This window comes from Chenopodium quinoa, unplaced genomic scaffold, assembly GCF_001683475.1.
Source record: "Chenopodium quinoa cultivar QQ74 unplaced genomic scaffold, ASM168347v1, whole genome shotgun sequence".
NCBI lineage: Eukaryota > Viridiplantae > Streptophyta > Magnoliopsida > Caryophyllales > Amaranthaceae > Chenopodium > Chenopodium quinoa.
In genome coordinates, this window is record NW_018743906.1 from 563859 (window position 1) to 635947 (window position 72089).

The window sequence follows — 72089 nt, forward strand, 5'->3', positions numbered from 1 at the left end:
TCGAGTGCCCCTGCAAAATTGAATTGCGCCATGATGTTCTAAAACAAAAGTCTAACTTTACGTGAGATATCATGGTGGTATCAAAATTTAGTCATAAAAAAAATTAATGAAAAAAAAAAGTCACGTGGCTTGAAAGTTTGATATATCATGATATCATTTTTTAAAAAAATCACGTGGCTTGAAAGTTTGACATATCATGATATCATTAAAAAAAAAAAGAAAAAAAGAAATCACGTGGCTTGAATGTTTTTAATGTTAGAAAAAAAATAACAAGAAAAAAAAAAGAAAAAGAGGTGGTGTCTAACATTAATAGCTCTATTCACCATTCGTACTTTCCATCTCAAAAACCATTGAAGCACAAAATTAAGAGCTATTAAAGCAATTCGAGATAGTTTCAAAGCATACCCAGTATCAAGTTCCCTGTACTCTTGTCCGATCAAGATGGCGAAAGGCTGAACGTAGTTCCGATGTGTGGTGGTCGAAATTCCGGTTGCGGCGACGCTTATACGCTGCTTCGATGTGCGGTGGTCGGAATTCTATGACGGCTGGGATCGAATGTAGCTTCGGCGTGAGGCGGTAAAGACTCCGATGGTGAACTCTGGCGTGGCGTGTCAAGGACTCAGGCGTCGATACTCTGTAGCGCGGCGTGACGAGATGAGAACAGGTCAGGCAGTGTCTTATCACCGCTGATCTTCGTTGAGGTCGAACTAGTTTGGGGTTGAATGGGTGTCAAAGCTCCAGCAATGTCGTTGTACGAGGTGTGCGTTTGGTTGATATCTCGAAGCTTCTGGAATAACAATGCCAATAATTCGATGTCATTAATGCGGTGGAAGGTGACCTGGTATTTATAGAGCTACAAGTTAACTTGTCCTCTAAGAAGATAATTTAGAAGTTTAACTGACTAATTTATCTCAAGCCAATCAAACTGGAGATGTAGTCAGGATAATACACTTCTATTTCATGAGATAGGATTCTATCTTATCTTTTTATTCAATAAGGCTCAAATCTCACGTTTAGCTCAACGTAGTGGTGCTTATCAGTTATCATAGTATTTATCTTCAATCAAGGTAAATCTAGTGGCCGGATTGATTTGATTGCCCATGAGATGATTGATTTTTGGTTGTTCACAAAATATATCTCCATTGAAAGATATGGTTCGTCTTCTGTATTATCATATTGACAGTAAATCGAGTTGATAATCACATCATATCCAAGATTGTTAAAAGTAAATCTCATGTTAATTATCCACAAAAAGGATAGAATTCAACAAGATGGTTTGTATAGCGTGGATACATGGGAAGAAAAAGAAAAGAGGGGTTACTCGATAATTATTATCGGGTCAAGCAAATTTCGAGCCCGATCACGATCAAACACTCCAAAACCGTGTCCGTGACCGATCTCGAGGAGGCAATTTGTAGGCATAGAAATTTTTAAGTGTCGTTACATATTATTTGGGTCAAAGTCAAACGGTTGACTCGTATATATTGACTACATAATTAATATGGGTTACTTTAGCCCGTATTATTTATTTAAGTTAAACTTATTTAATTAATAATAAAGTCCAACAAAATGGATTTGATTTATCAAATGAGTCATTTATGAAAGGAGGTGGAAATGGATATGAGGCCCATTTAGTGGTCAGCTTGAAACCCTAGCTTAGTATAACTCTATAAATAGAACTATCCTCCCTCATTTCACACACATGAAAGATCTAGAGAAAAACCTCTCTGGACTCAAACCCTCTCTAAAACTTCTCTAAAAAAAACAATCTCAAGAACTAGAAGAAGAACAACAAGCACCAGATTAGGCGTGTCGTTTCATTCTAGAAGACCAACCTTGATCGAGGTCAAGCCTCTTTGACCCTCTATCAAGGAATTCTAGCTTCGACTGCAAAAAATCGAGTTATCTAACGACGTAGCATGGAGATCGAATCAGTGGATTACATTAGAGATTGTACTCAAATTTGTTATATTAATAAAAGTTATATTTGTTGCATTTATTTTGACTATTTCGCAGACTCAAAATTTGTGTTTATAGTATCAACATTATGAAAGACATAATGAGTATCAGGAATGACCATTTGCGGAGCTATCGATTTATTTTTCCCCAAATTTGATTGTGATGCTATATATTTTTCCATTGACATTGTCATACACATTTAGAATCCTTGGGGCTCGATTCAAGACAACCATATTTTCATGAACCTTCATTAGAATCATCCCAACACTAGGGTGAATAAGGGGAGATCTAATAAGACCATTATGAATTTTTGAAGTACTTAATGAATTAAGAGTTGTTGATATACTTGGTGGTGCTTCATTAGTGCTTATTTCCAAGGTTTAATAGTAAATGAAGAGGATCTTACAATCACCTAATAAAGTTATAGGCTTTGATTTCTTCTTCCTAGCCATTCATGATGGATTGCACATGTTAGTTATCACCCTCTATGTACCCTTAGCAATGGTGCTCGGATTGAGGATTTAAAAATAAAAAAAATAAAAAAAATTACAGCTCCCATTTTGATTGTCCATGCTTGCTAATACATTACTTTGATCATAATTATCTATATTTGCATATTGGTAAAAAAATTATAAATTAAATATTACTTTCTCCGTTTTATTTTTGCACCAGTCCCCTTTTACGGAAGTTCATACTAATTGCACCATTTTTATAATAGGTATACTTTCATACACTTTTTGTTATTATTCACACACCAAATACTTATATTACCTTTACTCACATTTGATTTTTACTCTTGTACCAATTGGTTGTTGGTGTAGTGGTGATTGAGACTACACTTGGTAAGAGGAACCCGCGTTCGATCCCCCGCAACAACAATTGGGAGGGGATTGAAATATAACCACCCAGAACTGATCCCCGAATCCGGATTAGCCCAAAGGGTGAACCGGGTGGAACACCAAAAAAAAGTATTTACTCTTGTTACATCACATTTTACTCCCTCCTTTGTCTGTAGCCGCAAGAGCATTTTTTCTATCTTGTTTCAATAGAGAAAATAATTTCTGAATAAAGTTTGATTCATAATTAAAAGATCATACATCAATTTCTATATCTAACAAATACATGACAATTGATCAAATATAATCTTTTTTAGCAAAGCTACAATTGTTGTTGCAAATCGTATATTCTCCATACCCTATTTCACATCGTTATTATTTACAGTCATCTTTGACGAGGGTGATTATCGATCTGTTATAGCGGTGAAGAAAATTTTCATCTGATTCTATGCGAAAGAATAATCTCTTTTTTGATCTGCACAAATCATTATCCATGAAATAACTCTACAACAATCCATTAAAAAAATCTTCCCTCAAAAGAGAAAGGGAAAACCTCGTCATTTTAAAGGAAAAAATCCTTTTAAAGAAGAAGAAAAACCCTTTGCTTTGAAGAGGAATTGTTCCTCGGAGAAAGATTTATTATAAAACTAAAAACACACAAAAATAGCGAGAAAAATCACACAAGAGACACAATTTGATTGGGACTTCCTACCCATAAAATCTGACGGAATCTTCTCCAAAATTCGGTTTTAGAGATAGGAGATTTCATGTAAATTCTTTAGCATGTTTTTTTTTTCAATGGAGAAATAATAAACTAGACATTTAGAGAAATCAAATAAGACCAACAGAGGCTAGGGTTTTAGAGAGAGGAGATTTCATGTAAATTTTTTAACATTGGAAATTTTGATATTTGATACCACTTAAAGGACCATGTTTGACATTTGCTACTTATTTACTTTTATATTTTATTTTTTTATCACCCAAATCTCAAAATTATAGATATCACTACCAGCTGCCTTATGCCGTTAATAATTCCGTTAGTGGGGCCCAACCACTGTCTAGCTGACCACCTCACTGCCACTTTCCAGCCAGTCAGCCACCCCTCCTTCCCCAGCCACCGCTCCATCTTCAGCCACCCTCACTGCCACCGTCTAACCTCCCTTTTTCCCCATCAGCGCTGTCTTGGAATCTTACTACCACCCCTTTCCGTGTTAGCGCCCAAACGGTCCCCCCACTAGGCCTGATCACGGATCCGAAATCCGATCCGAGTATCCGAGAATACTTATATTTGCTATTTGTATCCGATCCGAAAAATTCGGATATCAAAATCCGGATATCCGAATTTTTCGGATCGGATATATCGGATATCCTATATCTGACTACTTTGATTAAGAGTTGTTTTAAATGGCAAAATTGAAATTTTTTTTACCCATTTTCTCCTCATGTTACTCACAACCTGAACAAAGAGAGAGAAAATAGATGTGTAATTATCCTATTAAAAATAATTATCCTATTAAAAAAATGGACTTGTAGTGGTTGAAGGCCTTTTTTTTTGGTGGCTGTGGTGGTTTTTCAATTCCAGCATGCTCCTCATTGGCAGCGGTTGACGCCAAGGGCTCCTCTTCAGTTGGTTGATTTGCTACGTTAGCAGATTCTACAGTAGCATCATCCATCTAAAACACATAAATCAAAATGTAAACTAGTTGACAAAATAAAACTGAATTTACTTATTTTTTTTCAATCACAAGTTCTTTCACAGACTAATTTAAATCACTAAATCAGCAATTCAGCAGAAGTACGAGCATAGGATGACAGGAACAGAAACATAATGAAATTTTCTCCCAACATAACAGCAGAAAATTAACAGTTCAACAACACCATAACAATTAATATGAAACTTTTAAAACAGAAAATTTTAACAACACCATAACAATTAATATGAAACTTTTAAAACAGAAAATTTTAACAACACCATAACAATTAAACATTAAGTAATCTACTAAATACTAATCCTAAATTCCTATAATTTATGTATAATCTTTCTGTTCATTTTTCTAATTCTATCTATATTAGTCATTAATTATCATATTCACTACACAAAAATATAGAAAAGGAATAATAAGAATAAAAACAAACTAAGAAGATACTTTGATTTTATTATACTTGAATCTCATAACTAAGATTCTTAGCTAAAAGCTAATGGTATAATATACTAAATCTGATCTATGATTCAACAACAATAGATTAATAATTAATGTCTAACGTTTTCCCCAAATTTAATCAACAACAATAAATTAATAGAACCTAAAAATCAAGAAGAAGCAAAATAACAGAACAATAGAATTTTGAAAACCAAATTAACTAATTAAAATTATAAATTATATCAAAAATTCAAAAGAGGAAAAGGAAAACGGTTAATTACCTTGGTGGAGGAGTGAGGGGCGCCGCTTCTGGTGAAGGAGTGAGGGGCGTCGCCGCTTCTGGTGAAGGAGTGAGGGGCGCCGCTGCTTCTGGTGGCCTGGATGAGTGAGGCGCCGCTGCTTCTGGTGGATGAGTGAGGCACTGAGAAGGTGGTCGGAGATCGAGAAAAGGAGTAGAGAGGAGAGATCGAGAAAGAACTCAGACAAGACTAAGAGAGGAGTGAGAAACTGAGAAGACTAACTGAGAAAGAGAAAAGAAAGAGGAAAGAGGCGGATTTGAAATTAGGGTAAGTTGAGATTTTGTTGGGCTTGGGCTTGGGCTGTTGGGCATATGGATAATATTTGAACTTTAAATATGGGTAAAAAAAAAGTAATTTTCGGATATCGGATCGGATATCCGATATCCGACTTTATTTTCGGATATTCGGATAACCGAAATTCAAATTTTCGATATCCAATCCGATATCCGAAAATTTCGGATCGGTTACCCTAAATTGTCGGATCGGGTGCGGATCGGATCTTCGGATTATCGGATAATCAGATAGTTATGCTCAGGCCTACCCCCCACGTTGTGACCTCACCCCACCCCACGCCCTTCCCTCATCAACGTTGCCCCTAAACAACCTTAAACGGGTAAAAATGAAACACTAAAACCCGTTTAGGGTGGTTTTAACGAAACCCCACCCCAACACCACCCATTCCCCCACCGAAAAGACCCCCCTACCCTTCCCCTACTCTAAATCAACCTCCCATCCCCTTCCCCCACCCAAAAACCGACACCCCTACCCTAAACACATTCCCCGAAACCTCCCTAAACGGGTTTTGGGATTTCGTTTTCACCCGTTTATGGTGGTTTCGGGCAGCGTGGGTAAGGGGAATAGAGGAGGTGGGTTTCGCTAGCATCGGAGGAACATTTGGTTGCCAGTACGGGGAGGGGGGAGGGTGGCTGACGGGGATGGGGAGGTGGCTAGGAATTTTTATATATACTAGGGTTGCACACGCGCGCGTTGCGCGCGAAGAAATGTAGTGATGCTAGTGAGCGAGGCCGAAAGTGTGACTTTTTTTGGCTAGTATGTTTGCTTTCTTAATAGACATTAAAATAAACGTAAATTAATTAGTAAACATAAATGTCAATAAATAGAATTGTGCCGATAGAACAAAATTGTTTAATTATTTAAGGAATTGGGTTTGAGATTTTATTTAGACTATGTTATGGGGTGTTTTATTGTTTAAATTTCATATTAGATTATTGTAACAATTTTTATACACAATAATAAAAGTTAATAGAACTACAAACAATAGCAAATTAACATGTAAGTGATTACCCAACAAAAAAAAAAATTAATCTCAAAAAAAGGCTAGGAATGTTCCTAGTCAATATCGCACGTATTTTAAAATATTAAAGCTACAATTTTTTTGAAGCAAGATTAGCAGGCTATTTATTAAATATCGCTTTCCGCCAAGTAATTAAGCTTTAAAGAAAGGAGTTTCCGTACTACCACGGGTGTCCCACCTTGCAACGAGATGAGCCACCACATTGCCTACTCACTTGACATGTGAAAAGTAACAAAAATCAAACCAATTAGACATAGCTCTAATATCATCATAAATTAGCCATAGAGGAGAGAAACCCAAGCTGTTGTTCCTGCTACCCCATCTACTAGCTTGCTGTAAACCGAATATAACAGCAGCAGCTTCAGCACTTTCCACATCCATTCTCCTTCCAGCCGTCTGACAGTAGCCCACACTAAACCACCATGTTCATTTTGAGACATAGCGCCAACCGAAGCAAACGACCCAGTAATATAGGCATCAATATTGATCTTGGTAACCCCAGCAGGAGGCTTCGTCCAAGAGCTGACCATAGGGGCAGCAGGGGCACCATTCTTCACAAAGACTCGCTTAGCGTAGGAGCAATAATTAGACATAAGTTTAGCAAAACTCGCTGCTGTGTAGACAACATTTAGGGACTGTTGCTCATGAAAAAAATTTGTTCCTGCAATACCAATTAGACCAGGCCAGAGCAAGCAATATACGCAATTCCTGTTTCTCTAATTTGCTGTTAAACCAAAACAAATTATCCATAAAAGAACCTACAGGAGCTTCATCAATCAGACTTGAAAGATACTACTCGCACATACCTCTTTAGCCTTTGTGCATTCGAAAAGGACACGATTCACGTACTCCCCCACCAGGCTGCAGCAAGGACACAAATGATCAGTAGCAATGTGACGCCGAAAGAGCTCTTCCCTAACAGCCATATGTCCCTTAAATTAAAAGCTACTTGATAAAGAGCATTTATTATCCCTTGCTTTTCTTCTCCTCATATCTACAACCTCTAAAATAAACAATAAATATCACTAAAAAGGAGTTTTTAAAAAAATAATGTAGAAAGGAACAAACATATTTAAACAAATACAATAATTTGATAACCCAACATTCTAATCCTCAAACTGAACATATGAGTTTCTAATTAATAAGAAAATCAAATTAATAGCCTGAAACAATCAAAATGATGTGTTAAGATACTTAAGACCATGAATCATACTTGGGATTGTTCATGTTTGCTTTTATCCGTTATCAGGGGTAATCCTTGGATAATACAAAGAATGTTTTCTCCCAAATAAATAAAAATGCATACAAATTAAACCAGTAGAAGAATGAGGAACTTGAAAAGCAACAACAAGATCTCCAAGTTGAGCAACACCAGAACACCAGGAAAATGCTTACATATTTACATGGAAGTTCTAGCAACTCAAAAGTGACCCATGAGTTTAAACACGGATGAGGATTTTATCAAAGGCAAGCTTAATCTAAATTTGGTGTACATCAATTCCCACATACAATGAAAATAGATAATAATGACTTCAAGAAATGCACAAATATACATCTAAATTAAAAATGGCATGTTAGGATCTAGAACGGGAATATGATGACGGTTAGTCTCTTATATTGTTTCCCAAGAATACACAATAACAATTCCTTAGTAGTGTGTTCTTATTTCTTTGGTTGGCACTTCATTACTTAATAAATGGTTAAATGCAATCAGGCCCAACTCCAAGATTGTAACTCTGTAAGTGATGAGAAAAGAAAAACAAACTCCCTAACCACCAAACCAAAATACCATATCACAATAATACAAAATTCATTTATTTATTAGAAGAAAATATGGTACTCTGTTCACAAAATGCTTAATTTAGTAATGTATAATAGCATTTGGTTATAAATCCTTGTTTAGATGACAAATAATTAAGAGTTATACATAAATAAATGATTTTAGTGCTTTATTATGAAATGAAATAGAATTATGAAGTCGTAGGAAAGAGTAAAGGTTTAAGAGTTAAGACTAATTAAATCTACAAAATTGATATTTGATAATTTAAAGAATAAAAAGAAAAATTTACCACAAATACTACTTCAATGGAGGAGATAACAAGGTACTCAAGAACAACAGCTAAGTAAACAAGGGGCACCAGGCTCAATAAAATGAGCTAACCTTCCTTTCTTTAAATTTAATTCCATTATTATTTCATTATTTGTTCGTTGGATTTCATTATTGGCTTAAATTTCTAGATTTTCTATTCCACCTGCCAAACAAAAACTAATCCAAATTAACTCCAGCAACATGTACATTCTCTCTATAAATCACGAAACCATCCATGAATCTTACAGTCATTTCCTACAAACCCCAAGATTCCTTTCCCAAATCCCAAATGACATTGAACAACACAAGCTCAAATGCTCAACCAACCAAAATAATAGCAAATTTCAACATTGAAATTCAAATTCTACTCAAATCAAAATCAATACAATCGATTCCTAGATTCAAATTTGACCCACATTTTGTAAGATCCCTAAACACAAATCCATACTTTTCAAAAACAAAATTAATGCAAATTGCAACAAATTAAATGACCTACTAAGAACAATAATAAATTGAGAGAGATACAAAAGAGTTACGAATTCTCGGATGATTCCCTAATAGACCAAGACAGGTTATAGCATGAGCTTAAGAAAATTTGGATTTTACACAGGCATTTGTCAATTATACAATAGATGTTCTAACAATATATAGGTATTTGGTATGTTACCATGAGAGCGAGCTTCTTCAGTTTGTTCATAGCTCTGAACTGCTTCATTCTCATAAGAATAGCGCTGTCAATAAGTTTCTCAGAACTATCAGATCATTGTCTTCTTTAAACCATGGATGTTCTGATTCATAGGTAATATGTAAATTGTGGGCATTCAAAAGCAGTTTTCATGACAAAATTCCCTATCATCAAATCTTAGTCGAGCAAAAAATTACATACTAAGTGCCTCTACAGCACTTATACGTGCCTTAGGATTTATCTCTAACATTTTAGCAATTAAGCCTTTGGCACCAGCAGAAATTGAAAGCCATAGATGTGTACTATATAAGCACAAGATTTACAGATGCATACTATATCCTTTTATGATAATAGGGCTCGATGTGATTGGCAAATTGTATAGATTTTCCTTTGGAAAATTGAGTCACCATCCTTATGTCAAATTGCTACCTCAAGCCGAAAGCCTGGCCTAGATTTTGAAATTCAACAATGATTAAAACACAACTGAGTCCCACCTGCCCGACTTCCCAAACATATCATTGCCAAAATGAAAAATCGCAAGTATTGAATCCAAGACAACAAGGCTACATTTCTATCAACTTTTGTGATCCTAATAATAATCTTGGCACTTATAAGTTATATATCCTATTGCAACTAATTTCAGAAGAACAAAATTTCAGACATTCTACTCTCTTCAACAGCTAATAACAAACCATTGAAAATAATTTTCTTTTCTCCTTTTTGAACCATCTTGCAAGAAGCATTCTAAACAATTGCATAATTAAGCTAAAGTTTAGGCATTTTAACAAATCAATAAATGGAAGCCCATCAATAAACACAATGTCACACTAATTAAACCATCAAAATAATTTGCTTCATCTCCAAACCAAGCCAGAACTTATTCCTTCATCAATTACATAATTTAACCACAACATTCATTTTTACAAACCAAACTCCTAAAAAATAGACAAATCTAACACTCAATCATTCGAATCCCCAATAAAAATTAGCAATTGATAGGTAACAAAAAATAAAAATCTTTGACCGATCATTTCAAAATACCCAACTCGTTGAAGCCATAAAATTAGCAACGAAAAAAGACCTAAAAATAAAAAATCATACTCAAAACCAGAAATTTAACTTCAAATTCAATTCAAAGTATTCAAAGCTTTATATACCAAAACATAAATGCAGAAAAATCACCAGAAAGCTACATATATACTTAATAAAAATTCAGAAAATATAACAAAAAATTGAAAGAGTGAGGAAATGGTACCTTAGCAGTGAGATACTCAAGAACAACAGAAAGAGTAGGTAAACAGGAGAACCAGGACCGACCCTCTGAGCATCTCGCCCTTCTTCAAGAATCTCACATTGCGAACCATCGAAAATTGAAGAACGACCCAGCCGCTCATTCGCTGGTCTCTACCGGTGCTGTTGACTGTGGCACCATTAAGTAAACCAGCTCTATCAAAATAAATCAACAAATTAAGCACATATTGGAAGGCCGACGATATTAAGGTGAGTAGAGAAAGCGAGCAAGTTTTTGACACTGGAAACCTGCGAATTACCTTGATCGGTGGTCACAACTAAATTGATTAGCCATAGCTTAAAAAAAAATTCTTAGATTAGAAGCTGAACTTGATGGAGATGAGAAAGCCCAGAAGGTGCTACAACAATGGAATCCATTAAGAAAAAGAAGAGAGAAATTAAAAAATTAGGGTTCTGATAACCCAATTAGGCTCATTGTTGATGGTTGTAGTGAAAGTGAACAGGGAGGAAGAAGAGAGAGAAGAGATAAATATTTTAGGAAAGTAAAATATTGAAGAAAAAAGCCAAGGTCAAGATTCCATTGTTTGCAAAAACGCATGCTAAGTGATACAATCGAGGTGCAGGAAAGGAGTTTTGAGGTAGTTTACCACACCCTTGCCACATCAGCTTACACATGCAATTGGCACATGTTGCTACTATTCATAAGGGAACAAGGTGAAACATTTTAAGGGTTGTAGATAAGTTTTTTTTTTCTTTTTTTTAATAAATTAAATTATTATTTAATGAAATAATGGCCCCACTTAACAGAACCCTAACAGATTCAGTTAAGTGGTCGCAATAACTATAATTTTGGGATTTGGGCGGTAGGTTGATGAAATAAAAAATTAAACAACTATCAAATGTCAAACGTGGTCATTTTAATGGTAGTTAATGTCAAATTTTTATTTTTTAATGGTAGAAATAATAAAGTAGGCATTGAGATGAACCAAATTAGACCCAAGATGACATTTTTTTTGTTGAAACAACAATGTTATGTTTTATTTATTAAATATAATTCAAAAATTTATAAATTATGTCAAGATTTCACCGTTTGGGATCTCATGTGTACTTTCCGGCCAATAATGAATTGGTTTGAGTTAAAAAGATAGTCCCTTGGGTTAAAAAACTTAATCCCCTAAAAAGTGCCAAAAAACTCTACTAGAAAATAGCAAATTTTCGATGGTTAAAATCCATCAGAAATCACCAAAAAACCGTTGGAAATTTGGTTTCCGACGATTTTCCATCTAAAACATGTCATCGAAAATACCATCGTCGGAAATTTCCACTTTTTATATGGAAAAGCCATCGAAAATCAATATTCCGATGGTTTTTCAAGGCCATCGGGGACTTCCGACGGCTGAAGGCATCGTAAATTCCGATGGGAAAACCGTCGAAAGTTTCCAACGGCCGACCAAACCGTTGGAGATTCGGATGGCTTTTCCATCAGAAATCCTTGCAAATAAAAATAAAAACCCCAAATCCCCTACCCAAAACCACCCCTGACGCCACCGACCACACTATCCCCTCCCTTTCCCTCCATTACATCCAAATTCACCACCATTTCCCCCCCACCTTACGACCCTATACCCACCCACCCACCTTAATCCTTAATACACAAGCCCAGATACACCCACCATATTTTAAAACACGAATTCCTGACCCAACCCCACCACCCGAAATCGACACTACTAACACCAACCACCGCAACAAACACTGTTTCACCAACCACAATTGTAGACACCAAATTGTGTCTCCCCGAAACCAAACCCAATGACGAGTACTTTTCACGTCATTAAATATCGAGTAAGGTGAAATGTTGAAGAGTCTCGTGAACTCCCCTGTTTTCATTCTAAAATGTTTTAATAAAAATATTTCTTTCTTTTTTCGAAAATCTTTCTTTTCGTACCTTATTTATGAAAAACAATCCAGTTTAGTCAAGGTTCAAAAATTGTATAGTTGTATGGGTCTTGAAAAGACATTTTCAACGATATATTATAAGCCCAATTTCGAGTTATAACGAGGAAGTTATGGTCAAAATACTAAACTAAGTCTAAACGAGTTTGATGTGCGACCCAATGATCATGTGGAGGGTCCACTAATCTTAATTATATTTTAAAAATAATTAGTATTAATTATAATCTTCTATAAGTTTCTCAAATATTTTAATTATCCTTTTTAAAAAGATAAGATTAAAGAATTCGAAAATGGATAAAACTCCTCTTTTTTAAAGTCCTAATTCTATTCTTAATGAAACACGTTTAAAGACAACTAAATACTATTTTCGTGCATCATAATTTTTATCTAAATCTTAGATGGTTGGATATCCCTTGAAATTATCTTTCCAATGATATATTATAACATTAATTCCGAGCTACAACAAAAAAGATATGAAAGAAGTACGAAACTCTATCCAAAACTGTCACCCTTCTACTATTTCGGTCATATCTTTTATTATACAAAATATTTTATTCTGATTTCAATTGGGTTAGAAAGTAGACTTCAAGATTATATTCCTTATTTCGACTTTTGGATCAAAAGTTATGGTAAAAACAAAATCCGAAAAAAAAAAACTGTTTTTATCGCGCCGCGATACTTTTTATCTTGCCGCGTCAAAAGAAATTTTACTCCGATTCGAATTCTAACTCTTTTCTATCGTTTCCAGATGTTTTTCTCTATAAATAAGGTCGTATTTTCCCGTTTTCAATTCACCAACAACAATCAACAATCATCTTTCTATTATGTCTCTCTCGAAGCTAGAAGCTTATTCTTTCTCCCTCTTTCTAAACCTTGCCTTTTCAAAAACACCATTCGTCCATCACGAGATTTAGACACACCTAGTCGCCTTCGTCCTAGACGTGAAAAGTTGATAATTTTTGAGGGTTTGCTTGGTCCCAATTCCTTATTTTAATTATTTAAATTAATTGTTTGATTTAATATTTTTTAAAAGTTACTTACGTGTGTATTGTTTTGATAGAAAGAGATACGAGACAACAAATTAAAGTAAGTAGTTTTATTGTTATATATCTTTAGAAAGCATGCTTTGATTATTTTAATTCCTAGTATCATGTTAGGATGTCTTTATGATTCCTAATATCATGTTTAAGGTGTTAACTAATATTTGTAATATCATGTATGTTTTCTGGTATCATGCTTAGGTTGCTTCCTATTTCTTCTATCATGATAGTATCATGTTATGGCTAAATCTTTGATCCTCATTGTTTAGTGACATGCTAGGATTTGTTATTAACCATGTTAGTATCATGCCTAAGATCTTCCTAATATTATGTTTTGATGAGGATATTATTATGATGATGATTTGTTGTATCAATATTATATGTTGCTTGATTATATTATTGTTATTGCTTGATCACGCCCTCTCTTGCAGGTTTAAAGGGAATTTGTACTTTAAATCACGTTTAATAAGATAATTAATAATTTAATTTAGGTTAATACGATTTTAATTCAAGTGATCGTCAATAATAGATTTGTTTGTGCATTAATATCAACCAACATAGATTAAACAAGTTTAGTATTAATATATTGATTGTATGTTAGTCAGAAAGCGCACATGAATATGAAAAGAATAACGTAAAGGCTTATTTTTAGGGTAGGTTCAATCTTTTTTAGGTTGGATTTGTACTTTCATCCCCGAATATCTAGCCAAGGTTGCGGACCACTATGGATTTAGCGATCTCATGGATTGTGAAGGGGTGTAACCTAAAACTTGTTGGCGACTCTTTTGCTCTAGCTTCCTTCCCTTTGGACATCAACATGTTTTAGTATATGATCACAGTGGGGCTCAAGTATGGGATGCTTGAAATATTCCCTACAACAACCTAAACTAGGGGTTGAGCAAAACTACCCGAAAAACCGATCCGTAACCGTTCCTAAAATTAGGGTACCCGATCCGAAAACCATAACGGTTCAGGTACCCGTTCCGGTAATTTTTATCGGGTATGGTTGTTGGGTATCATTTCAAAATTAACGGTTACCCAATCCGTTCCGATAAGCATTTTTTTTTTTTTTTTTTTTGCTTTTTTCCCTACTTGAATCTATTTTTTTAAAATCTAAACTCTTACTTTACTTTATAATTACTTTATAATATCAATGATTAGTAATATTATTAATAATTTGGTCAAAATCATATGATATTTGTTGTTAATTAGTGGTAAATTATATCATAATAACAACATAATTAAGTTTAAGTATCATTATTGGATATCTTATTTGGTACCCGATAACTGATCCAAAAATCTAGGTACCCGAAGTCCGGGTACCTGAACTTATTGGTTCGGGTTATGGATATCACTTTTAGGAATTTTGGTTATCGGGTACCCGAACCGTTAGTACTAACGGTACGGGTACCCGTCCCATGCTCACCCCCTAAACATTAAAAACAAAAAGTAAATTGAAAAATAAAATTAATAGTACGAAATTATAAAAACAAATACCTAACTCAAAATATACCACTCAAAACTCCGAATTCACTTCTACTCTAGATCTAGAGTTTTTATGGACGAATTTGGTCTAAAAAACCTAACTTTGTGTTAAAACGTCAAACATCTAGAACATTTGATGAAAAGAAGAAAGAGAAAGAAGGTTGAGAAGAGATGATGAGAAAAAGAGAGAAGATTGATAAGAAAAAGATTGAAGAAAGAGCGGAAAGTGACGAGAGAGAGAAGAATGTAAGAACAGAAGAAAGAGAAGAGAGGAAGAAGGAAAGAATAGAGGAAAGAGAGGAGAGAGAGGGAAATGAAAAAGGGCGGTTGGGAGTATTTTAGGGTAGGGGTTGTTGGGTTTTTATTTTATTTTTTTACAAGCCAATAATAGTTTTATATGGCCATCAGAAACTATCCATCGAAAATGCCATGTTTTCTTGTAGTGAAAAAAATTCCCCTACTAATTCAATCCCAAACCTAGGTTAATTAGTTATAATCTTTTTATGCCATTAGTTGTTCTATTTTATCTTTCTTTCCCATTTTTTTTGTCGTAATTATTGATTTACACACCATGAATGTATAGTTATATACTTGTATTAAATTTCTGATCACCCACTAATATATTAATGTTTGATGATTATAATTAAAGCTAACTAAAAAAATGGGTTAGTGTTAAGGATTTTCAACATGTTTGATTAATGAGTCAACATAGTACGTGTAGGGAATATTTCAAGCGTTACCCCTAGTTTGAACCCCACTGTGATCATACACTAAAGCACGGTGGCGTCCAAAGGGAAAGAAAATAGAGCAAAAGAGTCGCCAACAAGTTTTAGGAACTTGTAAACCGTTCACGAGGTGAATGTTACACCCCTTAACGATCCAGGAGATCGTCAACTCCAATAGGTCTGGAACCATGACTGGTAGTTCGGGGATGAAGATACAAATCCAACCTAAAAGAGATTGAACCTGCCCTAATAATAGGCCTCTATTTTATTCTGATCGTATTCATGTGCGCTTTCTAACTAACATGCAATCAATAGGTTAACCCTAAACCTGTTTATCTATGTTGGTTGAATATTAATGCACAAAGAAAACTATTATTGGCGATCACTTGAATTATAATCAAATTAACCCTAAACAAGATTATTAATTATCTTATTAAGTGTGATTACAAGTACAAATTCCCTTTAAACATGCATAAAAGGCGTGATCAAGCAATAAAAATAAATATAATCAAGCAACATAATAATCATAATAAATTAATAATCATAACAATAATAATCATGATCATAAATTATAACAATTATAATCATAATTAAAATAATAAAATTAATCATAATTAACATAATCATGTTCATGTTAAAAATAAAGTATAATATATATAATAGCAAGATCCTAGGTATGATACTAACAAGATTAATAACAAACCCTAGCATGTCACAAAACAATAAAGATCAAAGCTTTAACCCTAATATGATACTAACATGAATATTAGGAAGAGAATAGGAAGCATCGCAGGAATCATAATAAGCATATTTGATAATAAAATTATAGTTGTTACCCTAAACATGATACTAGGAAGATCAAAACACCCTAACATGACACTAGGAATCATAATAACAACCTAAACATGATTTCTATATCATAATATCAATAAATCAATTAAAGTATTTACTTGGATGCCTCGTACCTCTTTCTAATAACAAAATACACGCGTTAGTAACTTCAAGGAAAATATAATCAAACAATTAAATTAAATAATTGAAATAGAGATTTGGGACCAAACCCTCAGAAATTAAAACCTTTCATGTCTAGGGAGAAGGCAACTTCGAACTTGGCTAGGTGTATCTAGTGCTAATGTATGAGGAATTTTGTTTGTAAAAAGCTAGTTTAGAAAAAGAGAGAGAATCAAGAATTTCTTGATGAGAGTTGGTGAGAAGAAATAATTAGAAAGAATAAGAATTGATGATTGAAAAAGGGGAGATATGACCTCTATTTATAGAGAAAAAAGAGAGTCGAAGAATAAGAAAAGAATCCAAATTTGAATCGAATTAAAACTCGATAGACAACAGTTTTTGCGGATTTTGTTTTCATCATATCTTTTGATCCAAAAGTCCAAATAAGGCATATAATATGTCGTTGGAAAGCTCTTGAAGTCTATTTTCCAAAACAATTAGAATAAGATTAAAATATGTTGTATATAAAAAGATATGTCCGAAATAGTGGGACGGTGTCAGTTTTAAATAGAGCTTCATATCTCATTCATATCTTTTTCGTTATTAGCTCGGATTTAATATTATAATATATCATTGGAAAGATAATTTCAAGATCTATCCAAACATATAAAATTTGGATAAAGATTATGAGGCACGAAAATAATATCTGACTGTTTTTGAACATTTTTAAATTCGAATAGAATTAGGATTTAAGAAAAAAGAAAGTTTAAAAAAAGAAAAGTTTTTACTTAACTCAAATTCTTTAATTTTATCTTTCAAAAAGGATAATTAAGATCTTTTAGGAACTTACAGAAGGTTTTAAATTAATCCTAATTAGTTTAGGAATAAGATTAAACCTTTGGACCCTCCACATGATCATTGGGTCGTAGGTAAAATCCGGTTTGGGCACAGTTTAGTATTTTGGCCATAACTTCCTCATTATTCATCGGAATTGGGCTTATAATATATCGTTGAAAAGGTCTTTTCAAACCCCATCCAACTACACCATTATTGGACCCATATCATGGACAAAACTAAACTGAAATGCACGTTTATCATAAATAGGGTAAGAAAAGAAATATTTTCAAAAACAGAAAGAAGAGAAATTTTAATAAAAACATCCTCATCACTAGACTTTTCACACTTTCGCTATTATTCGATAATCAAATGATGGAAAGGTATTCATCACTGGGTTTGGTTTTGGGGAGACACATTTGGGTGTCTACAGTACGACACATTTAATTAAATTTAACATACTTAATTAAATAGGTCAGGTTAGTGTTGAGATTCCCAACACGAAATTAACTCAACTTTATCCGTCTAAGAAAAATTCCAATGCTGTATGGAATTATTGATTAACTAGTTTTTTTCCCCGTGCGATACCCGAGTTGTTTATTATATTTAAGATAAATATTTAATCTATATGTCAAAATTTAAAATATATTATTGATGCAAAATCAGTTAGAAATTGATGTGCTTTTGAGATGATTTAAACTAAATTAATGTGCTTTTGAGACGATTTAAACTTTGTAGTAAGCATGTTAATGACTAATAATAATATTGGTGAAAATGTTTGATTAACACACTAAAAAAAAAGTAAGCATGAAATATTATAAATTTCTATAAATTAGCAAAATAATAATAATAATAATAATAATTAAGTGAAAAAAATTGTTCTAAGCCCGGTGTGTTGACCTAAACCCAAAACTTTGGGCTAAGATTAAACATTTCTTAACTCGTAACCTAAAGTGACCCAACCCGATTGACTGGTTTACACACAGTAATAAAATCATATGAAGTATTATATTGTGAAGTATATTATTTTTAATAGATTAGATGAACTACTTCTTTCACTCCAAACAATATTGTGATATAATAAATAAATTTATATAGTAATTATTGAGATTTATAATATAATATTTTTTGAATAAAATAATAATTCAATTTACATATGAAAAATTGGTGTTTTATCGAAAATAAAACTCTAAACTAACAATTTTATCCTAAAAATCTATCTAAATTTGACTGAAATAGAACATTAACTAATTTTTCTATCCTACAAAGTCTCTCTCTCTCTCTCTCTCTCTCTCTCTCTCTATATATATATATATATATATATATATATATATATATATATATATATCCAACGTGGTGCGACACTTGACGAAAAGTTGAAATGCCAAGTGTCGTTGTCTCGTGTTTTGATAAATAATTTTTCATATAATATGACATGAGCCGGATATGAAATATGTAGGTTAATGTCAAAAATTTCTAACATGTTTATTTAAAACGGTCAATACGCACATATATTAAATGGGTCCGGTTAGTGTTGTGGTTCCCCACTATGTTTAGTTTTCGACACGAACACAAACAAAAACACAACATGATTACGAGTTCTAATTATAATAGGATAATCAATTTTATCATAAATCAATTATTTTTAGAGTAGAAGTATTACAAACCCTAGCGGCTAAGGTTTTGAGGATGGTGGGATGGACGGACAGACGACAGTTTTACAGGGATAGGGAGGGGATTCTAGGGTTTTACGAGATGGGGGATGTTTTTCAATGGAGGGGAAAGTTTTACGGGGGGAGGGGAGGGGGGACGAGGGCCTGGGAGAGGCGGCGAAGATCGGCGGTGGTAGGTGAGGTGCAACGAATGGTGGGGTGGTCGGATGGTGGTTGCAAAAGGTAGGAAGCGAAGAAGATAGGTTGTTGTGTGGTGGTGGGATTGGTGGTTTGATTCCCTTTGTTTTTTAAAATAAACAAATAAGAAATTTGTGGGATTTTCATTTCATTCTTTTTTTCCCCCTTTCTTTATTCCATTCCGTATTACCCTATGTCAATCAAACGACCCTTAAATTTAGAGATGAGTTAAAAATGGGTTAACCAGCCGGATCAATCAATCAATAATCATCAATCAATAACTATATACTAAAGTCGAATAAAAAATGACACGTGGCAAAATCTGGTTAAATAATTTCCCTCCAATTTTTTATTTATTTATTTTTTTTCCTTTTTTTGTCAAATTATCTTAGGCAATTTATATACACTATAATATTTTCTTTCCTACTTAAACACAATCTTTCCGTCCCAAATTCAAGAAAACATTTTTATAACAACTTAAAGAAAATTTAAGCAAAATTATATTACTTAAAAAGATATGCATAATTTCTAATATAATTAGCAGAATATCGAATTATTTCATACTTATTATAAAAAAAATCATAAAAAAGTTGTTGAAATAAAAATATTTATAAATTTTGGTAAATCAGTGCATTGCACATTTGCACGGGATCATAAGCTAGTTTATTAACTATTACTAAAACAAAATATGCTGACATTATTAGGGACAGATGTCAATTTTTTATTAAAAATTTTCCCGCCTAAACTATTTTTGACATCATCTTTCTTTTTTTTTCCTCCTATATTCCAAAACTAATTAAAACAATAATTTTTTTAAAATTAATTAATGAGATTATGAGCACACTTTTTTCGAATATAAAATTAAAAACTATTTAAATAAATAATAATTACTTAATCCTTGCAACGCACGAGACTAAACTAGTTGTTAACTAAAGGTCAAAAGGTGGAAAAAAAAACACTCAAGGATCGTGTAAATCATATAACTAATATATAAAGCTAAACTTTTAGGCAGATCACATGGCAGCGACACTTGGCGTTCTAACTTTTCGACAAGTGTCGTGCCACGTTGGATAGATTTAAATAAAGTTCTTAAAATACCAATATGATGTACAATTTAAATTATAATTTTATTCAAAAAAAAGTTATTAAATTATTATTCTAAAAAATTATCATATAAATTTATTTTTTATATCATAATATTTTTTATAGCAAAGAAAGTAATTCAAAGCGTAAACACATACATTTATAATATAATAGGTTAGATCCCGTGCCATGCACGGTTTTTCAACCTTTGTCACGGAGTATCAATTTAAAATCTTTTTTTTTTTAATCTCAAATCAAGCTACATAAAATATATTATTTTTTTTAATCTTTTTTTAATACATATTACGGAGTATATTGCTTTCTTCTATTTTAAACCTTACATTTTTTTTTCCTAACATGATAATTTTTCATTCACCAACTACATTAAGTTGAAAAACATATATTTATGATTTTTTTTAACTATATATAAATAATCATTATACATTAAAAAGTAATCACTAATTCTTATATATATATAAAAAAAAACGTAATCACTTATATAGGAATTTATTTATACAAAGATATGGTTAGATTTTTAAGTTTATAAATATATTATTATACAATTTTTTTTACGAAAGTAAATATTTTGCGTATATTTTTTTGTCAATTTTAAAAACTTTTATTTTTTTTAAAAAAAAATATACTAAGGACACACCAGAAGATAACAAGTGTCATTGCCGGCGTGTCTTTTAGTGTATTGTTATTGATTGATGCTAATCGGTTAACATAATATACTTTACAATCTAATTGAATTTTATTACTATGTAGACATGTTAACTAGGGCCGGGTCATGAGTCATCTCGAATTGAGTCACTTCAGGTTACAGGTCAAGAAATGTTTAATCCTTGCCCAAAGTTTTGAGTTGGGAATCAACCCAACGGATTTTGAACATTTATTTAGTTAATTTATTTGTTGCTATTTTTTTTAATGTATTAAATCGAACATTTCCACCAACATTACCATTATATGCCTACTAGATGACAAATCGTCCTAAAAGCACATTAATTTATAACTAATTTTATATCAATGATATATTTTAAAATTTGAAATAAGAATTAAAAATTTATTTTAAAATTCAATAAACAACCCGAGCATCGTATTTGTACAAAACTAGTTATTTTAAAACGGAAATTTTATTAGGGAGACAATTGAAACCTCTGTATTTCACTGATCTTTTCATTCTCCTCTTCTCCCCCAACTCAAATCTATATTAGGGTTTATACTCATTTTCTCTTTCTCTCTCAGTCAAAATCCCTCCAAATTTCTCAAATTCTCTCTCTATCTCCTCAAATGGATCCCACCAAGAAACGAAAACTCGATGAAAATGGTCTTTCAGAATCGGATCTACCCTTAAAACTAACCCCCGACGATGTTCGCAAGATCATCGAATCCTTCTCTCCCGACCAACTCCGTGATATCCTCCAAACCGCCGCCGTTTCCAACCCCGACGTCCTCCAAGCCGTCCGCGTCATCGCTGACCGTGACGTCACCCAACGTAAGCTCTTCATTCGCGGTCTTGGTTGGGAAACGACGTCGGAGAGTCTCCGCTCTGTTTTCGCCGCTTACGGCGAGCTCGAAGAAGCCGTCGTTATTCTCGACAAGAACACTGCTAAGAGTAAAGGGTATGGTTTCGTTACTTACAAGCATATAGACGGCGCCGTTTTGGCCCTTAAAGAACCCAGTAAGAAGATTGATGGGCGGGTTGCTGTGGCCCAATTAGCCTCTGCTGGGCTTTCCGGCGGGCCCAATGGGAACCCAACTGGGCCCACCCCTGATGCGTCGTTGAGGAAGATTTATGTGGGTAATGTGCCTCATGATATGCCTGGGGAGAGGTTGTTGGCTCATTTTTCGAGTTATGGTGAGATTGAGGAAGGCCCGTTGGGTTTCGATAAGCAGACCGGGAAGTCGAAGGGGTTTGCTTTGTTTGTTTATAAGACGCCTGAGGCGGCGCAGGCGTCGTTGATGGAGCCTGTGAAGAATATTGATGGGAGGCAGATGGTTTGTAAGTTGGCTAGTGAAGGGAAGAAAGGGAAGAGTTTTGGTGGGGCTGGACAGGGTGGGCAGGGTCCTGTGGGTGATGGGATGGGAATGCAGCCTGGCGGGCCGGTTCCTGGACCGTATTCCGGTCCTGGAGGGCCGGGTGGGTATCCGTCTTACGGCGGTGGATATAGTGGTGGGCCTGGGGGAGGGATGGGACCTAATCAGATGAATTCTGGATATCCATCTTCTGTGGGAAGTCAGGGGCCTGGTGGGTATGGTGGTAGTGGAGGGTATGGTGGTGGTGGGGTAGGTGGAGGGTATGGTGGTTCACAATATGGTGGACCGAATTCAGGTGGTTACGGGGGATATGGTGGTGCAGGAAGTGGTTTGGGAGGGCCTGTTGGTGGGGCGGGTCGTGGGGGTTCGATGTATGGGATGCCACCGAGTTCTGGTGGGATGCCACCTGCTGGTGGTGGAGGGTATTCGGATGGTGGTCATTATGGTGGGTACCCAAGTCAGCAGCACCAACCTACAGGGACGTCTCCGGCTCCTAGAGGCCTACCTGCTGGTGCTGGAGGGTACCCTAATGCACCGCCTTATTACTAAGGTATATTTTGTTGACTTGTTGTTTCTTGGTTTCTGTTCTGTTTATGATAGTGTTCAGTTGTAGATAATTTTTGTTAGATCAAATTGTATGTTTTGTGTATTGGATGTTTGGCAGTCTTGTTTGATTAGTTATCTATGTGTGCATTTGTTGTTGTGCTAATGCTTATACTCTGCGTTATTGATGATTGTGATTTGTGAAACTGTTTGAGCGTGCTTCATTGTTTGTTCTGTGTTAACGCGCAGTTTTGCTGTGACTTTACTATTTGTATGGGGATGACTGTGTTGTGCTTGAAAGCTCAAAGCCAGTAGTTTCTGGCTGTAGTATGTTTGATTTGCATTTGGGCCTATGTTGATTAATGAATCTTTCACTCTGTGTTTCTTTGCCTGTTTGAATAAATTGGCCTGGTTGATTTTCGATGTGTTGTTTTTCCACTTTGGTTGGGTGTGCACTTTTGCCAATATTCTTGCTAATGCAATTGTTTGGTAGAAATTGTGATTTTTGGAATTGTGAATATTTTTAGTACTCCACATCATTTTTACTTCATTCTTATGTTTACACTGTGGCATATTATTGTTTTCATTGTGCAGTTTTGCTGTTTTGTGTGTGCCTGCCTTGATTTTGGTATGTTGAGGTATGCATTTAATATATCTGGTGTTAATTTGATAGTCTTTGTTTCATTGGTTGTTAGCTTTGTTTGGCTTTTGCAGTGATTGTTTAAAAATTTTCTCTTTGCACATTCATTGGCCTGTCTTTGCATTCAAGATGTGTTGATTAATTGCTTATATTCTGAAGTTTGTAGTTCCCATGGGGCTGTGTGGGTAGATCAATTTGATTGTTTGTTTTTTTGCCCTGCGGTGAATTTCATATATATGCTGGATTCAATCTTGTTTGATGGTTATCAATCTGTGTTTAAGAACTAGTCATGGTTGACAAATCTACTGTTGCCTGTTATGACACTTTTTCTAGACTACCTCGCCACTAATATCAAACCTTGCAACTTGATTTGTTGTGTCTTATTTGGTCCAAGATCAGTCTTTACTGTTTTGTTGTAGCTATTTCTTTAACATAGGTTTTGTTATGTTAACCTTTTTTGGGAAAATGGCTACCATGTTCATTTTACCATTACAATTAAGGATTATTGTTTATATAGAGTTATTAGGTGAAAATAACACAACCTTAGCCTATCATTATCTTCTGGTCCAATGTGCTACTGATTAAATATTGGAACCTTATATTGGAGATGATGCAATAGTAATTTGAAAAATGCTACTTATTCGTCAAGTATGTGCTAAACTGCTATTGCATTCTTATTCTCTTTATTAAAGATGTTAATTATCTGGCTTCCATATTGCGTTCTGTTTCTAACTTTTAGGTTTGCCTAATTTATTGTTTGGTTTGCTTTGGATGTTATTGATTGTTTTATTAAACATTAGTGAATATTTGGTTCAGGTGTTTGAAAAGCTTATTGGGCGCAGATGATTGTTATGCTTCTGGTGATTTCGTGATTGCGTGAATGCCGACAATGTGAAGTCTGGCTTGATGAATTCATTTGCTGTTACTTTTTGGTCGCCTCTTCAATTGACCTGCGGCTTTTTAAGATTTTGATATGTCATCTTGGTGATAGTCAAATGTGACTGAGTTAGGATAGATAGTTTGTTCAGCGTTGTGCCATCTGGACTTAATTTTAGGTTTGTGGAGTTGGTTGGTATTGTTTGTAGTATTTGCTGTTGGAGTGGTATTCTTTTTCTTGCTATTTGATGTTTTTATTGAAGATAAAAGTTAGTTGGCTGTTTGACTTATATTTGATTTGGCAGTCTTATTATATATTTTGTGCTGTTCTTTAAATTATTATTTGATGTTGTGTGTTCTGGTGCTTATCATGAATAAAAAGGAATTTATTACTTTATGATTTTAGCTTTGAGCATATTCTAATAGCCTGGTTGGGTATCTCTGTTCTAATTTTTGGGCGTTACATAGCTGTATGTGGGCTTGTGGAGTGAATGTTTTTTCATGTCTAGTCCTAATATCAGCATCAATATCTAAGGAGAAACTGGATTAAGTGGTTGAAGTTCATTCCTCTGTAAATCACGTTCTCGAATACTCTGTGTTTTGCTGCTTTAGACACTGGCACTTAGTTTCAAGTGCCTTTTGTCTTGAATAGTTGAATTTCCCCATTTAGTATACTGATTGACCTTTTGTTGTTCATACAATGGATTTTTGTAAAGGTCCTTGTGATCATTCAATGTTTTAGTCATAAGTCATTCCTGCTGTTCCTGGTTGGAATTTTTTGAGTAGAATTAAGATAATAATTCTCATTCTTTTCTTGGTTAATTTCTACCTAATGTTTTAAACATATAATATTAAGTTTTGCTATGCTGTGGATGCATTTTTTTTAATTATTTGGATGCATTGTTAGCTCACGTTATCCAGTTCAGTGTGACAAATTATCATTTTTTTTGTTTCTGAATGTTGGCTCTTTTTCTTAATAAGAGCTTTGATCTGATGCTTCCATTGGCATTGGCAATAACTTTTAGTTGATACTTGTATATAGGATACTTGTTATTGTGGGTGACATATTTGCTATGATTATGAAAATTATTTCATTTTTTTCAAAAGAGAGATGCTTTTAAGAGCCTATTCAGTTGCTCTTTTTGTGACATTTTCTGAATGCATGATATAGTTGTAGCCCCTTTAGGCTTGTGTTTGATGCTTTTAATTCTGCATTAATGCCGGAGTGTTACAATTGATAGAATTTTTGGGGCCTATGGACGGAATGGACCTGTTGTGATTTCTGCTACAACCTTGAGCATTATTTGTTTGTGTTTATATTGGGGAAGGTATGTGGGAGGAGTTCGAGATCAGTAAATTGTATATTCAGATGTTGCACGGTTTTGTTTTTTTCTGCAATGTGCTGATGGGTAGAAGGAACATGGAGGTCATTAGAGCTCACAGTCACAGTGAGGCTATAAGGGAATGTAGTATATATATGTTTAATTCTTGTGTTAAAACAATGCAGGGTCTGTGATCTATGTTTATGAAATGTCTGGTTGTATCTGCTAGTGTTAGACTGTTAGACATTACTAATGTGTTCAGCAGAGTTTCTAGAACTTGCACGTATTAGAGCTTGAAGTCCAGGAAAATAACACAGGCGGAAGAAAATTGTTGTATGTGTGTTTTAGTTGATAATCTGGTTGGTATCTGTAGATCTCCAAGAGCAGACTAGATGTGTGAATAGTATCTGCATCAATCTTCCATCTAAGAAATTGCTAAATTTGTTTGGCTGGACATAGGAAGTATTAGTTTCCATTGAAAGTTCAATTTTCCTATGGTGTTTAGATATAAGTGACCTTAAATTTTGTAGGAAATACAACTTTCTAGGGAGTTCTACTACTGCCTTGTTCAGTTCATCTTATTATATGACCATATTACTGTTAAGCTAAGCTTGACCCTGGTAGTAAAGATTATACCTTTTAACCTTAGGTTGAAGGTCCAATCTCTTGTAGGGTTACTTTTACCTAAATCCGAACGGGTTGGGCTAACTAGCGCAGGGATTTAGCTTGATAAGTTGATAGTGTTGCTCTTACCTATCAACTCATAAAATTTATATGGGCTTGAATAGTTTAATGTATAATGGATGTCTGACCTGTGTTTTTTGAGTATGATTAAGGTTTCCCGGCCTTTTATGTATAATGTTGTCTTATATTATTGTTTAACTAAAATATTTCATGATTTTGCATTACATTTTTTTGAGTAAGTTCAGGTGATATTTTTTTTTTTTTTTTTTTTTTTGGATGTTCCACCCTTTGGGTTGATCCGGATTCGAGGATCAGTTCTGAGTGGTTAGGTTTCAGTCCCCTCCCAATTGTTGTGGGGGATCAAATACAGGTCCTCCTTACCAAGTGTAGTCCCAAAGGTGATATAATTTATTAATGTAGGTAATTTACAGTCTATGTAATACAAACAAGTCGAAGAATGTGTACGGGTTTTATTTATTGTGTATTTATACTTAAATTCTCAAGCATATTTTTTTTTTGAAAGCTTCTCAAGCATATATACAAGTATATCTTTTGTTTGGAAAAGTTATTTATTTCCCTTTTATTCAAGTTATTTGTTACTCTGTATTTAATTACAACAACTATTTTGATCAGAATAGTATTGATTACTCCCTCCGTATTATAAATATTTGCTCCATTTCTTCATGCATAGAGTTTTAGTAGGAATTAGAGAAAGTAATAAAATATTGAGGTGGTGGGGTAGTTGAAAAAATTTAAAAAATTATAAAAAGCATAAGTAGTGGAAGAAATGAGGAGAGAGAGTATTATGTTAGATTCACTAAGTGTGAGAAATGTATTAAATATTGTAAAAGTTTTCCAGAATAGGAAATGTGACAAATATTTAAAAACAGCCGAAAAAAGAAAGTGGAGCAAGTATTTAACAATGGAGGGGGTATATAATTCAACATTCAGTCCTAGTACGCTTCTCTATATATACACCCTTTACACAATACAAATTTTATTTTTTTGGCGATTTTTATGTCTTGAAAAATATAGTCATGTCTCATGTAGTCATATAAGGATTTTTAAGTATGATTTGATATTTTGATTTTTTTTTTTGAAATAAAATTGATTCATAAATAAGTCATACGAAATCTACAAAGAGATTTAGATCTAATAAATACATAACAATTGAATCAAATAAAAACATTCTGTAAGCAAAGCTACGATCGTTGTTGCAAATTGTACTTTCTTCATATCCTCTTTCATACCGCTGTGATTTACAACCTTCTTCAGCGAGGTGGTCTATCGATCTGTTGTAGCCGTGCAGAAAATGTTTGTCTGATTCGTTCGATTGTTGTCGAAATATTAATCTCTTTCAATCCCGCATAAAATTTTACCCATGAAACAACTCTATAGCAATCCATGAAATAAAAAAAGCAAATCCTCCCTCAAAAGAGAGATGAAAAACCCGGTCTTTCGAAGGAGCCAAATCCTCCTAAAGAGGAAGAAAAACCCTGTCTTTCGAGGGAGAAATATTCCTCCTAGAACAGGAAGAATTATTATAAACCTAAAGCAAGAGAAAAGGCACAAAAGAAACAACGATTGAGGCTTTCCACCGGTAAATCCCCCTTCAAAATTCAACAATGGAGGCTAGGGTTTTAGAGAGAGAAGAGACGAAAGAGAGGCTAATCTTGATATTTTGATTAATTCGTTGATACAAATTAAACATCTTTGTCTCATTCATCATCGGTGGATGATATCCTTGCCACAATCAACACTATTAGTTTAAAATACTATGGGTCTGTTCACTTCAACTTAATTTCAGTTCAGTCAGTTCTTAATTTCTACCAGTTTAGTTCAGTACACTTCAGTGAGACTATAGAGCAAAGTGTTCTCAAATGGATGCAAAGTGACTAAGGAGACATGATGCTAAAGAAGAAGATTAATGACCTGATTCCTGATTTTCATTGTTTAATTGTTAGTTATAAAAAGTTAAGGGAGTAGCCTCCCTTTTTCCTCTGTTGTCAAAAAAAAAAAAAAAAAAAGTTCAGTTCTTAGTTTCATTCTCTCATAAAATATTCATTTCATCTCTATTCAGTTCAGTTCAGTTTAACTCCTATCCGTTTTGTTCAACACAGATGTTATGTTGCTTCTTTAGAATCAAGTCTTTTTCTTTTACCTTTACCCTAATAGGTTGATATATAACCCAAACAAATGAAAATACTACCTTCGTTACCTATTATTTGCAACGATTTGACATAAAGTAGAGAGAAAAAATGTTTAATCGTTGCAAATAATATGTAACGAAGGTAGTATAAGATTTAAATGGTCCTTCTGCCTCTTTTTTGTTTCTACCAATTGAATTCTAATAAAGGATATTACAGTCATTTTCTCTAGAGTATCAAAACCGTTATTTTACAGCAATGATTAGCTAGATATTTGTTTCCTTTTGTGTTTTCATGTAATTGCTAGGAAGGTTCCTTATAGCTGTTATTTTGTTTTCAGTGTAAGGAAATTCTTCCCTTTTGTTTTGCTGTACATAAGCACACTGTACTGCTCTTCAGCTAATCAATGAGAAATGACTGAACATTCCCTCTGCTAATATTCTGCTCTAGCTTTCTCTCTTTCCTCTTGCACAATCGGTCTTATTTTACTCTTTATGGTATCAGAGCTAGGTTGTGTAAAATCGGGACTAAGAACAGCAGACTTGGAATAGCATTCTCATTTGAATCCTCTGTATCTCTGCTGAAATTTTTCATTTCTTCTCCCTTCTCTTCTCTTCTTTTCCTCCCTTTTTCTATAACCTGTTATGGCAGCTGATACAAATAGCCCTCTCTATCTGCATCCAAACGATGGGTCATACACAATAAGTGTTGATAAACTCACTGGAGCAGCAGACTACAGATCTTGGAGAAGATCTATGGAGATATCACTCACAGCAAAGAAGAAGATTGGTTTTGTTTTGGGAACTGTTCTGAGATCTACTTATGCTCAAGACTCTGTGATAGCAGATCAGTGGGATACCTGTAACTCAATGGTAATCACCTGGATCCATGCTTGCTTATTTGACACTATTTAAAAATCTGTTTTGTATGTTAATAGTGCTAGAGAAACTTGGGTGCAGCTTGAAAAACGTTTTTCTATGTCAAATGGGTCTAGGAAGTATAAGTTGAATAGAGATCTCTATAAGTTAAGGCAAAACAACAATTCTATAAATGTCTATTATACCAGTATGACTAGTTTGTGGGAAGAAATAGACTCAATGAATATTTTTCCTGCTGTAACTGAAACTTCTGCTGAGATTAGAAATTTGTTAAACACAATATCGAAATATCAAGAAGAAAATAGGCTTTTTCAGTTTTTGAATGGCTTGGATGATATTTTTAGTGCTATGAGAACACAACTTCTCATGTTGACACCTCTACCAACTGTTGAATAAGCATGCTCTATGGTGCAACAAGAGGAGAGTCAAAGAGAGGTGCTGAACTGGTTCAGAACTCACTTTGTCAGCCATGTACAGTCGTGGTGGGGCTGTAGTGCACACCAATTCTGAAAATACTAGAGTTAATCATATGAATAGTGGTGAAAGAGTGATTGAGTGCAGTGCTTGTGGTGGAAAAGGTCATTCTCAGTATAAGTGTTGGACTGTTGTTGGGTATCCAAAATGGCATCACAAACACAAGAGTGGAAATGTGAAGCCTGGATCCAGATCTCAAGATCAGAAATGGAATAACAGGGCTGCACCAAAGATTGTTGCTGCAGTTCAAACCTCAAACAGCAATTCAGGAACTGTAACTCTCACCCAGCATCAGTTTGGGCAGCTTCTTAAGGCTCTGCCAGGAGGTAGTGGATCTAAAGACAGTGAAACTGATGAAGAATTGGGTAATAGCTTCTCTGGTATGGTATCTTGTAATGCTGTTGTGTCTTCCACAGATGAGTGGATAATAGACTCAGGAGCTTCAGATCATATGACAGCAAACTTGAACATGGCAATTGATCCAAGAGTATGCAAAGACTGTCTTAAGATCAATTTGCCTACAAGTGATACAGCAAGAGTAACTCACCTGGGAACAGTTGAGCTTCCCAATTCTTTGTTTATGAAAGATGTTCTAATTGTGCCAAATTTTAAACACAATCTTCTGTCAGTTCAGAAGTTGCTGAAGGATTCTCAATGTGAAGTGACATTTCACAAGTCACATTGTGTAATCAGGGATATGATCACAAAGAAAATTAAAGGAATAGGGAAGGCCAGAAATGGTCTCTATTACCTTGTTGAAAGTGATATGAATCTACTGTCAGGTGATTCTGAATTAGAGAAACACTCACATCACACAAGTATGTCTACAACATCTAAGACAAAATTAGTACCATTTTCTATATGGCACAATAGACTAGGGCATGCTTCCCTGGGAAAGCTCAAGCATATTGAGTGTGTGAAAAAGACAATCAAGGATAATACTCAAGTTTGTGTAACTTGTCCCATGGCTAAGTTTACAAAATTGCCATATGAATTAAGTGAATCTCATGCTTCTGTTCCTTTTGAACTGATTCACATGGACATTTGGGGTCCATACAGAGTGTGCACCAGAGGAAAATATAGATATTTTCTCACTATTGTGGATGATTACTCTAGAACCACATGGATTTATTTGCTGCAACAAAAATCTGAGTCTTTGTCTAAGCTTTAGATTTTTCAGAATTATGTCCAAAATCATTTTAACTGCAAAATCAAGTTTCTGAGATCTGATAATGCTCTTGAGTTTCATGATCAACACTGTCAGGCTTTCTTTGACAAGTTGGGAATTATTCACCAAACCTCTTGTGTTGATAGACCACAGCAGAATGCTAGAGTGGAGAGAAAACACAGACACATTCTTGAAATTGCTAGGGCCTTGAGGTTTCAAGCAGGGTTGTCCTTGGAATATTGGGGTGACTGTGCTATGACAGCTGTTCATCTTATAAACAGGCTTCCTTCTTCTGTCTTAAACAACAAAACTCCATATGAGATGTTGTTCAAAAAGTGCCCTAACTATTCACATCTCAGAGTATTTGGTTGCTTGGCATTTGTAGCAAATCCAAGCATTGTAGCAGACAAGTTCAAACCTAGAGGGGTAGCTTGTTTGTTCCTGGGATATCCTGCTGCACAGAAAGGATATAAATTGATGGAACTGGAAACAAAGAAAATATTTGTTTCCAGGGATGTGAAATTTGAAAAAACAATATTTCCTTTCCATAAAGATTCTCTTGACAAATATATGAAGCCTGTCCCTGGTGTTCTAAATCAGACTGAAAAATTCAGAAATTTGTTTGTTGATGAACAAACTGATATGTGTGACAATGATGAAACTGATGCTGAGGAAGAACAAATCACAAGCTGTTAGCAACACTTTGAGAATACAGAAACTACAGAAAATTCTGAAGAAATTAGTCAAGAGCCTCAAATGAGACAGAGTGGAAGACCAAGAAAAGAGCCAGTCTGGATGAAAGACTATGTTCAGTTGGGAAAAAGGTCAAGACAACCAATAGCAAATATGGCTGATACAATTGTAAAGCCTGAGTTTTACTGTTTTATGTCAACTCTTGAGGAAACTAGTGATCCAGTTCTGTATAGAGATGTTGTTACCCAACAACACTGGGTTGATGCAATGAATTATGAAATAGATCAATGTGAAAAAATGGGACCTGGATAGTAACAACTCTGCCAAAGGGAAAGAGAGTGATTGGTTGCAAATGGATTTATAAAACTAAGTATAAATCTAATGGTGAGATAGAGAAACACAAGGCAAGGGTAGTGATACTTGGCTGCAGACAACAATATGGCCTAGATTATGGTGAAACTTTTGCCCCAATGGCAAAAATGACAACTGTTAGAGCCTTGTTGGCAGTTGCAACTATGAATGGATGGTTCACAACTCAGATGGATGTCACAAATGCATTCTTGCATGGTGACCTTGAAGAGGATGTATATATGTCCATGCCTGTAGGATATTCTGGTATAAGCAGCAGAATCTTAGTTGACTCTCAGGGAAATAATCCAAGCAAGAATTCAACTCTTGTGTGCAAGTTAACAAAATCATTGTATGGGCTCAAAAAGGCACCTAGACAATGGTTCAAAAATCTGTCCACCTCTTTGGTATCTTTTGGATACACTCAGTCAAAAGCTGATTACAGCTTGTTCACCAGGATGTAGGGCAATTCTGTCACTATAGTGTTGGTGTATGTTGATGACTTGCTGATTACAGGCAACAACAAGGGAGAAATTGCTAGAATCAAGAAAATGTTGGCTTCTCATTTTCATATGAAAGATCTGGGGTCTCTAAGGTACTTTCTAGGCCTTGAAATTGATCATACTGATCAGGGCATTTTTATCTCCCAAAAGAAGTACACAACTGACTTGCTGAGAGAAGAGGGGTTGCTGAATGTGAAACCTTTGAAGCTTCCTATTGATTCTCATTTAAAGCTCTCTGCTGATAAAGGGACACCTCTCCCAGATCCTGCTAGATATCAACAATTGTTAGGGAAACTGATCTACTTAACAATTACCAGGCCTGATATATCCTTTACAGTTCAGTTGCTTAGTCAATTTATGCATTCACCTACTTCAACTCATATGCAAGCTGTAAAAAGGTTGCTGAGTTATCTAGCTGGTACTGTCTCTCAAGGTGTGTTGCTTGCAAGCTCTTCTGCAGCAGAATTGGCTGCATACTGTGATAGTGATTGGGCCATCTGTCCAACCACTAGAAGATCTACAACAAGTTACTGTGTTTTGTTGGGAAAATCTCCTTTATCTTGAAAAGCAAAGAAATAATCTCTGGTAGCCAAGTCTTCTGCTGAAGCTGAATACAGAGCTATGGCTCTTACAGCATGTGAAGTGACTTGGATAAAGTCTTTGCTTAAGGATATGGGCATCAAGTACCTAGGGCCTGTGATTTTGCACTGTGATAATCAAGCAGCACTGGCTATAGCTGCTAACCCAGTACTGCATGAAAGAACTAAGCATGTTGAAATCGATTGTCATTATGTGAAGGATATAGTGAACTCAGGGGATTTAATCACACAACATGTGTCTTCACAGAATCAGCTAGCTGACATTCTCACCAAAGGTCTGTCCATCAAGCAACATCAAGCAATATTGCGCAAGGTGGGTGCTTTCTCCTCTACCAGCACACAGCTTGAAGGGGGGTAATAAAGGATATTACAGTCATTTTCTCTAAAGTATCAAAACCGTTATTTTACAGCAATGATTAGCTAGATATTTGTGTCCTTTTGTGCTGTCATGTAATTGCTATGAAGGTTCCTTATAGCTGTTATTTTGTTTTCAGTGTAAGGAAATTCTTCCCTTTTGTTTTGCTATACATGAGCACACTGCACTGCTCTTCTGCTAATCAATGAGAAATGACTGAACATTCCCTCTGCTGATATTCTGCTCTAGCTTTCTCTCTGTCCTCTTGCACAATCGGTCTTATTTTACTCTTTAAATTCATTTGACAAACCTAATAGGTTTAAAGTATATGAAGAGGAAATAAAGAGAAAGAAGAGGGGTAACTTACATATATATACGGATGTAACGGATCATATCTAATGGGTTGATGGTTTATAATTTCTCCATTTCTATTTAGTTGACGCGTTTGATTTAGGCACATATATTAAGGAGCGGAGAGAGAGTGAGGGAGAATGAAAAAGCAAGTGGGGTAACTTGTAAATGTAAGGTGAAAAATTTACCCTAAAAGGAAACGTGTCAACTAAAATAAAACTTCCTAAAAAGAAATAAGTGTTAACTAAAAAGAAACGGAGGTAGTATATTAGTTTCAATATGGAAGGTCAAATACATATTTATAATACTCTTATACATTCAATTCAGCTTACTAAAAATAAATTTAAGCAATATAATTAATAATTTCAATTTAGTAAAATAACTTCAGTTAAGCAAAAAAAATTTATTCATTAATTTTTTTTTTATTAGAACATTTTGATTATATTTGATGTTTGCAAGTATACTTTTCTTATTCGATAGTAAGTTGTAAAAGCAATTTGTGCCAATTCACTTACCCCCTCCATCAGAATTTCTTTTCGTTATTTCCTTTTAATATGTAGACACTATTTATAAGATGAGACAAAATTTTAAACTGCTCTCAATAAATATAACATAAGTTACATAACATTGTCAATTTGTCAAGTTTGATTTTAACGTGAGAGTTGTATCCAACCTTAAATTATTAAACAAAGAACCACTAGTCTTAGGTTGCAACTTGCAAGTGTGAAAGTTGTTGTCCCATATGGAAATATCTAACAAAGAACCACTAGTTTATAACCTTAGTAAAGCTATTCTTTCGATAGCCATATTGTTTTTGGATGGAATCTTATTTGGGCTTATGTGTGAGCTTTTATCTCCTCATTGTCTCTCCCCGTTCCCTAACACACGCACTAAATTAACATCATCAAATAAACTAACAATAGAAAGAGCTACTCAGGGCATCGCTCCCTTTCTGACCAATGCACCTGAATTTCGAATTTTAAATTTTAAAATTTTAATTTCATTTTCAAAATGTATTATCCAAAATATTATAATTAGTTCCCTTTCTTTTAAAAAAAATATATATGTATATTTTTCATATTTTTTCACCAATTTTTTTTTTAAAATTTAATTATAATATTTATTTTAATGATTGTTTTGTGTACTTTTTATGAGGCTCTTTATATGACAATATAATGTTCTTTATATAAAAAAAAATAGTTTTTATTCTCTAAAATTATTTCACCCAAAAATAACTTAAGATTTCGTTTTTAAATTTCAAAATTTAAATTTATAAAATTTCATTTTCAAAATTTTAGTGTTCAATTTTTTTTTAATTTTTTTTTTATTTCGTTCATATTTTTTCACCTTTAATATATATAGTTACAATATTCATTTTAGGGTTGGTATACATAAATTTTTTGTGATGTTCTATATGTGATTTAATAATGTTCTCTATTAGAAAACAGGATGTACTTTATAGTTCTTTGTAATGTACAATTATTTTTTAAAACTATATCTTTATCCTTATGTCCATAATTATATCATATAATGATTTTTATGAGATTTTTTGATAGTTTATTTTAATTTTCCATGTTTTTTGATTGTAATTGCAATATACTTTTATCGTCACATAATGTTCATTGCTTATTGTGAAATGTTCTTTGAATTTTGTCTTTGGATCGTGGCATATAAATATATATATATATATATATATATATATATATATATATATATATATATATATACACTTCCTCCGTTCTTTTTTTATTGCACCATGAGGGATTTCACGTTTGCCAATGCATTTTTTTAGCTATGAATATCTTCAATTATACTTTTGTAAAAATTATAAAAAAAATTGATATTTGAAAAGAAGATTTTGAGACGAATCTAACTAGATCCCGCATAACTATATTTTTCCGAATGGATAAATCACAAATGATGGTCAAAGAAGATTAAGTGAATAGTGTAAAAGTCCTAATGGTGCAATAAAATAAAAACGGAGGAAGTATATATATATATATATATATAATTAGTAAATGATATATTTTTTAAAAATACATAATAAATCAAAGAATATCGAAGCAAAGAACATAAAGGGTAAAAATAAAGAACATTCATATAATTGTTCAATAACTATAATGACGAACATAATCACAATTTATAAAGAACACCATTTTCAACATTTGACAAAATATAAAGAACATCATCTTCAACCTTTGACAAAATAAAGAATATTATCTTCAACCTTTGTCATATGGATCTCAAATTCATAAACATCAAAATTGAAAAAAAATACAACGATTTTTTACAATAATCGGGCAAAATAATAACAAAATATAATCAACCTAATAAGCAAAATCCTGAAATTAAAATCCCAACAAATAAAATCAAATTACCTTCTCCGATCCATCGATTACAATGTTATCATAATTTGCTCTGTATTTTTCTCTCTACAAAATTCTTTATAAACTTAATTCTCTCTTAATTCGAAATTGAAATATGATGAAATTTTATTTTGAAAGTTATGTAAAAATGGAGAATATCACGTTGAATCCCATGAATTGTGGAAGAGATTATTATTATTATTATTATTATTATTTTTTTTTTTTAAATAACAAACTGACAGCTTGCAAATGAAATGTTTAAAACGCATCATTTAACACTAGGTGTACCATGAGCATGGTACACCCAGGTGTACTATACAATTGTCACTTTTTGACATGGAAGGACGATATTGCCCTTTGTGTAAGTTGTAGTATATAATGGTATAATAGCATTCCCGAGCCCTCAACTTACTACCCCGTGGTAAAAAAAATTCCCGACAACACCACATCTGATCCCCACCAAAAATCCGAGTTTTTTATAAAAAAAAATTATTAAGCATTAGCGACGGGTTTAAGACAATTGACGACGACAACGTTCGGACACCGAAGTCTTCATCGGAGGATCATATAAGTCGTCGTACTTTTTAAAATAAAATTTTGAAATAAACATCTGCCTATCCACCTAAAATTTCCAGATCTTCCTAGGTGGATCCGGAAATTTTAAGTAGATCTGCCTTAAATTTTTGGATCTTCCTAGGCGGATCCTAATTTTTTTGGCGGAAGTTTTGTTTGTTTGTTTGTTTGTTTGTTTTTTAATTGATTAATTAATCAAACTTATTATTGTAGTCTTTGTGTTTATATAATAATTTTTTATTATGATTTTTATTAATTTTATGATTAATTGAGTAATTAGTATTAATATTTTTATTGTTGTCGTGAGTATTTATTTATGAGGGGTAAATACGGAAGTTTGTAATAAAATGCGAGCGATGTCTTATAAAATGGGAGCGTTGTTTAACAACCCAATATTCTTACTCAGAAACCGACCTAACATTGCTTTTAGAAACCGACCTAATCACATATACTTGATCATCACGAATTCTATTCTAAATGACCGAGTCACCGACTCTTATAACGGCTACCTAAATTCTAGATTTTAGCAAAATTTATATTTTTGGTATATTTTACCTAAGCTCCTAAAAAAAACAGGAAGGTAACTAAAAAAACAAGTGTTATGGAATATTTATGGATATCCATTATCCTTCATTGTATCATTTCGGAACAATCTAGATTTAGGGTTTATATTCTTATCCAACCAAACCCTAATTATATTGTATGTATATACCTTATCATATAGAATAAAAAATACACAGATTAATTCCTTCTCCGTCTCTCATATTCTTCTTATTTTATACTCTGTAACACGTTATCAACACCAAATCTCTAGCCAATTAAACATACAATATGATTAGCACTATAACCAAGAAAGCCAATACGAGAGCCTTGCACGTTTGATTATAGTCATATATAACAAAGGTATAACAAGGGTATGCATATACTCGATCCATAGTTATTTATTAGTTTCTCTAAATCGATGTAGATATTATATAAATATTATGTAGTTGGATTGAATGTGATAATTTCACGACTAACGATATTTCATATGAGAAATTTTGATGTACTATGATTAAGGGCCTATTTACATTTATGAGAGATAAAAGTGAGTACAAGTGAATATGAATGTATACAAGCACTTCTCTTTATCATCATAATTACATTATTTTAAAAGCTATTGAGATATCTAATTGGCACTATATCGACCTTATCCAATAATCATGTCTATTAAAATCTTGTCTAGTAAAAACACCTTAAATTTGACAACTTTTAACTATTAATATCTAGATTATATATACTTGCAACTTCAAAGTTCAAATTTCACATTGTATCCATCCAACCTTATTGGCTTATTGAGCACACCTTCATTTTCCGAATAAGATCAACCTACGATTGGAAGAGAACTAAGCTAAGTTAAGCTAATATATAATGAGTTAAGTATAAAACACGAGACTCAATTCTTGCAAAATGTGGGGAGAGGGGACTCTATTTATTTCATAGAGGGTAAAGGGACTGATGGGCTAGAATGGGTTTGGGTTTTCGGTGGGTTTTAATAAAATAAGGGAAAGAATTGATCCCCTTTGGTTAAAGAATTGAGTCCCCTTGGTTAAACAATAAGGGAGTTTGTTTGGTTTTTTGTTTTTTTTGTTATTTTTTTTTGGTAAATATTTTAATTTAAGACCAATAAAAAAAAAAAAAAAAAAAAGTCCCTTCCTGTTTTTGGAACAAAAATAAGGGCTTGTTCTCTTACGTTGAAATTCAGTTCAGTTTAGTTCAGTCCAGTTCAGTTCTGTTCAGCTCCTAATTTCCTTCTCGTATAAAATATTCATTTCAGTTTAGTTCAGTTCAACTCCTAATTTCCTTTTCTTATAAAATATTCATTTCAGTTCAGTTCAGTTTAGTTCAGTTTAGTTCAGCTCAATTCAGCTCAGTTCAGTTCAGTTCAGCTCAATTCAGTTCAGTTTAGTTCAGCTCAGCTCAGTTCAATTCAGCTGAGTTCAGTCAATGAGAACAGGCCCTAAGGCATAGAATTACAATACTTTGATTGTTTATTTTCTTCATCATCTACATTACATCCTCGACCTTCCAACTCCGATCCACATTTCTCTTTACTAGAGTATCCTACGCGCGCATCAGACCAGCTCTTGCATAGAAGTTGTATTACCGCGTAGTTACACCTTTGGTTTGGGTGGTAGATCTGGTAGTTTTTAATACTTACTATTTGGTTTATGTGCCTATATAGTGGTTTTGTAGAAATATAAAAAAGCCACCAAAATCTTAAATGATAATTATTTTTTAAAACTCTCAAAAATTTGACATTGTTATTTCAAAATTATTATTAAATAATATTTAATTGATTTGCATCCCTTCATATCTTAAGCTAGTTTAGAACTCTTAATTGATTTGCATGATTCAATAATACTTAACGTATTTTTCTTCAAACGAATTTTTTGTGAGCCTGGTCATACGGAGTAATAATATGTGAAATGTTCGTTGTAAACTTAATAATGTAAGTTCAATGTTCTACGACCTTCTAATATCTATATATATATCTAATACTAAAGCAATAACCACTTAGGGCCTGTTCTCTTCGGTTCAGTTCAGTTCAGTTAAGTTCAGTTCAGCTCTTAATTTACGTCTAATGATCTTGCTAATGATATAAAGCCAAATTTCATTCTTTTAAGCTCTTATTACAACGACAATAATATTAACAATAATAATAATAATATTAACAACAACAACAACAACAACAACAACAACAACAACAACAACAACAACAACAACAACAACAATAATAATAATAATAATAATAATAATAATAATAATAATATTAACAACAACAACAACAACAACAACAACAACAACAACAACAACAACAACAACAACAACAACGACAACAACAACAACAACAACAACACCAACAATAATAATAATAATAATAATAATCAATAAGTAATAAATAATAATAATAATAATAATAATCAATAAATAATAATAATAATAATAATAATAATAATAATAACAATAATAATTGAAATAATAATACTAATGATAATAATCAATAAATAATAATAATAATCATCAATAAATAATAATAATAATAATAATAACATTAATAATAATAATAATACTAATAATAATAATCAATAAATAATAATAATAATCATCAATAATTAATAATAACAATATTATTATTATTATTATTAATAATATGTACATTTGTATATACACATATGTATAGTAATAAATAATCAAAGATCACTAATCCGTAGTTAAAAATCACTAATTAATAAGTTCAGTTCAGTTCAGTTCAGTTCAGCTCAGTTCAGTTCAGCTCAGTTCAGTTCAGTTCAGTTCAGTTCAACTGAGTTCAGTCAATCGGAACAGGCCCTTAGTTATATTTTTCCTCTTAAATTCTCTCCATATTTAATACATTTTTTTTTTCTATCATCGATTTCCTTCGATTTTAGGATTTTAGAGTTAATTATAACTCTTGACAACATCTACTTAAATATCATTATTTAATATGAATGTCATTTAAATTTCACGTTGTTTATGTGCGTGCCATCAAATAATGTACAATTAAAAAGCTAATAAACCTTAACAATATTTGTAATAATTAAAGGACAACAAAATTGTAAATAAGAAGAGCAACCACGAAGGAGTAAAAATAAATCATCTCGTGGTAATAAACAAAGTCTTCGTACATACGATTTTTTTTTTCTTTTTAAATAACAATAATGACATAGTACAAAACATTATAATTTTTTATTTTAAAAGAAGACATTACAAGTTTTTGTTTAAAAAAACTTTGTATTAATTGATGATATGTTTAATGGAAAAAAAACCCAATTAAATATATTAATGAGAGTAAACATATTAATTAGGGTAAAAAAGTAAATATACATTTTTGTACACAATTTTGTACATATTTTTTAGGGTATAGTTGGTAGTATACTATTCCTAAGAGTTATTTTCTACTTTTTATAAGGTAAGGATAAGGAAAATCATTACCATCACATAAACTAACTCCGAATCACATGGATTGTCAACCCACCTCCCACTTAATATAGCCACGCACACCCATTCACTTGCTTATAGTTTGGGCATATTAGAAATCTCATAAAAGGGTGTTTGACTGTCTTAGAAACTCTCCTTAATGACCTTGTGTTGCAATATACACTAGGCATATCGATAATCTTTATTTTATTTTAATTATTTTTTAAATTTTAGGGCTCTACAAGCCTTCACTAAAATTGCGATGTGTGCTTCTGCTAGAAATGCAAGACAAATAAGCTACAAACTAGAGAGAAGAACATTAAAAAAATTACTAAAAGAATTATTTTTTTGGATAACAAACATTTAAAAAATTTCAAGAACAAAGATTTTGTATTGCTGTTGCACTTTCTTAATATCAATTCAAACACCTATATTTTTAAAACAATCAGCAGAAATGATGAAATGAAGGGATGTTTAATCAAGGCAATAATGAGGGGACTCAATTCTTTATAAGAGATTTAATTAATAAGGCAATAATGAGGGGACTCAATTTCTTATAATTACTACCTTCGTTTTATATTATGTGCAACATTTACTAAAAATAGATGCTACACTTTATTTGCAACTAATGTTTTTCTTTCCTTTTATTGGTTGTCATTTTTCTCTATCTCTCTCCTCATCACATGTTTTTTATGTCTTTATCTCCATTTATCACTCACATACAAATTTTGTCTAGGAATCCGTGTCGATGTTTTTGTTGTACATAATAAGTAACGAGGTAGTTTCTAGTTTTGAAAACCGCCACTTCAAGTAGCGGTTTATCCCTGAACCGGTAAAAAAAAAATCGGTTTTTTCTAACTTGCTTACGTGGACAGTATTTTGAGAATAAAAGAAAAAGAAGTTGTAGTTAAGAAATTGGAGTTTTTCTCAACATTATTTTGGGAAAGAGCTCTCTTTAATTTAAAAATGATACTCCCTCCATTTTTAAATACTTTGACTAATTTTTGTGATTTATACGGAATACATAAGACAAAATATAGTCTTGTGAGTATTTGTTGGAATCATCTCAATGAATAGATTATTAATTTTCAATTGTTAGAATTTATACTTATTAACAATTAAAGATATTAATGATACAAAAAATAGCATCAACATGCGTGTCCAAAAGAAATGGAGCAAGTATTTTAAAATGGAGGGAGTAATATTCTTGTAAAAAAAAATGATAATAATACAAAAAAGGGGAAAATATAATGGAAGGGAAAATGATTTTTTTTATGCACTTCCACTGCTCAACTCTCCCCCTCCCTCTCTCCGCCCTCTTGCTCCCCCTCTCTCTCCTCCTTCTCCATTGAAGCGCACTCAACATCGCACTTGACGTTCTCCACTAGGTAAGCTGTTGTTTCTTTTAGTAATCTTAATTTCAATTTCACAATCTAGGGTTCATCTTTCATCTTATTTTATTCAATTTTCAGTACAGTAAGTGTAGGGTTCGAAAATCTCAACTATTGCCTCTAAATACTAACATTATGAAGCGATTATGTTTCTAGAAATTTTATAATTGAGTCACATATCCCTAAAATTATGTAATTTGTTTGGTAATTGAGTCAAATTTTGTTGCTAATTTTTTTTTTTTTTTAAATGCTATTTCAATAATGTTTCTCGAGTTCTGTAAAGTGTGATTGTTATTGTTATAATTTGAGCTCAACCATTGTTAAGGAATGTGTTTTGTTGAACCCTTTTGAAAGAATTTGAATGCTGGTTATTCTTTTAAAGGTGGTTTGTCTTTTGGCCTGAATTTTCTCTCATTTCTTGTTGAAGAAACCAAACAATTAAAAAAATTGTCCAAATACTTCACCCCGGGATTGGGCGTGGGTTTCAAACTAATTGTTTTGCAAAAACCCGTTTGAAAATATTGCTCATTTATAATGAATTGATTCAAGTGAATACGAATTGAATCTTTTTCAGGGTTTGATTTTTTTGAGAATTTTGCGTGAGATAAGGATTGTCTCTTCTTCCGGGATTGGTGTTGGTGTTTGCCATAGATGAGGCTTCAAAAGGTTTTGTTTTGTTTTTGTTTTTATCATGTATTAAGCTAAGAGAAGAGGGGAAGAAGGTAAGGGATTGTTTTAGAGGGACTAAGGAGAGGAATTTGCCATCATTTAAAGGGGAAGAGTGAGAAGAAGGTGCGACTTGGTGCCTCTATTGTGATTTGTGATAGCAAATACTCCGTAGTAATCATCAACTTCTTGTTTTGGATGAAAATGGAAAGAAAAAGAAAGAAAAAAGGGGAAGAAAAAAAATAGAAATTGAAAATTTAATGCCAGGAAATAGTTAAACTCCGTTATTGGGAAAATGTACCTTGTTACAACATTTTATGATTTATAAGTAATTTACAACATTTTTTTTTATAAGATAGTCTTTCGTAAAACCAATTTTATAAGGTATGGAGTAGTAGGGGTCTAGGGGAGTACCATTAATTTCCCACAAATTTTTCCTTGAATAACATAACTTTGGGCTCTCATTATGTTCCGCTGTAAATGTTGCTAAGTAATAGGAAGAATACACTTTTTTGGGCTGTATTTTCAGGTAATTAGTCTCTACAACTATCTTACTTCCAGACAGGCCCTAGCCTATAGCTCTATCGATAACATTTTTTCTATCTTAAATTTTAGGTGACTTTAGGAAGGAAGAGTGTCAAAAAGAAGTTAATTATGAATGTATGGGTAGTGAAGGAAGGAAGCGAGTATATGGGGTTACGAAGTATGAAATACTGTATAATTTCTTATGCAAGGAACTTAAGTTCTTTTTTTTTTTTTTTTTTTTCCCCTGCTCGTGTACTGATTTATAGTCAGATTTTTTTGAGGTTTTCATTTCCTTGTCAAGCTTGCATTCATAAAATCCGGTTTCCCTTTAATGGTATCGGAGTGGTAGCTTGAAAATATGTACAAGTTGATGGTAAGTGGTGATGATGGGTAGTTTTATATTTGCTATAAGTTTACCTTAATTGAGGCATATATACTACAGAGTATGTAATTCCATTTTCTTATATGAGTAGAAAGTTAATACACAATTGCTGCTGATTGAGGGTATAAGTTTGACCAGGCAACTTTGGTTTCTGTTGTAACTTGTTCATCTCTTTGTATCTAGAAACAATGTTCATCAAAGTACAACTGCCTTGGAATGTGATCATCCCTTGTGAGCATATGGATGTCAAAGGATTGATGCTGCAGAAGTCAGTCATACTTAGGTTGATGGAAGATTTTGCAGCCAAGAAGGCAACAAAGGAGCTTGGCTATCTGCTTGCAGTCACAACTCTGGACAACATAGGAGAGGGAAGAGTCAGGCAGCAATCTGGGGATGTTCTGTTTCCTGTTACCTTCAGCTGTCTCACTTTCAAGATTTTCCGTGGAGAAGTTTTGGAAGGAACTGTCCACAAGGTCTTGAGGCATGGAGTGTTCTTGAGATCTGGACCCATTGAGACCATATTTCTCTCTGCTCAGAAGATGCCTGGCTATCAACATGTTCCCGGTGAAAATCCTATGTTCATAAGTGAGAAGCAGTCGAAGATCGAGAAAGATGTGGTGGTGCGCTTTTGTGTCATCGGGACTAAGTGGGTGGAGACTGAGAGGGAATTTCAGGCTGTGGTTGGATTGGAGGGAGACTTTCTTGGACCTGTCTGATCTTTTAACATGTTGCATGCTCTGCCTGATCTGGTAAATCCTAAAATCTGGGTAAATGTTTGCGAAATTATATTCTAACTGTAGTAGGATGTATATATTTGGTGTTACACCATCAACTGTTGCTGAATGTGCTTGGTTCAAAGCATTGATTTCGGAAGTATTAGAGTAATGTGCTATGGATTGTTATTAAACCTGCCTATGAGCTGTATGTAAGCATTTTTAAAGATATGCTGGTAGCTTTACAACTTAATTACATAATTCCCCTAATCATCTGCTATATAGATGTTGGTGATTGAGAATTCATACTTATTTGTAGCTAGTAGATGCTCGTGAATGGGATGTTTGCAACCCTGATTATTAAATTCAAGCAGCAATTGGGGATAGTGAGAAAACGTAAGAACCCTAATTCGGAGTGAAAATTTTGAAGAGAAGGAACAGATAAGTACATATCAAAATTACGGTGAAAATTTCACCAGTGGAACAAAAATTTTCTTGACGGAGAAATTGAGTGAGAAAAAAATGGGTGGCTTACTGCTTAGGGTTTTGGTGGGATTGAAATTGGGGGAATTTCACAAGAGGGAAATAAATTTGTCCTTGGCGCGTTTATTAAAATCTTATAGGCTGTAATTTGTTGCACTATAGTTTCCAATACGAAGTATAAAGTTTTGATAGAACCGTTGCCTTAATGTGTAGCAGCAGTTTGCAAAGGCGAAAATTAAAGGCTTGAAAACTGCAACCATAGACGCTATATGCAATGCTTAGAAAACTGTTGCTAATTTTGCGTTGCCTAAGCCCCTTTTGTTGTAGTGGGTATTCATGTGCCATTTTTCATATCGTGTCATTAATAGATATTACAGAGAAGATCAGTTTGTGTATCATTTATTATATTAAAGCCAATTTTTAAATCGAACTATCAATAATTTCATACCTACATAAGTGAGACGATATGTAATAACTAGAGCCACATGTGTTGATATTACACACAAAAGAATGTCATCTTTTTTAGGTTACTATCACTCTTCAACAGGACGATCATATGATGCTACGAGTATTTGTTAGTTTGCTGTGTTACTAAGAAAAAATTGGTAATATTAATCTCAACTTTAGGCCATTTATTTACTTATATTAATCCCAACTATTGACTATTTTCTAATTAGGTTAGATCCTGTGCCATGCACGGTAATTTCAATATTTATTATTAGTTTAATACAATTATTTTACTATAAAAAATAATATTAAATTGCAAAATAGGATGAAAGTTCTGTAATTACAATTTTTTTGAATCTTTAAAGAAAACAGAGGAAGAAATGCATGCACGACTAATAAAAATAACTATGGATTACATTGCAAAGTTATAGATAATAATATTATATTATTGTATTACATGACTTTGTTCCCGTCATAAAATAAATAAATATATAAATCTTTGTTGAATGTGTAAAAATGAATATACTTGCCAAATAGAAAAGAAATATTATTGTAAAGTAAGTATTAAATTAAATACTTCTCTAAAAAGCTTTGGCAAAAAAAAAAAAAAAAAAAAAAAAAACCTTTTGGAGGGAATTTTTTTAACCAGGTTATGACAAGTGTCATTTCTGGTTTCGCCTTTAGTATAAATAAAAGGATTTTTTGTGAAAAACTACCCTTTAAACTCTAGATTTTGCGAAAAACTACCCTAAAAACAAAATGTTGTAATTAACTACCTTATAAAATATAAAACGTTGTAATTGACTACCTTCTACCGGAATGACACATTTGAATTTTATTTCCCGATGTTGACCATGTCACGTGTGGGTCACGTGACCCTTTAATGACTTAATTCCCCTCTTTTTCCCAAATTTTCCCGCTTTACACCAATTCAGCCCATATAATTATCAAAGGGGTTGCAAATAAATAATATAAAATATGAATAATCGTATTGTTAAGGAAAATAGTTGGTATAAAGCGGGAAAATTTGGGAGAAAAAGGGGGAAATTAAGTCATTAAAGGGTCATGTGACCCTCACATGACATGGTCAACACCGTAAAATAAAAAATAAATGTGTTATTCTAGTGGGAAGTAGTCAATTACACCATTTTATACTTTATAAGGTAGTTAATTACAACATTTTATACTTTATAAGGTAATTAATTACAACATTTTGTTTTTAGAGTGGTTTCTCGCAGAATTCAAAGTTTAAAAGGTAGTTTTTCACAAAATATAATATAGATAATAATATATATATTGATAATCTCAACTTCGGTGGACATTTACTTCTATCACGTCATGATCTGTCAACAAAAGTCAACAACCTATTATAACAAGTTATTTGACACGTATTAAGCCCTGATTGGTCTAAAATATTAATTAAATTTTTTTTTAAAAATTAAATAATTTGGGGAAAACCAAAACTACAACCCCTCCTAACGGACCACCCTAACCTCCACTTACACTGCCCAGCCAACCACCTCCCTCGACCCTTGCCAGCCTACCGCCTTTGAGACGCTTCTCCCTCAACGCAACCACTCCGATTTCCCTCTCCCACTCAAAGAAGATTATACTTCATCTAATAGAATACTACCGTTAACAGTATGTGTATTCATCAAAGCCTTGTACTTGATTAGCTGATAATGACAACTTTGAAGAAGTATACAAAATGTGAAAATTAATTAAACTAAATAAACTCCGTAAACTTTTCCATTAATCTCATACATTCCATGTAGTACATTACAAAAAGTGGTGCTCATTATAGCTCATTGGCTCACACTAAGAGTCCAAAGATTACCATTAACTGAATTCTAACTAATTATTTAATTAATTAATAAAGCATCAAATTAAATAATGCAAAAAACGACATACAAGAAGATTATACTTCATCTAATAGACCATACACTTTAACATAAACGTACTCCATTAACTTCGAAGCAAGCTGTTTAATGTGTTAATTCTTCTGTTCTCCCTTCTTAGTCTTGGTCTTCTTCTTTTTCTTTGAGGCAGCATTATTACGACGATAATTGTGATCACCAATACAACAAATATCCTTATACAAACTACCCAAACACTCTGCCATGGTGAAGTTGTAAGGCGGAACAACCTCGTGATCACTATCTTCACTGTAATACTCAACACCATTGTCGTCGATGATACGAGGCCTAGGATTATAAGGGATCGGATGAGGATTATAGGCTTGCACCATGTTAAGATTATAGGGATGTACCAAGATTGGTAAAGGAATAATAGGTAAAGGCATTATATATGGCACGATATTATTACGAGAAACAATAGTCATCTTATTACTTGTGTTGTGTAGTGTTGTTTCGCGTAAAATAAATGATCTTATAAAAGAATTTTGATGTTAATTGAATTGCAAGTAGTACATGATTTCTATGTCTGATTTTAAGGGTATTTATAGAGTTTTTAAGTTGATAGTCTTAGCTCTAATAATTCTTAGTCGGTTGAACTTGAATGTTACATATTCTACTAATTAGGAAAGTTTTTTTGAAGGAAAGATTTAATTAGATATTTTTAGTAACTATGTATTAGTACTATACGTATATAATATTTGAAAGTATTGCTAATGGTAATATTTGTCGCCGTAAATGTACTTTCCAACTTCCATAATCGTAGAGAAGTCATCATGCTTATTATCATCTATCAACCCAAAACCTATCTGCAACTTGCAAGAAAGCCAAATCTAATATATATAAATAAAGTAGGCATTTTTAGAGAGTATTCGGCGCGCCACATAAGCAAATGTATATTTTTGACCAATTAAAAATTAGATTTCTATTTTATTTTAGAATTAAAAAATTCACTTGCCACCTACATAAAAGCGACGAATGAGAATTAAGAAATTTTCCACGTACGTAAAAAACAACGAATAATGATTTATTAGGATTTAATTTATTTTAAAAACTAAAAATTATCTTTTAAAAAAAAATCATCTTAAGATATAGGATTTATATATCTAAGATAATCTTTAAAGTGTTTATAATAAGAAATAAAAAATTATTCCTTAATTATAATTAAATTAAAATTTGTGATGTCTACCACTATAAATTGACGCATCCTACAACACCAATAAAATTTCATAACAATACAAAATCAAATCAAGCGAATTTTGTATCAGTTGAGTCAGTTTTATGTCATCAATGGTTGCGTAATTCTTAATTTAATTTTTAAAATCCATGTTTAAATGTAAATTTGTGATTATTGCTTACATTGTGTTTATTTAGAATACTTAATGATTATATGTTTATTTTTTATTTATTGAATTTTGTTTTTACATGTAGATCTAATATAATCAGATAATTAAATTCGAGCAAAAATGATTGGAAAATCAAAGTAAAAAGAGGTATTACATCTTTATATATCGTTTACATTTATTAAATTTTTTATAAACCTTTTTAGTTTTTATTAATTAATTATATAATTAAAATAAATTTTTGTGATTTAGGTAGCATAATCAAGTCATCAAATTAACTTAATTTTTATTTTTAATTACAGGGTGATTACGTTCATGCCGCAATTAAAGCCAACCTTGTACAATTTCGTCCAAAATTAATTGAAAGAAAATTTTACGCCATTAGATATTTTTCAATCGTTACAAATAAGAAGCAATATCGCAAGCATTGTCAGTGATAAAAAAATAATGATTTAATTTTTTAAAATACTATTGTTCGGGCGATTGAGGACGATGAAAAAATTCCAATGCATAGATTTGATTTTTTACAATTAAAAATTTTAGATCAATTTCACAATAATTTTTCACTTCCTGGTAAATATATATATTGATTTATTTACAAGACTATAAAGATTAATTTTATATAAATTTATTTTTGCTAACATGTTTTATTTATCCATTTTGATTAGATGGAAGATATATGGGTGTGAACGAAGTTGGTGATTCTATCAAAATAGAAGATAAATAGTATACATGTTTTTAATAATTTTTTTATAATATTTTTATCTTTTAAAAAAACAACAAATAATGATTTAGGATTTAAATTATTTAAAAATAAAAAAATATCTTTTCACATTAAAGATTTTATCCTAATATGTAACCGATAAAATATTACATTTACAATTATTTTTTTTGAAAGATATCATATTTACAATTTAATCATATTTTTAAATCCAATTGTTATATAATTAACAACCACAATAAAATACAAAACAACAATAAATAAAGTCGCGTTAAAAATTACATTTAAAAAAAAAATTTGTAATAGGCAATAACACTTTAATTCAAATATTATGTTTTTTTGTCTGAAATTATTAGATAGTAAAATAAATCAAATAATTAAAAAAAACATAGATTCTATACAAAAATATATTTCTTGAGATTTATATATGAAAAAACCGTGCATCGCACGGGCTTTCATGTAGTATTGTATAATTATAGTATCACTTATAGAGTTATAGCACGAGTATTATTTTTTGGGCTTGTTTGACATTATTTTTGGTTTTTAGTTTCCTATTTTTTTGAAAACTAATAACCAAAAACAGGAAACAAGAAAAAGGTGTTTCCACTTTTTTTGTTGCCAGTTTTTTAAAATTATTATGATTTTAATAAGTTTAAATAATTTTTTATTCAATATGTGACATACATTATATATTTTTATACAACAAAAAACCAAAAAACAGAAAACCACAGCAATGCAAAACAAAACTTTAATTCTAATTTGTCATTAATAATTTAGAATTTGGTCAAAATTTTATTGGAATCCGCACCAAACCACAAACCGTAATTTGGTCATTTTCAAATACCGCACCACAATTTTCAAACCGCAAACCGCACTCAATACAACCCTACACATCATATTTCAGCAGCGCAGAGCAGGGTTAGCAAGGCAGAACAAGTGTCAGCAAATTATTAATACTCAGTAGAGTACAGCTAAGCAGGATTCAGCAGAGCAAACCAGACCACAAGTCCATAACAGCTCAACTCAAAATAATAGGGTTTAAATTACAACAACAATATCAACTTTCCGTATTTAAATATATATTTTTTCTTATATTATATATTTAATATCTTCTAATATAATAAAATCTCGTGCTATTAGTTAAAACACTATTTAAATTTAACTACCCAATTTTTTGTTTAATCTTATTTAACTACTCACAAAACGCAAAAAGTTATGTTTCACCGACTCTTAACTTAAAATCATCGATTTTAGTGTCATAATTTTCTCTATTAAGGTTATTGGTGTCATTTTGACCATTTAAGTCCGATTTGAGGTCAAAACACCCAGAAAAGTATCGAAAATGACTCATTAATTTACGTGTGTCATGCAAATCGATGTAATTCTTAGCGATCAAAACGAGACATTTTTAATAATTATTTTTAATTCTAACATCATCCCAAAGCCCCAAAATGACCCCATGCAAAACCTTAATAAAGCTATTTTGGCACAAAAATCGATGTTTTATTTATTTAATTATAATAATCAAACTTTTTGTTACTAGGTGGTAAAATTTATAGTAACCTTTCGCGCTTTAGTGGATGGTTAAATAAAATAAACGTAAAAACAGGTGGTCAAATCAAAATATAATGTTTTGAGGGGTGGTAAAATACAATTTTATTATATATGTAACCCTTAGGGCTATGTATAAGCATTTAATATACTTTCTAAAATGGAATTAAGTTGGAAATTCATAACAAAATCATGCGTAGATCAATGTAATGAATGTTAATCTATCCTCATTAGGGTGTTGTACAACATTTACTAAGCATTTTGTAGTTGGTCAAGCTCGAACTCGTGATTTCAAAGTCACAAGGTGAGTTTCAACCAACTCCACCAAACTTTACTTGGTTCACAATCTTCACATACTATCGCTTTTGCCTTTTGGAATTTTTTTTTGGTGTTTATAGAGCCACAAGGGCGGGGGTGAGAATCGATCCCATAATCTCCCAAAACCGGGAGGGAAGCTCTAACCACTTAAGCTATCCCTCACTCTCTCTTGCCTTTTGGAAATTAATGGTACAGTATTAATTATTTCGTATAAATGTATAATGTTTTTAAAAATTGAGATTCTTCCTCTATGCTTTACTCATAAAATTTTCACAAAAGTTTTATAAAAGCAGGTTTACAATAATTAGTGTGTGGCTAACAAGAGGAAACTTGCCCCTAATATACTTCACATGTGTGCAAATTTACCCATCCAAAAATAAAAATTAGAGGCGTTCCAAACGGAGGGTTGTGAGACATTTAGTAATGTCTCGCAAGGTTAAAAGTGTCAATTAATATGTAATTTGAAAATTGCCACTTGTGGTCTTTCGTTTTGAGGAACAGTACTCCGTTATTGTCCTTTTGTCTCATTATAAAAAATAAAAATTAAAAAAAAAGCTTCAATAAGGGGTGAGCATGGATCGAATATCCGATCCGAAATTGGTTTTCGGATCGGATATCCGTATCCGAATATTACTACTCCCTTCGTTTTTTTTAAGTGTTACAGTTTGACCGGCACATAGTTTAAGGCAATTTAATTGACTTAAATAAAATAAGAGATAAGTGGGGTAGTTGGAATATTAAAAAATTGTAAAAGAATGATAGTGGGGTTAATAGTTTATTGTAAAGTAATGAATGTGAGAGGAAAGATATAATAAAAAAGTAGTAGTGGGTTTGGGTGGGGTTCATGAGAGAAGAGAGATATAATATTTTAATGTAGCTTTTTGCCAAAAAAGGAAGTGTAACACTTAAAAAAAACACGGCCGGAAATGGAAAGTGTAACACTTAAAAAAACACGGAGGGAGTATATTTGATATCCGTATCCGATCCTGGTGTCTTGAATTGGAACCTTTGTTGGTTATAATGATACCTGTTAATTATAGAGACATTATATTGGAACCTTTGTTGGTTATAATGATACCTGTTAGTTATAGAGACATTGTTATATCAGTTGAACCCTACATAGATACATTATATTGGAACCCTAGTTAGTTACAATGGTGCATTGGTTAAATGACATTTAGTGGTACTATAATTGAATAAATCGCTTCTCTAGTTACTCACAATGGTGTTTAATGAAATACCTTTGACAATTTGTAGGGTACCACTTAAATTTTGTAGGGTTTCACTAAAATTTATATAAAAAAAGGATATTACTAAAAATTTGTAGGGTAAAAACCGTATTAAACAAATTAGAATTAGGATTACAAGACAAAAATGAGCTCTGAGAATTTTTCAATGTCATCTAACTGTTTTAAGTCAGTCACAAAGTACATATCTATTCATCTACGACAAAATTTAAGATTTGGGGAGGTATAATAATTTATGCGGATTGTTCTTCGCTTAATTAACTAAGCTAATGATCAAGTTTAATTTAAGACAAAAATGCAGATTATTCCAACATGGTGAATGCGAACACTTGAATATAAAATTTAATAACCCTTGCACTAGAATTGTAAAGTGTGGACTTACAACCCCTAATTTATATACTCATAATACATTTTCTTACTTATGTTTCGTACACACAAGTTAAATATACCCAAACATGAGAGTAAATTTACTTGTGTACTAGCACTACTACAAAAAACCCCTAATAAGTCGGACTTTTAGAGTCACCTATATATAAGGTGTGACTTATAAACCTATTGAGTCGCCTCATACTTATTAGGCGACTTGTTAAGTTAAGGTTAAAATCAACAAACCACCTAACAAGTGGCCTAATATATATGAGGCGACTTGATAGTTTAACAAGTCGCCCCATATATGCATGCGACTCTATAACCCGACTAATTTGGTGGTTTCAATTAGATTTTCAAAGTCTCTTGTACATAAGGTGCAACTCGAAATCTATCGAGTCGCCTTATATATATTAGGCGACTCGATAGGTGAGTTTTGTTTGCTATGATTCTCAACTAATGAGTCATCTAATGTGTATAAGGCGACTTGATAGGTTAATGAGCCGCACCTCATATATAGGTGACTTTGAAAATCTAATTTAAGCCACCGAATAAGTCAGGTTATAGAGTCACATGCATATATGGTGCGACTTATAAACCTATCAAGTCACCTCATGTATATTAAATAACACGTTAAGTTCTTTATTGATTTTAACCCCAACTTAACAAGTCACCTAATAAGTATGAGGCGACTCAATACGTTTACAAGTCACACCTTATGCACAGGTGACTCTAAAAGTCCAACTTATTAGGTGTTTTATTATATGACCACTACCTAATAAGTCGTCTAATACGTAAGACGCGACTCGATAAGTTGATTCTTACAATATATTTAAAATTGTTACACTATCTTATGTATATAAACAGTAACTTTGGCATAATGGCAAGAACTTTAACCTTCCAAGCAAAGAACCAGAGATCAAGCATGCTAAGTAGCATAAACATTGACATTATATATATGAGCTAATAAAAATAGGAGGAATTTTTTTTTTTACATGTCACCTCTTTCAACACAAGCAACACAATAGATTAACCAACGGAGTCGCCTCTTACAACACAAGCGACACAATAGATTAACCAATGGAGTGCCAACACAAGCGACACAATAGCTTAACATATAGAGTCTCCTAATTTAACAACTAATAGGCGACTTATATAAAAGCTATTGAGTTTCCTCAGAGGCGACTCCTAAAGTTGGAAGCTATCGTGTCGGTGGCTGTGGAGTCGCCTTTGAAGTGACTCGTTAGGTCGTTTAGAGGCGACTCGATAGGGGTTTTTTGTAGTAGTGTAGTAATGTTAAAATTGAATTTGACTGTGATCTTTGATGTATATATGCCGATTGTCAATTAGTATACATATTAGATCCTTTCCCATTTAAGTGATCTTTGACCTGTACATATATGTCGATTAGTTCCTATTCCTTTGGTACCCTAGTTCCATACAAAGGTACCCTTTTCCTTGTTGATTTCAATGGTACCCTTATTTGTTGAATTGGAACCTTTGTTGGTTATAATGATACCATTTTTAAGTATAAGGGAACACTGTTATATTAGTTGAACCCTACATAGGTACATTAGAACCTTAGTTGGTTACAATGGTACACTACTTAAATTAAATGACATTTATTGGTACTTGTAGGGAATAGTTTCAAGCCTTAAAAAATCCCACTAGCTTGAACCCCACTGTGATCATACACTAAAGTACGGTGGCGTCCAAAAGATAAGAAGATAGAGCAAAAGAGTCGCCAACAAGTTTTTAAGGAACTTGTAAACCGTTCACGAGGTGAAGGTTACACCCCTTAACGATCCAAGAGATCGCCAACTCCATAAGGTCATGAACCAAATAAGGGTCCGGGGATGATGGTACAAATCCAACCTAAAAGAGATTGAACCTGCCCTAATAATAGGCCTCTACTTTATTCTGCTCGTATTCATGTGCGCTTCCTGACTAACATACAATCAATAGGATTAACCCTAAACCTGTTTAATCTATGTTGGTTGAATACAATGCACAAATAAACTATTATTGGTGATCACTTGAAATTATAATCACAATTAACCTAACAAGATTATTAATTATCTTATTAAGCGTGATTGCAAATACCAATTCCCTTTAACCTGTAATAAAGGTGATCAAGCAATAACAATATAAAATATATATGCATATCAAGCAACATGATAAATAATCATAATAATAATAAATAATCATAAACATTAGAAAGAACATAGGAAGCATCATACTTTTAAATCATACTTGATATTAAAGATACCCTAGACATGATACTAGGAATCATAAATAACAATCTAAGAATGATATCTACATCATAAATCAATTAAACCATTAAAGTACTTACTTGGATGCCTCGTACCTCTTTCTAATTACAAAATACACGCGTTAGTAACTTCAAGGAAAAATAATAATCAAAACAATTAAATTAAATAATTGAAATAGAGATTTGGGACCAAACCCTCAGAAATTAAAACCTTTCACGTATAGGGCGAAGGCAACTTCGAATATGGCTACGTGTATCAAGATCTTGTGAATGCGGAATTTTGTATTAAAGAGCAAAGTTTAGAAAGAATGTTGAAAGATTAACGATTCATAAAGTAATTGTTGACGATTGATGATTGTAGATGATGAATGAAAACGGAGTTTATTAAAACTTAAGAATAAAAGAATTGGTGAATGATAGATGTAGATGATGATTGAATATTAATAATCCGTGAATGAAAACGGAGTTTCTGATACGATATTTATAGAGAAAAACATCCAAAAAAGATAATTTATCAAAACAGAGTCTGAAGATCGAAAAACTAACTTGGCGCCAGCCTTGGCTCATTGGCGCCAGGACCAGTGGCTAGCGCCAGGCGCCAATGGCTGGCGTCTGGCGCCAATCCTGATTCCAGGCGCCAAGGCCTGGGGTTGGACGCCAAACCGGATTTTAACGCGTTTTCGAAAATCTGATAATTTTATTGTACTGGAAGATAAAATAATATAATTTCTGTCGAAAATGCTATTTGATCTAATTAAAACTCTAAAGAATCCTAATTGAATTAAGAATGATAAAACCTTCTAGAATGTTCTAGAAGACCAAAACCATTCCTAATTACATTAGGAATGATAAATCATATTAGGCCCTCCCCTAGATCATTGGGCCGTACTTAAAACTCAAACCGAGCCCAGTTTAGTAAATTGGCCATAACTTCCTCAATATTTATCGGAATTGGGCTTATAATATATCGTTGGAAAGGTCTTTGCAAGCCCCATCCAACTACACCACTATTGGACCCATATCATGGACCAACCAAACTGGATTGGATGTTTTCTTAAAATAAAGTTTTCAAAAACAGAGAGAAGGGAAAAGAAAAGAAAAGAAATAAAACTTTCCGCAACACTAGACCTTTCCACACTTTCGATTCATTTGATTATGATTCGACGTGAAAGACACTCATCCCTGGGTTTGGTTTTGGGGAGACACAAATGGGTGTCTACAGAAGCCCCCACTTTGACCGAGTTTGGAGAAACGCAAGTTTCGAAAATGAAAGTCAAAGTATTGATAGGGACGGAGAATGATTCAGAACGTTCTGCGATCCTAAATCAATCTTATAACGCCGATACCTGCAAAACTAGCGTTAGTTAAACAGATAAAAGAGTTAAGAAACGCGTATCTTGCATCGTCAAGCACACGTCTCTGAAAGTAACCGATTGCTGCTGCTACTGCTGTTTTGACGACCTCCTGCAAGCTAGAGAATGCCATCCCGCTTGAAAACCACTACGCCTCGTAACTGCTTCCAAATTAGAAGATTGCTTCGCCTGAAACTATCTTCTCCGCAATGATAATATTCCACGTCCAAGGGAATATCATCGAAAATTATTTCTCTTGAAATAATTCTCATCCGCATTATGATCATCTTCCATGCCTCATGAACTATGATCGAAGACAATTTCGCCCGAAATTACCTTCAGTTGTTTGTGACAACTTTCCGCAAGCTAGGGAATGATGTCGAAGACATCTTCTCTTGAAGTCATCCTCATTTGATGCGATAATTTCCCAAAGGAAAATACCAAAGATCCACGCCCGTCGATCTCTAAAAGTTCGCCTGAACTTGCCTTTTGCTATGCCTGTACGTCGGCGCTCTTTGCTCTTGAACCTATATGTCGGTGTCTTTTGCTAATGAACCTGTATGTCGGTGCTTTTTGCTAATGAGCCAATGCTTAGGCGCTTTAAGCTTAGTGAGACGATCTTTTCATCAGGTCGATCACTTCATGTAATCAAGACGATTACCTAATCATGTCAAATTGCTTAGAGGGGCTAACTGGCGTACCAAGGAACCCAAAATATATTGCAGAAGGCTAGCACAACCCCAAAAGGTGGCTGGCTGCTTTGGCGTCGCTGAAAATCAATCAGCGCCATACTTTATGGCATTAGCGCCATGCGCTGAAATTGGCGTCTGGCGCCAAGCACAGAATGTGACGCCAATGCCTAGGGACTGGCGCCAACACGGGAATCACTTTAAATTCCTGTTTTCAGTTCATTTCGTGCTCTGGTTTGTTGCGAACGCTGCTCGAAAGAAGTTGAAACTTCAATTGATCGTTGCTCATTCGTTTCTCAACCGAATTCGCTCAAATTTAGTGCAAATCAAAGCTCTTTTCATCCATATTCCCGATCTATGTAAGTTTTCCTCCAACTCACACCGGTTTTTATGAATTTTTGGCATGTTCATTCACGAATTTCATGAAAATTCGAAACTTATAATGCTCAATTTGCTTTGTTTATCAAGTTTTATGCCATGAAATTGCTTGTTTATGTTTGTATATTGCCTTGGGAGTAATTTGAGACTTGTTTGACTCAATTTGGCGAAGAAATGAGCAATCCGCCATTGTTGGACCTCCTAAGGTCGTGAAAAACAATGTGACTCGTTGTTGATGTTTTTGCTAGCAATTCTTGCTCAATTGGTCACAATAATCACTATGGTGTTGCAAGAAATTGTTTGATTGCTTGAAAAAATGCTGTCATGCTCAATTTGAATTTGTGCTCTGTTTTAGTACTACGTTCTCCGTTTTTTTGCGAACATAGTATCATGCGGCTAGGAAAACCTTTAGATACTATAGAACCTTTATTTATGATAATTCTGCACAATGTAGCATGGCTAGACAACGAGGCTCAGGTTCACGGTCCTGAAACACTAGACGGGAGTATGAGCCCGTGGAGGACAACACCACACCGTCCACTTCGCTTGGTCAGTTCCCAGAGTGGGATGAGCAGACCTTGTTCTTTGCCCCTGTCCACCACATTTATGAGAGGGTGAGACGGGGAACCGAGCCTGGGAGGACACGACATCACGGCTCTAGCTGCGATGGCCTAGGCGATTTGTATAGGATGCATATCGCCAGAGATCGAGAGACGAGACTCCTATGGGAGTCTTTCGGATTGGTTGCCCTGTTTGAGACCTCCGAGGCTATGGTTGCCTCCAGCGGGGGTCACCACGTAGTACGCGCTCTGGTGGAGTTTTTTTGGGACACCACCAACACCTTTCATTTTCCATGGGGTGAGATGACGGTCACTCCTACAAACTTCAGTCTCATCACAGGACTGGAGTTCTCTTCTGTGCCGCTGCCATTTGACGGCGGTATCGACGTCTTTTCTCCAGAGGTTGAGGAACTGTTGGGGCTGATTGCTGTTCGGGCCCGAGCTGAGGTCGAGACGACTCAGTTCAGTGCTAGAGGGATCCGCCGCTCGACGCTGGCAGCGGCTCTTGATGACGATACGACCACCCGAGAGCAGCGGGTGCGCATTTTTGCGCTGATGTTGTTGTCAGGGACATTCTCCCCTGACATGGGTAGTAGGGCGTTGCTTTACTACCTCCCTGCTGTTCGCGATCTCCGGTGGATCGAGACTTATGACGGGGCCAGCTTGGCCTATACTGACTTCGTTCGCGCACTGAGGGACTCGTGTCGCCACCGGTCTTTTAGGACGAATGTTGTTTTGTCTGCTTTCTAGAAAGTTGTAGAGGTAAACATTATTCCCTATAAAGTTTATCCCTATATGTTTAGTAAGCATTTACTCATGCTTTAGCTTTTTTGTAGATCTGGTTTTATGAATACTTTCCTTCCATTGCGCCGGCGAGACCATTGCCGAGGGGGTATCCGGTGAGCGTCTCTTGGGGCGGCCACCGTGTGGACCTGTCTACTGCACGTGTCCGGAGTCGGATCATCTCGGTACGATTTTTGGTGCTTATCTTGCTCTTTTGCGACGATTTAGACATGTTCTTACCCGATTGGTATTTTTGTAGGGACCTGAGGTTGTATACCGGCCATGGGGCGGTTGGACAGTCCCTGGATTAGCTGCACAGTACTCTGCTGAGCGTCGTTACTTTCTGGGGACCTACGGAGCGGTTGCGTACTTAGGAGAGAGGGTTGCTAGAAAGCACTCTTCCGATGCCTTTGTCGTTCCTGCTCCTCCACCACGCCACATGTTTGACGAGAGAGAGTTGTCGAGCATGGCAGAGGAGCCTGGTTCTCTTTGGCGGTCCTATGTGATACTTGGGCGGAGTTATGCTGAGGAGCTGCTTCCTTTGTTAGCTCCAGCCCCCGTGCCGACCGAGGATGTGAGGGTAAGATTCTTAACTTTTGTTTTTCGCTGAGTAGCCCCCCAAATAATACCTTACTGATTTCTTTCTGTTCCATCAGGATGGTCCCACTGAGTTTGTGCCACCCCGTATGTCCATCCACTACCAGGGGATGTACGGGCCGATCGAGGAGATGATTTCTCCGGCTCCTGAGGGCGAGCGTTTCGTGGAGCGGTCGATTCCTCGTCACCAGACCAGAGTAAGTCTAGCTCTAATTCAGAATCTTGTATTCAGTTATCGTGCATTTTTACTGACTTAACTTTCCTTGACAGTTCTCTCGCGAGATGGTTTCGACTATGGCACGATGCATTGATGCCTTTCAGAGCCAACTCGTCCGGATGAGGAACGCGGCTACCTGTCGTCGAGACGACGCTGTCCGAGAGGTAAATTTTCTTTACTTATTGTTTCTGCAATATGCTTCAGTTTTCACCTGGTTTCTGATTTAATTCTTTTTTCAGGGTCAGCCGATTGCTTCTCACACCCGTACGAGGCCTGAGGGGCGGAGAGAGCCAGCGTGGTCTAGCTCGAGACGTCGTCGCACTTCGTCAGGAGGTAGAGGTGGCCGTTCCGAGGCTGCTCGAGCCAACGTTGTTGAGGGCTCAGGGTCTTCTTCTGAGGATGCTCCTGCTGCACCGTTAGGAGAGGCTACCTCGGCTTTCAGAGGTGGTGGGATGTACGAGGTTGGCTCGTCATCGCAGCAGCCTCCGCGGTCTCAGCCTCAGGTTGACCTTGGCTGGAGCGGTCCTGTTTTGAGTTTCCCTCCTCCTACAGAGACTGGAGCTGGTGCTGAGGCCGGAGCTGGTGGAGAGGTGACTCCTCGGACGGCGCAGTTTTATGGCATGATGGGCCTACGTCCTCCAGCGCCGTAGTTTATTTCTGTATATGTATTTTATTTTGACTTTTTGTAGAACTTTGCCTTTGACTTGTTATTTAGACACTTTGTTCTGTATTATCTATTATTATGTTAGTGTATGTTAGTGTGTGCAGATGTGATAACAATTTTGCGCAAAAATTCCGTCATTTTTATTATTGATGGAGGGTATTATCCGACTCTCTCCCCCAAAAAGAAAAATAAAAAGGAAAAATAAAACGGAGAGAAAGGCTGATTTTTTAATATAAAATCCAAAAAAGGAAATAATAATAAAAAAAATTAATTAAAAATAATTGCTAAATTTAATTAAATTAAGAAAAGGATAGAAAAATATTAAAACGGGGCCATAAAGTCATTAACCGACTCTAAATCAAAATCAGAACGCAAACTGAGTACGCGCGGCTGTCCTGCGGACTTGGCGCCAGCCTGTGGCGCGTGGCGCCAGGCGCTATTGCTAGCGTGTGGCGCCAAAAGCTGTTGTGTGACGCCAATATTGGGGTTTTGACGCCAATCGACGCTGACTTCGTATTTTATCCAGATTGAAATTTCTTGCGATTTGTGCATAAATAGCCCTCTGCTCAGCCGATTCTTCACATAATTCCAGCGAAAAAAAAAATCTTCTCTTTAGAAAAAAATAATAATCATGTCTTTAGCCACTAAAACCTTCACCCAATATTCTCATGAATGGTGTCGATTTCTGAATGCTAGAGAAAGAAAAGAATTGGATTTATTTCACTTGGGGGGAATATATGGCATTAAAGGGGTAGATCTAGACATAGACTTCATACATACCGCTTTAGAATATTGGAATATTGAGACACATTGTTTTAGAATAGGGTATGATGAAATTAGCCCTTTGCCAGAGGAATTTGGTGCTATTTTAGGCTTCCCTGCAATAGACCTGGTAGTAATCCCTAGAGTAGATGCATATTACTATAAGGATTTTGAGCGCTTCTTTAACTTGAAGGAAAGGGATTTATCAAAAATAGTAGATGGCAATGTGGTGAATTTAAAAGAATTCGCACGCTATTATTTTGATAAACCGCTTTCTGAATCTTTTCACATATATAGAAGAAGGGCGTTCTTATTCTGTATGCTTAATCAATATTGTCTTAGTAGTGGTAAAATTAATGAGGGTCAATCAATTATAACCACTGTGCTTGAACAAGTTGAATCAGGGAGAAATCCAATGCCTTTAATAGTTGGAGAGACTATGATTAGTCTAGATGAGTTGAAAAGGGACCCAAAAACACCTCTTCGCGGTTCTCCAATTTTATTACAGGTAGAAAAATAATATTTTTAATTACAGAAATCAAAAAAATATTTTTGTATTGTAATATTAATTTATTTACATTGATTTTTTTTTTTTCAGATGTGGCTAATGTAAAGGCTAGGATTAATTAGCCCCCCGGACGACATTGAAAGTTATACGCCCACTTGCTTTGTGAGAAGAAAGAAACGCATCCCTAAAATTGGGCGCCATGGGTGGAAGAAAGTCTTTGAATCACGTGACTTTGCTATCAAGTGGGTCATCCCATGGTGGAAAATAAAAAGGATGGTTGGTGTTAACAAGCAACCTTTCTGCCGTCTTCCAAGCTTGTCTCGCATGACATATTATTACCCCTGCAGAGTAAAGAGACAATATGGCTTGCTTCAAAATATTCCTTCCGGGGATCTTCGTCCTCCCTATGAGTATCCCATATCTCAAGAAGTAGATAAATTTGACACTTACTGGAGCGCTAGACCTTTATGGGAAGTGATTACCCAAAAGGTTCCCCCTTCTTTACCTAATGATGTAAAGAAGTGGTTGCTGAAGAAGTCTTCAATTGATCAGGGTAGAACCGATGTGAAGAATCGTCTAGGTGACAGGGTGACACCGGCCAAGGAACGCTTAGGTGCAAGAATTGAGTTCAAGACACCTATAATGCCTAAGAAGAAGAATACTACTAAAGACAAGGGGAAAAGAAAGGTTATAGACAAGAAGGCTTGGGTGGAAAAGAAGCATGGGGTGCTAGCTGAAGGAGAAACAATCTATTCTAAGATTGAATGTAGGTCCTCTAAAGGATGCCTACTAGCTAAAGTAATGGATGAAGAGGAGGAGGCAGAAAAGAATTGGAAAAGAGAAAAGAAAGAGAAGAAAGACTAGACCATTGCTTAGCTTTAGATTTATTAGATTCTTAATTTAAAGTTAATTAATTTCAGCCTTATTTAAATTCCATGAACAATGCAATTTTATTTCATTAATGAAATTTTAGCTTTCAATGAAATTGTTACTTTAAATTTGTTTTATTAAAGCAATGAAAAATCGAAAAAAAAAAATTAATTTTCGGAAACTTTTCGAGTACGGAAGTCGAAATTTTTTCCGAAAAACACCGAAATTCGCCTATATTTTATGACTGAATTGGTGTCAGTAATTGCATATTGGCGCCTGATATTGAATTCTGGCGCCAGGCGCCAATTCCATCGTCTGGCGCTAGTGGCTTTTGGCTGGCGCTAGACTCTGTTCTGTGACGCCAGTTGCTTTTCCGACTTTTGTTGACTTTTTGTTAATTCTGGAACGCGAAGATGTCGAAAAATAAAGTGGCCGCACCCGTAATGGGTTGCCTACGTATCCTTTCTTAAGGAATCAGGCCGAACGTAGCTCTCTTGAGTGTCCTACTCAAGTAATTATGGGTAGTATTTTTTAAGTTGGTCAAGATTGGTCATGTTTGAGAATTCATTGCCATCCATGTCAGTTAATTTTGCTGCACCACCTGACAGGATTGTTTTGACAATGTAGGGGCCAGACCAATTAGGTCTAAACTTTCCCCTTGGATCTAAAACATTTTTCCTTAGCGCTTTTAATACCAAATCTCCTACTTTGATATTTCTTGTCTTGACCTTCTTATTAAAATGTCTAGCCATACGAGTTTGATAGCACTGAGTGTGATGTAGGGCTTCTAGTCGTTTTTCATCGAGTAGGATCAATTCTTCATTTCGTGCCCTAGTCCATTTGACTTCATCGAGTTTACTCTCTAGCGCAATACGTAGAGATGGTATTTCTAGTTAGACAGGTTGTACGGCATCCATTCCATATACCAAAGAAAATGGTGTATTTCCTGTTGACGTACGGATTTACGTGCGATAACCCCACAATGCAAAGTGAAGCTTGTCAGGCCAATCCTTATAATTTTCTGTCATTTTCACGATGATAGTCTTTAAATTCTTATTAGCTGCCTCGACTGCTCCGTTTTCTTGAGGTCTATAAGGGGACGAATGATGATGTTGGATACCATATTTATGTAGCAATTCTTCACATTCGGCTTGAAAGTGAGTTCCATTGTCACTTATCATTTCATGTGGGACTCCATATCGACAAATGATATTTCTCTCGATAAAGAGTGCTACATGTTTTGCGGTGAGTTTAGCATATGATTGTGCTTCAACCGACTTCGTAAAGTAATCAATTGCTACTAGAATAAATTCATGGCCTCCTGTCCCTGGAGGAGCGGTCTTGCCAATTATGTCAATTCCCCATGTAGAGAATGGCCATGGTGATGTATAGGTATAGAGCAAAGATGGAGGAACGTGCTGTAAATTGGCATAAATTTGACACTTAGGGCATCTTTTTACATATTGATGGCAGTCCCTATTCATGGTAGTCCAATAATACCCTTCTCGCATTATTTTCTAGACTAACATTTTGCCATTTATATGAGTTCCACAGATTCCTTCGTGGACCATCCTCATTATTCTTTGTGCATCCACCTTCCCTACACATAGGAGGGCTCGACCTTTAGGTACCCTTTTATGTAGCTCGTTGTCTATGAGTACATATTGAGAAGCCAAAAGTCTCAAGGCTCGCTTAGCTCTTTTGTCAGCATGAGGAGGGTATTCTCCATTGGTGACATAGTTGAGAATGTCTGTGTACCATGGTTCTTCTTCTTGTTCTTCATCTTCGTCTTGGACTGGGTCGTCGTCTTCTATAGCCTGTATATATGCCGGTTTGTGCCTTTTTTAGATAGTTAGAGGCATTTGCTCGATATCCGTGGGAATCCTAACCATTGAGGCTAATCTTGCCAAGGCATCAGCAAATTGATTTTCTTCTCTAGGTAGGTATGTGTATTCTACCTTCTCTAACTGATCGGTAAGAGTTTCCAAATAAGTTTGGTAAGGGGCTAGGCTTTCGCTCCTAACTTTCCACCTTTTAGATATTTGATTGATGATTAGAGAAGAATCTCCAAATATCCATAACTTTTTTACTCCCAATGCTAGGGTTGTTTCAAGGCCTACCACACATGCTTCATATTCAGCAGCATTGTTGGTAACGTCGAAATCAAGCTTTATTGAGATTGGGACGTGTTCTTCTTTAGGTGATACTACTAGCACTCCGACACCACATCCCTTTTGGTTTGAGACTCCGTCAAAATACAAGGTCCAAGTATCATCTTCGGTGACCATCAAATCTTCATCTGGAAATTCATTGTCCTGTATTGGTGTCGAGTCTTCTATTGGAAAATCTGCCAGAAAGTCCGACACCACGGATCCTTTAATAGCTTTTTGTGGCATAAACCGCACATCGAACTGGGCTAAGTTGACTATCCATCTTGAAATACGTCCATTGAGCGCTGATTTCTCGAACAAGTATTTGAGTGGATCTAATCGAGATACTACGAAAACAGTATGCACCAACATGTAATGTCTCAATTTAGTCGTGGCCCACACCAAAGCGAGGCACAATTTCTCGAGTGGTTTATAGCGCGTTTCGTATTCGAGAATCTTCTTACTTAAGTAATAGATTGCATTCTCTTTGTTTTCTACCTCTTGTGCTAGCATGGCTGCCATTGTCTCTTTGGTAACCGTCAAATATAACCTAAGAGGTATTCCGGGAAGTGCTGGCACTAATACGGGAGGATTTGCGAGATAGGCTTTGATCCGGTCAAAGGCTTTTTGACACTCGTCATCCCATATTACTGGTACATTCTTCTTGAGCTTTTTGAAATTTGGTTCGCATATCGTTGTTAGTTTTGATATGAACCTACTTATGTATTGCAACCGGCCAATGAATCCTCGAATCTATTTCTCGGTCTTGGGCGGTGGCATTGACATGATTGCTTTAATCTTGGTTGGATCTATCTCTATTCCTCTAGAGCTTATGACATATCCCAAGAGCTTGCCTGATGTGACTCCAAAAGCACATTTTGAGGGATTTAACCTCATATTGTATTTTCTTAGCCTTTCGAAAAATTTCCTTAAGGCTACTTGATGGCCTGGACGGTCCTTTGATTTCACAATCATGTCGTCTACATATACTTCGACTTCTTTGTGCATCATGTCATGGAGCAAGGCAGTTGTTGCACGTTGGTAAGTAGCACCTGCGTTTTTCAACCCAAATGGCATTACCGTGTAACAGTAAGTGCCCCATGGTGTGATAAAAGTTGTCTTCTCCATGTCTTCTTCTGCCATGAGAATCTGATTGTACCCTGCGTATCCGTCCATGAATGAGAGAAACGCGTGATTTGCTGTGTTGTCTACCAGAATATCGATGTGTGGCAAAGGGAAGTCGTCCTTTGGACTTGCCTTATTTAGATCTCGATAGTCGACACACATCCTTGCCCTTCCATCTTTCTTTGGAACTGGGACGACGTTGGCGACCCATTCGGGGTATTTGGATACCTTGATGAAACCTGCATTTATTTGTTTTTGAACTTCTTCTTTTATCTTAAGTGCCACGTCGGGTTTCATACGACGTAACTTTTGTTTTACAGGTTTCATTCCTGGAATTAATGGTATGGTGTGTTGAGCTATTTCTCTGTTAATGCCTGGCATATCTTCATATGACCAAGCAAATACATCGATAAATTCTTTAAGCAAGTTAATTAAATAAGTTCTTTCTTGTTTATTCAATGTTAGTCCGATTTTAACTTCTCTTTTATGAGTTGAATCATTCGAGATGTCAACTGTTTCAGTCTCTTCAATTACTGGTGTTTTCTTTTCAAGTGTTTCCATTGCTTTAATAAACTCTTTATCTTTTTCATCGTTAGCTAAGCAATGTTCGTCACCTTGGGTTAGGGAAGAACACGAGAAGTAAGGAGAATGAGCGATATTATTATACTCTGAGATCATTACATCAAAGAGTGATATGTCCTTAGGGACTGGATCACTAACTATCCTAGGAGAAGAAAAAGGAAGGGAAGGCGTTATAGCTAAAGACTTAGAAGATTCTAAAAGGAAAGGCTCTGAATCAGACTCTGACCCTAACTCTGACGATTCTTCAAACATCGGCCCTTGTCCTGTCGTGATTGATATCTTCCTCCCACTCGGAGTAATCACCTTAATAGTCTTGCGCCACCCTTGCAGTAATCCTTCAGCTGGAGTAATTAGCTTTGAGGGGTCGAAGTTTTCGCTTGGTAGGACCGTTTGAATTAGTGAGGAGTTATCTTCCTCATAAACTGGCTCATTCTTTTCTCGCCCAAACAGTAATCCCATGACGTTAAAGTCAAAGCATGGAGGTGCTTTCTCCTTATGGACGGGAGTTGGGATTTTGTCAGTGAAATAGCAATCCAAGAAAATCTCGAATCCTGGTTGTCGTATGCCATTTACAAAAAATGGTTCGGGAAATTCATGGCATGGATAGTCCTCTCCTTCTTTTATAAACTGACCATTAAGTGTAAGAGGGTACTCATCCATTGGAATTGCTTTCTTTTGAATGCGAGCGTCCCTACGTGTTTTCAATTTGTCCTGGGCTCGCTTGAGATCTTTCCGAGTCAGTTCGAAACCAAGTCCGAAAGTATCTAGTTTAGGGAGGCCAGGTGACTCTATCGATTTTGCTATCCCCTTCTTATTTCCTAAGGTCATCCCAGGGAAGTGTCCTTGTTTCTTTAGCATAGTGTTGATAATCATGTTGGAATGGGGGTCGTGGCAAAGTGATGTCCTTTCATCCTCTTGGATTAAGAAGACTTCTTCGTTAAAGCCCCATAGGTCTTCATCATCTTCGTCGTGCTTCACGTTGATGATTGGATTCTCTATTGACTTGATCCTCATTGGCGAAGCATCAATAGTGATGGGGATTCCTCCAACTATAGCTTTCACTTGTTGGTGGAGAGATGAAGGGACGACCTTTATGTCATGGAGCCAAGGGCGTCCTAAAAACAGATTGAATGAGGCTTTGATGTCTACCACTTGAAAAGTAGTAGCATGTTCTATTGCTCCTGCCGTCACATTTAGGGTTATTTTTCCAAGAGCTTGACGTCGAGTATTATCGTAAGCTCTTATTCCTTGTGTGGACGGAGTTAAATCCTCATCCTTTATGCCGAGCATCCTCGCATTCCTAAGTGGACAGACGTTAATAGCTGATCCATTGTCTACAAGAGTCTTGGGAACATTCATTCTTTTGCAGACTACTGTGAGGTTTAACGCTTTGTAGTGCTTGTCACCTTCCGGGGGTAAATCTTTATCAGAGAAGGTGATTAGGTTAATTGGACTAGGGAGATCACTCGTGAGGAAGTTAGCTAGTCCCTCAGGAGTGGTGTCAGAATCTATCCCGATTTTATCCAAGGCATTCATTACAGCCAACCTATGTTCTCGAGATGTTTCCAGAAGCTTCCATACATTCATCTCCACTTTTGTCTTCTTGAATTGTTTAACGATGTCATTGTCTTCGATGATAGGTATGGGAACTTGTTGTACGGTAGGCATGGGTTGTGTTGAAACAGGAGGTTGTATTCTCCCGGATCTTGTGAGGACGTCTATTGATGAATCTTCTTCAGCCCAAATGTCGTCCGTAGTGTATGATATGGAAGGTGAAGGTTCTAATATGTCTTTTAGATAGACATCTTCTTCATCACTGTCCCATACTCCATTAACATTTATATCCTCTTCTTGTTGAACTTGGACTAATTCTTTTCTATCAATCATTTTCTGCACCAAATCCTTGAATTTGAAGCAGTTTTCTATGGTGTGTCCTCCTAACTGATGGTATTGACAGTAATATCTATCTGTTCTTTTTAATGATTCAAATGGTCTCGGTTCGAGAGGTTTGACCTTGCCACTCTCGGAGAGCATTTTAAACATTTGTGCATACGGGATCCCAATTGGAGTATAAACTTTATTGCTCTTCTTGGGTCTTTCGGTGACTTGTAAGGGAAAGTGTTTTGCCTCATAAGTCGTTTTTACTGGTGTGAATTCTCTCTCAGGTTCTTGATCATATTCCTTGCGAAGTTCATTCAGAATTTTGAGAGTTTCATGTAACAATTGTGATGTCTCTCTCAGATATAGTGTGAGTATTCGTATTTCTACCTCATTTGCTGGTTCTGGAAGATTATCTTCGACATCGAAAAAGGTCTCTTCTTTTTCTTCTTCGACCTTGGTTTTTTTGACAGGCTTAATGAGAGATGAGGGGTCAACTTCGCCTTCTTCATCGGAGATAGCCAATGTGTGAGCTAGAGGTGCATTGTCAATACTCGGTTTCTTACTGGCAGGAGGCAACGACAGCTTATTACTGTCAATCAGGTCTTGTATAGCTTCCTTAAGCTTCCAACAGCTTTCAGTGGAATGACCCCTACCTTGATGATATTTGCAGTGTGCATTAGGGTTCCAATTAGGCGACCTCTTCTCGACTGGTGGATCTCCAAATGGTCCAATGGGAGTTATAAGACCTTTTGCGTTTAGCCGATCAAACGCGGTGTCATAACTCATGCCAATAGGAGTGAAGTTTCTCCTAAATAGTTTCTTTTGTCCTTGGTTGTTCATGGCGAGGACTTCTCCCAGATTAAAGGCGCTAACATTATTTGAGTGGGCGGTTTTGGAAGAAGAAATATTGTCGTTATTCTTTCCTTTCCAGCCACTGTTGGAGTTATTGTTGGCAGCTTTAGATTTAGCTAAGTCATCTTCAATATTAATCCCAATATCATAAACAGCCTTAAAGGTATGAAGGTTATTTTGATATTTAAGATGTTTTGATTATTTTTCTTGGAGATTTTTAATGAACAATCTCACATACTCTTTTTCACTTGGTACCTCAATCATTTTAGCTGAGGTTTCTCTCCACTTGCTAAAAAAAGATGTGAAGCCTTCATTCTCCTTCTGCTTGAGAATTTCAAGTTCTCTATGGTTAGTTTCGACTTGAACATTGCACTTGTACCTATCGACGAAAGCGTTTGCTATGGATTCCCAGGTAGAGGTCTTTTCTTTTTCAAGAGAAAAGAACCATTGTTGGCAAACGGTCTCGAGAGATAGCGAAAACAAAGAAGGGAAAATTTTCTTATCGATACCCTTGATACTCATTATTGTTTCAAATGCCCTTAGATGGAAGTAGGGGTTGTCGATTGCCCTAAACTTTGGGATGTCGTTGGCACTGAACTTCTGCGGAAGAAGATCTTTATCCACCGAGACCCCTTGGGATGTGAGTTCTTGAAATTTGTAGTCGCTGGACAACTTGCTTAGGCTTTCTTGCATGAGGTCCATTTGTTGTTGCTTCGCGGGATCCTCGATATTAAGTGCGAGAAGCTTTAGTGTCTCAGTTACAGTAGCCAGTTGGTTCTTGAGATCATTAACTTCTTCCTGAGTTGCCATTATAACTCTTGCTTTCCTCTTGCGAGCTATAGGTTTGTCAAAAAGTTGGACTTGTACGAAGAGGTTATCTTTGATTAATCGTCCTTCCTTTCTTGACCACGCGCTGTAAATTAAGCCAGTTTGCGTTTTAATTACTTAACTCGAATCAGTTTGACTTTATGGCTTTTATTTTTAAAAAAGTATGCATATTTTTAGGGAGCAATAATGTACATGTGTTTAGGGAACTTAAGTACTATTATTTATTGGAGGATTAATATCCGACTTATCCCCCTAAAAAAATGATGAAAAATAACGCGCGCACCAAGACTCTCTTAATCATGGTCAAGACATGTGTATTAGTGTGTGTATTGAGTGTAAGTGACATGCTTGGACTCTTGTGTAAGACCATGGGACGTAGTGCCTAAACTCGAATATTGATTCAATTAAGCATTATTGCCAGCAAAATTAACCGAATTAAAGAGGAAACTGACTAATTAGACATTAGGTGATGACTCGACAAATAATCCGAATTGTCGGCCAAGCGACAGGACTGGCGTCACAATATGGTGGTTGGCGCCAGACTTTTTAGTAAATGTCTGGCGCTACACACCATACAGTGGCGCTACACCCTTGATTTTGGCACCAATACTGGAGCCTCAGTCTGGGACTGTTTTCAATATTATTAGTCAACTGGGGTATGCCTAAAGTCGTACTAGGTCAATTCCGATCAAAAGAAGAAAAAACTTTATTGACTCGAATTAATTAATTAATTAGGAAAAGTTCTTTAAGTCATTAACACAAATCAACAAACGGTTAGGAGGAGCATAAAATATATATGCACAACAAATAATGCACAATTAGGCAAGTAAGCACAATATGATGCAATGAGTTCGCAACCTAACCATGGCTCTAGTTCTCTAAAGTTCGGGATATGGTTTAGTCAAACAGGGTCCATGGTTAATTGTTCAGATGCACCGCGTAGAAGCCTAACCGTGAAGGGTTAACGCGTGTGGATAGAACACCGCGAGTTTTTTAGAAAAAACTCGCTTCCATGGTTTGATGAATTCAACCTCTCAGATGTACCCTTTGTTGCCAGGAGCGTTCAATCGGGTAGATAGAGCATGAATTCCTTGAGGGTTATGTCCATATGTAGAACACATATGGGTTTCAGAAAAATGAGAAAAAATTCAATCAGGAAGTAGGATCGAGCAAACAATACGAAAAACCGGTCGAAATTATAACGCATATTTCTGGCTCGGTATTGGGGGAAATTGGCGCCAGCAAACAGAGACTGGCGCCAACTTTTAACTGTAGCGCCTGGCGCCAATACTGGCGTCTGGCGCTACGGCCAAAAGTTTGGCGCCAAGCTCTGGCCCCTGACGCTACTTCCCACATGCCCTAGCAGCTTTCTATGCTCAATAAAATCATCCAGTTTCGCGCGGTGTTATTTCAGTCCTAGTTGTGAAAGATGTTTCTCAAATTTCCTACGTGTAAAATCCTATGTTTTTGACTCATTACGGATGGTCTTTCCAATGAGAACCTTTTTATGCATATGACAACAATGTTAATCAAAATTACGTACATGAAATACTTAGAACTTTTCGAGTCTCATCCACTCATTCTAAATCATTGCCGAAACAAATTCAGGAATTAAAATAGAAATCCTTCCCAACGGAGTCGCCAAAAACTGTAGGGAATAGTTTCAAGCCTTAAAAAATCCCACTAGCTTGAACCCCATTGTGATCATACACTAAAGTACGGTGGCGTCCAAAAGGGAAGAAGATAGAGCAAAAGAGTCGCCAACAAGTTTTTAAGGAACTTGTAAACCGTTCACGAGGTGAAGGTTACACCCTTTAACGATCCAAGAGATCGCCAACTCCATAAGGTCATGAACCAAATAAGGGTCCGGGGATGATGGTACAAATCCAACCTAAAAGAGATTGAACCTGCCCTAATAA

At 34.8% G+C, this 72089-nt stretch overlaps 3 protein-coding genes and 2 long non-coding RNA genes across 8 annotated transcripts; 3 read left to right on the forward strand and 2 right to left on the reverse strand.

Moving 5' to 3' along the window:
- Positions 1-3558: 3558 nt before the first annotated feature.
- Positions 3559-5505, reverse strand: LOC110686916. The gene is made up of 2 exons (XR_002504361.1): positions 5218-5505; positions 3559-4468 (listed from the first exon to the last, which is right to left on the reverse strand). It is a non-coding gene; the product is annotated as an uncharacterized LOC110686916 (long non-coding RNA).
- Positions 5506-6626: 1121 nt separating this feature from the next.
- LOC110686917 lies at positions 6627-11746 on the reverse strand. Of its 3 annotated transcripts, none has more exons than XR_002504363.1 (4): positions 10875-11746; positions 10580-10770; positions 9307-9427; positions 6627-7553 (listed from the first exon to the last, which is right to left on the reverse strand). It is a non-coding gene; the product is annotated as an uncharacterized LOC110686917 (long non-coding RNA). The 3 variants fall into 3 exon arrangements; XR_002504362.1 differs by having other exon boundaries at positions 9307-9370; positions 10875-11739; XR_002504364.1 differs by lacking the exon at positions 9307-9427 and having other exon boundaries at positions 10875-11735.
- Positions 11747-21639: 9893 nt separating this feature from the next.
- On the forward strand, positions 21640-24989 carry LOC110686918 (UBP1-associated protein 2C-like). 2 transcript variants are annotated; one of them, XM_021863532.1, is made up of 3 exons: positions 21640-23083; positions 23671-23714; positions 24533-24989. In XM_021863532.1, exon 1 carries the CDS (start codon positions 21787-21789, stop codon positions 23080-23082), a length of 1296 nt encoding a protein of 431 aa, XP_021719224.1. In that variant the 5' UTR covers positions 21640-21786; the 3' UTR covers position 23083; positions 23671-23714; positions 24533-24989. The 2 variants fall into 2 exon arrangements, with proteins under 2 accessions (XP_021719224.1, XP_021719223.1); XM_021863531.1 differs by lacking the exon at positions 23671-23714 and having other exon boundaries at positions 21641-23083.
- Positions 24990-32437: 7448 nt separating this feature from the next.
- LOC110686988 (uncharacterized mitochondrial protein AtMg00810-like) lies at positions 32438-33373 on the forward strand. Its single transcript, XM_021863623.1, has 2 exons — positions 32438-32713; positions 32771-33373. The coding sequence occupies exons 1-2, from the start codon at positions 32438-32440 to the stop codon at positions 33371-33373; spliced, it is 879 nt and encodes a 292-aa protein (XP_021719315.1).
- Positions 33374-42219: 8846 nt separating this feature from the next.
- On the forward strand, positions 42220-44991 carry LOC110686919 (DNA-directed RNA polymerase V subunit 7-like). The gene is made up of 2 exons (XM_021863533.1): positions 42220-42422; positions 44182-44991. The coding sequence occupies exon 2, from the start codon at positions 44187-44189 to the stop codon at positions 44712-44714; it is 528 nt and encodes a 175-aa protein (XP_021719225.1). The 5' UTR covers positions 42220-42422; positions 44182-44186; the 3' UTR covers positions 44715-44991.
- Positions 44992-72089: the final 27098 nt, after the last annotated feature.

Bases quoted from the DNA above. Each gene is read 5' to 3' on its own strand.
- LOC110686918 (XM_021863532.1), top strand. From the start codon at position 21,787: ATGGATCCCACCAAGAAACGAAAACTCGATGAAAATGGTCTTTCAGAA.
- LOC110686988 (XM_021863623.1), top strand. From the start codon at position 32,438: ATGACAACTGTTAGAGCCTTGTTGGCAGTTGCAACTATGAATGGATGG. The intron at 32,714-32,770 runs GTATCTTTTGGA...ACCAGGATGTAG, and splicing joins AAAATCTGTCCACCTCTTTG to GGCAATTCTGTCACTATAGT.
- LOC110686919 (XM_021863533.1), top strand. From the start codon at position 44,187: ATGTTCATCAAAGTACAACTGCCTTGGAATGTGATCATCCCTTGTGAG.